The 65,754-nt window shown below is 40.8% G+C and overlaps 2 protein-coding genes across 2 annotated transcripts; both read right to left on the reverse strand.

Moving 5' to 3' along the window:
• Positions 1-3,954: 3,954 nt before the first annotated feature.
• MS4A14 (membrane spanning 4-domains A14) lies at positions 3,955-31,011 on the reverse strand. The gene is made up of 8 exons (XM_041727524.1): positions 30,874-31,011; positions 28,869-28,997; positions 22,457-22,507; positions 19,472-19,621; positions 16,684-16,782; positions 5,395-6,003; positions 4,780-5,334; positions 3,955-4,626 (listed from the first exon to the last, which is right to left on the reverse strand). The coding sequence occupies exons 1-8, from the start codon at positions 31,009-31,011 to the stop codon at positions 3,955-3,957; spliced, it is 2,403 nt and encodes an 800-aa protein (XP_041583458.1).
• A 5,127-nt stretch (positions 31,012-36,138) lies between these two features.
• Positions 36,139-52,914, reverse strand: MS4A7 (membrane spanning 4-domains A7). Its single transcript, XM_041727373.1, is given in 8 exon segments — positions 36,139-36,626; positions 36,628-36,677; positions 37,626-37,727; positions 40,896-41,102; positions 42,829-42,885; positions 44,335-44,469; positions 48,840-48,999; positions 52,726-52,914. Coding segments are annotated over 8 exon segments (921 nt in total). The 5' UTR covers positions 52,902-52,914; the 3' UTR covers positions 36,139-36,592.
• Positions 52,915-65,754: the final 12,840 nt, after the last annotated feature.

Genomic DNA, 65,754 nt, shown 5'->3' on the forward strand with positions numbered 1-65,754 from the left:
TTATTTTTTAAATCATCTGAATATGTAACTGATTATTGGTATCCCAGAAAAAGATTACATTGGTTGCATGTGTGACAAAGCAAGCTAATATATCAAAAGGAAAAATAATACATCAAAATAATTTATTACCTTTTCTTCTTTATTGCACATCAGAGATGTGATCAGAGGAATTACGGCACCCAAGAAAATTTCATGCCCTAATTCCCAGGACTGTGAATATGATAACACACTCATGAAGAGTTTACTTTAAACTTTACTAATATTACTTCTAAGTAGGGAGATCATCCTGGATTATTTGAGTGGGCCCAGGGTAATCATGGGATCCCTTAGAACTAGAAGCAGAAGTTTGAGAAGGATTTGGCAAATTATCATTGGGTTGGGAGATGCAGCGGGAGGCCACATGAGAAGAAATGGAGGTGACTTCTAGGAGCAGAGAGCAGCCTACAGCAAGGAAACAGGGTTCTCTAACCTCAACTATAAGGAACTTGGTTCTTCCAAAAATAAATTATCTTGGAAGAGGATCCCAAGCCTCAGAAGCATCAACCTCACCAGTACTCTGATTTTAACTGAGAGGGAATAAATCTGTGCTGTTTTAAGCAGCTACATTTGTGGTAATTCATTACACAGCAACAGCTAATACAAAGGGATAAAGGTAAGATTCTTACCATTTAAACAAGATTTTTTGCTTTAATGGTTCTATTACTCAGAGTAGGTTAACTTCTATACAAAAATTCCGTGCTTTCCTTGGCCTAGTACCGTAAAAATTTTCTTTCTTAGGTCACAATCCAACTGAATGTTCAGCAATGGATTTAATCTATTGTATTTACTAAGGCTCAGTTCTCCACACATCTCAGCATCTTCTGGGCTCTAGATTCTCTGCATCTGGCCAGTACAGAAGGAACAGAGATTATTAGAAAGATACAGGAGTTTAAGGGGCCAAGCCTAAAAATGGTGAGCATCACCTCACCAATATCCCATTGGTAGTCACTTTCTAGCCCCTCTGATCCTTCTCACCTACTGTAATCCTTAAGTTGGAGATTTAATATATCAAATGAAGGTGTGCTTGTGAGCAGTCAGCTCATTTCCCCCCACAGTATATATAAGGTAGCATCTGAAAATCAACTTTTCCCAGTTTTACTCCTAAGTTAGCAGTAAGTTTAAAAGAAAATAGGTTGCCTTTAAATAAATCATAAATGCTCTGGCTCCCTCTAGTCTCTATTTTTTAAAAAAATTATTTATTCATGAAATACACAGAGGGAGAGAGAGGGGCAGGGACACAGGCAGAGGGAGAAGTAGGCTCCATGCAGGAAGCCCGACATGGGACTCGATCCCTGGTCTCCAGGATCACGCCCTGGGATGAAGGTGGCACTAAACCCCTGAGCCACCCAGGCCGCCCTCCCTCTAGTCTCCTTCACCTTGTTTTATAAGCAGCTACCTCATTTACATTCATTTATTGGCTCCTAAATACATTTGATTCATCAGCTCTAGACCCAAACTCATTGTTGGGACAGTGCAAGGTATCTCAAAAAGGGGAGGTAAGGGGGGAGAATTGCCTTTGGAAAAGCAGAGAAAAGGGGAATTCCTGCAGGTTGTAAAGGTGACTGTGGGCTCAGGGGACATTAGGGGCTTCTGACTTGCTCCATGGCATTCTCAGTAGGATGGAAAAAACTCAGAGAGGATGATTTTTAACTTTTTTACATTTTCACATTGTGAGTCCAGCACCTAGGAACTGTATTTTTTCCAATTTTGGAAGAAAATCCTGTATTCCAAGTGTGGTACAGGAGCGTCAAATTCACAGGACACTTAGAGTCTAATAGAACTGAGTTTCTCAGCGCTCTCTGGTGTGGACTGGCCAATGATGACAGGAATCACCTCTCCAATGGCTTACACTGTTTTAAGACTACAAGACCCTCTGGATGGGTGCATCAGTGTGTTCATGTGTGAGTCTGTTGGATGGGTATGGAGAAAAATGGGCAGAACTGACTGCATGGGTTGGATTCTCAAAGAATATGATTAAGAGTTGCAAATATCTATTTCCTGAACACCTGCATTTGTGGGCTGAAAGTTAAACACCTCATATAAGCACCATATAATATATGCTAATCTAGCTGAAGCAAATAGGGGAATTAGTATTATTCAGAGTGATTTGAATACAAAGTAGTAACAGTTTAGGAGCTGAAGGCCAACTCAGGTAAGGACCCTACCAAGGTTGAACCAGCTTGGGAAGCTCAGGCAGCTGACCTTACTACGGAGGCAAAGGCAACAAGGATTGCTCATCTCTCTGTCTCCATGTCTCGTTATTCTACCACAGATAAGTTCCCTCACCTGTAGATGGAGAGATTATGCTTTTAAAAATGATTGAGTGCTTATTCAAAGTGAGCCTTTGTATGGAATTCTGCTGAAGACATAGCTATGACACTGTCTGGGGTTATTCACAAGGATATGAGATAATTATGTGATGTGTGTATGTGATTTCAAAAAAGGAAGAAGTTGGAGAAAATCCTGGAAATACTTATTTTAGACTTTTTTTTAAATTTTATTTATTTATGATAGTCACAGAGAGAGAGAGAGAGAGAGAGAGAGAGAGAGAGGCAGAGACACAGGCAGAGGGAGAAGCAGGCTCCATGCACCGGGAGCCCGATGTGGGATTCGATCCCGGGTCTCCAGGATCGTGCCCTGGGCCAAAGGCAGGCGCCAAACCGCTGCGCCACCCAGGGATCCCTATTTTAGACTTTTTGAAATGGGAAGAAAATTGCAGAAGCCAATAAGAGTGAAGATTGCAGAGAGAAGGGCTGGTTTACAACTCCAAATGTATCTAAGAAACTGAGGAGAAAGAGGATTGAAAAAAGTTACTAGCCTTGGAGGATGCAGGGTAACTCATGGCTTTTGACCACAGATCTTACCACTAAAGGTCAATTTCCTTTGACCACTGAGGTCATAGAGTTGATAAATTAGTGAGTGCAGACATATGGAAGTAGAACTTCACTCAATATATCACAGTTTGTCATACTTTGTTATGACATTTTCATCTCTGCCATTCCCTGCCTCCTACCTTCCTGTCCCTAAGTATGTTTCATTCTCTTCCTATATACATTCTGGGCTCATTGCCACATTATATCTCCTTAATAACTGGACAAACAGATTATACATATGCTCAACACAGATTTGTGGAGAGAGGAGTAAATTGGATGATTGGAAACAGCAAAGCAGGGGAAGGTGGGATTGATTTTTACTTCTCACTGACTCTTGGTTCTTGAGCCCTTAAAGAACCTACATAGATTTCTTCCTGTTTGACTTACTAAGCCCCTGTAATACACAGAGGAGGACGGAAGGAGGATTAGCACCATAGAAAAGTAGGTCCATTAAATATTAAGCTGTACAACAGAAATAGGCTCATCAATAGAGAACTGGGCATTGGCAGGGGTTGGCAAAGTAGGTGAAGGGGATTAAGAGGTACAGACTTTTACTTTTACAATAAAGTCGTGGAGATGAAAAGTGCATCATAGGGAGTGTAGTCAATTATACTGCCAATAACTTTGTATGGTGACCGATGGTAATCACACTTACCGTGGTGAGCATTTCATAATGTATATAATTGCAGATCACTGTTGTATACCTACAACTAATAGTGTTGTATGTCAACTATACTTCAACAAAAAAATTAAGCTGTAAAATGAATTGGTGATCACAAATTGAAACACTAACACTGATAACAAAGTTTAAATATGAACTACTTCTTCAAACTCAGAAAGTTCTGATACAGCATTAATATTAGCTACCATTTTATTTTAATTAAGGACAAATCCTTTGAGTGTTATGCATGGCCTTTGTTTTCTGCTGAGTGAAAAAGGTAGCAGCTATGCTTGAGAACATAGGTTGGAGGAGATTATATTGTTTTTCCTTATTTTGTTTTCATAATTGGGAGCAGTATGGCATTTGGGTAGATTATGCATGTTAGTCAGAGTCTTCAGAATGCTGTTGGTCTTTCGGGTAACATGAGGTGGTAGTTAAAGTTATATCTTCTTGGTATGTAGTTGAGCAAATTGAAATGTTTTTCTGAACATCTTGTTCTGAGTTTATATCGGACGTAGAGGTGAAATGTGTGTCTTGCACTGAGCTTTGGCAGGAGGAACAATTACAATCTGGCTTTTTGTCTTCCAACTGCAGGTTGTATAGGTTTTGGCTCTCACTTTTCATGTCTTCTGATTTGTTGTCTGTTTGCATGGTGTTTGTTTGCATATCTTTTTTTTGGGTATCTGTGTATTTAAGGTCTTGTTGGTGCTTATCCTGATACTGACTGTCTTGAAATGGAATGCTCTGTAATTGTTGAGGTCGAGTTATGGTATGCACAGCTTGGACATCTTGGTGTAGAGCCTTCTGCTTTAGGGATTCTTTTTCTAATAGATCTTGGGTTTGCTGGATTTGAGATTCCCACTTTAGGGGATGCGGCATTTCTAATTGCATGTCCTGCACTTTCCAGTCTTTGCTTCTCCAGCCTTGAGCTTTCCAATCTTGGGATTGTTGGCCTGAAAATTGCCAGCCTTGGTGTTCCTGGATTTGGAGTTGCCCATCTTGATGTGGCTGCTTTAGAGATTTCTCCTCTTGGACCTGCAGGTCTTCAGTTTGCTGGTATTTGCTTTGTTTCTTGATGGCTTGCCCCTTATAAACCTGTAGAGCTTTATCTTGTCTTTCTTTGTGTTGTCTCATTGGAGATTGCTTCTCTCTGTCCTGTTGATCTTCACCTTGCCTTTGTAATTGTTCCCATTGGACCACCTGGACCTCAGCTTGCTGATCTAGGTGTTGCTGTCTGTCTTGCTTAACTTGGATTTGCTTATCTATAGAGTGCCTCTTTGGAGATAGCCAGTCCTTGATGTGCTGGTCTAGGGATTTCCTTTTAAGGGATTGTTGGCCTTGAATTTGCTGGTCTAGGGCTTTCTGTTTTGGAGATTGCAAGCTTTTGTTTTGTTGCTCTAAATTAGGTGACTTTAGAGATTGCAAATTTTCATTTTGCCAGTCTAGGGATTGCCACTTTGAGGATTTCCTGCTATGGAAGTCCTCCTTAGATTTCCATTCTTGGGTCAGTAACTTGACTTCTGATTGCATATCTTGATATGCTGCTTGCATATATTGTTGGTTTTGTTGTTGAAACTCTAAGGACTGCTGATTTAGGCGTTGTATATTAGAGGACTGTGCAGCATGGAATGTTGGGGCTTCAAATAGCATGACTTGTGTAGGCAGAGTTTGTATCTGGGAAAGCAGATTTTGGTTAGGCATGTCTTGGGGTGGTAGATGTGGGGATAGCATGTCTTGAGATGGTATGTTCTGGGATGATATGTCTTGATAAGGAGAATTTTGATGTGCAATTCCTAGGGATTGTAGGTCTTCGGATGATATGTCTTGGTATGGCATGTCTTCTGATGTTAGGCCATGAGGCTGCATGAAATGGGGTTTTGGGGCTTCAGATACTAGGACTTGGGCTGGCAAAGCTTGGGATGGAAAGTCTTTAGGTGATAACGGTTGGGGCTTTTTTACAGAATAGGATGGAGAAACTTGGGATGGCAAAGCTTGGGACTGCTGCAGTTGGGTTTGCTTTTTTGGGAGTTGTGTGATAGCAGATTTTAGATCTTCATCTTCTATTTGTTTAGTAGGCAGGATATTTTCCGCGGGCTTTTTCTTTGATGCAGGAGGAAAAAGTTTCAGTTTAGTTTCTTCCTCATAAAGTTGTGAAAGTGGAGGGATACTTTTCCGTTGTTCATCTAGCACAGACTCAGAAGATGTATAATAAGTATTGCTACCCCTCCTCCTTGAATATCGAAAGGTTAAAGGATTTTTTGAGATTCTTAACTTGAAGAAAGTATAGCCTCCAATGAAAACAGGCTGTGTGTTTGATACTGAATCATTAGTAGAAGACTGTTCGTGAAACTCAAATTGTATTGCAGCATTTTCTTCAGGGGCAGATAGTGAACTATCTTGAATAACATCCGAAGGCAAGAAAAATACAATCTATAAAACCAAGGGTAGGGGAAACATTAATGTAACAATCAACTTTTGATATTCTTTTCTTCTTGTATTCCCAAGTGATTTTTCATCTCTGCCTTAAGATAGTAGATAGAACATAATACCTACACAAGGAGTCAGAAAACAAATATAACTACTAGCACTGGCTTTGCCATCAACTCATTGGTTTTATTTTGGACAAGTCATCACCTACTATTATCTCAAATATTGAAAAGGGGAATTTGATTAAGATTGTCTGAAGTATTCTTCCCATACTTAATATTATAAAGCTTCTCAGAAATTTAAAATTATCCACTCAGTATTCATATATTCAAGGTTTTTTAAAGATTTATTTATTTATTTCACTGAGAGAGCGAGTACAGAAGAGAGGGGGAGGGGAGAGGAACAGAAGGAGAGAGAGAGAGAGGCTCAGTCAGACTCCATTCTGAGTGTGGAGCCTCAGTGCTCAATCTCACAACCCTGAGATCACACCTGAGCTGAAAGCAAGAGTGCATTATTTAACTGACTATGTCACCCAGGTGCCCCCATATATTCAGTTTTATGATTTACTGTTGACCTACTAGATGAACTAGATACTGGAGATAAAAAAAAAATATTAGACGTGGGTTTTGCTTATAAGGTGCTCACAATGATAGGTAACCACGATATAAAGAGATGGCAATACAATTTAGCAAATGCTCTTATAGAATAGGTATTAAGCTCTTTGTGGGAATGTAGAGGATTATCAGATTTTGAAGACCATGAAATGTTTCATTGAGGAGTAATAGCTGATGGTTGAGTAGGAATTCCTTATCCAAAAAGGTCAGATGAAGTAAGATAGGAGTTGAAATCCAGGTAGAAATAAACAATGGGCACCAAAACACAAGGTTATAATGCAGTATTATGTGACGAGAGGGTAAGCAGTTAGACATTGCTAGATGGTGTGCTAGGCGCTATAAATTGAATGCTTGTGTCCCTCCAGATTTCTATGTTGAAACCTAATCTCCAATGTGATGGTTTTTAGAGGTAGGCTCTTTGGGAAGGAGATTAGATTATGGGGCTGGGTCTCCTGTAAATAGAATTCGTGCTTTTATAAAGGGACTTCAAAGAGCTCACTTGCCCCTTACTCCAAGCAAGGACACAGTGAGACTAACAACTATGAACCAGGGCTCTGAATCTGCCAGGACCTTAATATTGGACTTCCAGCTTTCAGAACTATGAGTAATAAATCTTTGTTGTTTAAGCCACTCTATCTGTGGTATAGCAGTACAAATAGACTAAGACACAAATCAATACCAAGAAGTGGGAGTGCTGCTGTAACAAATACCTAAAAATGTAGAAGTAGATATAGAACTGGGTGATGTTTGGAGCCTGGCCGACCTTGGAGGTGCTTGCTAGAAAAAGCTTATCTTGCTGTGAATGGACCATTAAGGGCTGTCGTGGTGAGCGTCCAGGAAGATAAAAGCCATAGATAAAGTATAAAGTCTCGGTCTTCTTCTTTTTTTTATTTTTTTTTCAAACCCTTGTGTCGAGGGCTAAGTCTCGGTCTTCTTAAAGAATACCTAAGTACTCCTGAACAAAATGTTGGTGGAAATATGAAAGATAAAGGTGATTCTGCTGAGGTCTCAGACAGAAATGAGGAATAGGTTATTGGAAGCTAGAAGAAAAGTGATCTTGGCTATAAAGTGCCAAAGAACTCGGCCAAATTGTATTTGTGTTCTGGTGTTAATGGAAGGTAAAACGTGCAATAGTGAATGAAATGATGAAATTTCATGTAATAAATGATATTATTAATAATTAACAATAAGTATTTTATGAAATTTAGCCAAAGCTATTTCTAAACAGTGTTGAAAGTGAGGGTTGGCTCCTTCAGGCAGCTAATAGTAAAATGTGAGAAGAGAGAAATTACTTAACAATGGAATTCTCTAGCAAAAAGGAAGCAGGACTTGATTGTTTGGAAGATTCCCAGTCTACCCACATTGCAAAAAATGAGAACACTAAGACTATGAAGCTTAATTTTTGCCTGATGAGGAAATTGGTATAGATCAGCCGTCTCAATAGAAGCCAGAACCTATTCTCCAAAACAATGGAAGAATGACACCGAAGGTGATTCAGAGTGTATCAGGGCTGCCACTCCTACCATGGGCCCAGAGTAAAGGGCCCTGGAAGAAGGATGGTTTCTAAGGGTAGGACCACCTCTCTGGTTTCCAGCTGAGCCAGAATGCCTCACCTTGGGGGCGCAGAGCTGTGCCAATGTTGAGAACTGCTGCATGGGTTGCAACCAGCTGAGCCATGGGATTGCGACCACATCCACTGAGATTTCAAAAGACGGGATTTCCTGACAGAGCCGTGGGCTTGGAATTCCAGCCTGCAAAGACTATAGGGCCCAGTCAGAGAGCTGCTGCAGGGGGCAGAGCTCAGGGGGAGAATGACTGTGGGGCCTTCCTGCTCACCCATGAGGGTGATATCACCTCCACAGTGAGCTTGGAAGTCAGAGCGTCTAGCTAAAGAGAATTATTCCTGAGCCTTAATGTTTGTTTACTCTGTTAGGTATTAGACTTACTTGGGACTTGAATTTTCTTTTCTCCTATTTCTCCCTTTTGGAAGAATACACCATATCATTTTGGAAGTTTGGTGTCATAACATGTTTGGTTTCATAGGTTCACAACTAAAGGAGAATGGATCATACGTTGAGTCTCACCGTATCTGATTTAGATGATATTTAGATGAAATTTTGGACTTGACTTTAAAGTTAATGCTAAAACAAGATAAGACTTTTGGGGCAATTGGGATGTAAATAATATATTTTTCATATGAAAAGGACAGGGATTTGGGGAGCAGGAATGGATGGAATATTATAGATTGAATTTGTTCCCCCTAAATTCATAAAACTTAATCCCCAGTGTGATGGTATTTGGAGGTGGGGGTCTTTGGGAGGTGATTAGATCATGAGGGTGAAGCCTTTATGAACGGAATTAATACTTTTATAGAAAGAAACCCAGATAGCACCCGTTCCCTTCCCTCCATCTGAAGACACAGTGAGAAGATGGCATCTATGAACCAAGAAGTGGGTGCCCACCAGGCTCTGAATCTACTAGCACTCTGATCTTGCACTTCCGGCCTCCAGAACTCTGAGAAATTTTTGCTGTTTGAGCCACTTAGTCCATGGTATTTTTGTTACAGCAGCATGAATATATCAGGACACTAGGGCAGGAAATTTGCGCTTTCCTCTACAGACAAGTGAGATCTATGGAAGTTTTTTAAGCAACTAAATGACAGCATCTGATACCACCTTTAGCCAATACTTCCAGTTCTTCAGTTTTGTTTTTATTTTTTGTTTGTTTGTTTTGTTTTTGAGAAAGGCTGTCATTATAGACCTATCTACTTAGTTTTGTCAGCCTATGTCCTTTCTTAGGTCATCCATAGAGTCAGAAGAAACTAATTGTTCTGTTCAATGAAGTGATTGGAACTCTGGGTGATTAAATAACCTAATTGTGACTACCTATTTGATTGATGGCTGGCCTAAAATGAGTCTCCGTGTTCTCTTATACTACACATTGTCATTCTCCATCTTCTAATTTGTTTTCACATCTATGTTTTATTGCCTTTGAAAGACTATTTATGCAAAGATTAATAGCACTTTAGGGGATATTTCTGCATTTTTACTCATCCTCAAACATTCGTTTCATTTGAATAGTATTTTTTTCATTTGTAAAAAGAAAGATTTGAAGGCATGAATTATAATTTCTTTAACTTTATTTAAGACTTTAAGTGTATAACTTTAAATGTACTCATCAGTGATTACCAGATGCTTGACAAGGTTCCAAAGTCATCTCAAATAATAGTTATAATATCCTTATGAGGTTATTAACCTTGTTTTATGACTCAGAGAACTGAGGTTTCAGTTAGTGTCACAGAGCTATTACTTGTGAAGCTGGGGTCATACATTGCAGTTGAATTCTAGATCCTGTGCTTTTCTCTCTATCTAATATATTTAATTTCTAATACATGCTTCTTTATAATAACCACTTCAGTTACACTTTACTCCAGGGTGGCTATGACTGAAGACTATATAAAATAATGCCTTGGGCATTGTGGTTGGCACAGAGAAGTTACTTGGTAAATATTGAGTTCACTTTCCCTTTCCTTTTCTTGAGATCAGGGTGCATATTACATGGTACCTTTGCATTCCCTGTTATACTTTGCACATTACTATGCCATTAAAAAACCCTTTTTGTGGAATTAAATTGAATAGTTATTCAGTGTAACTCATTTTAATATTGCTCGTAAAGAGTTTCATACTCTTCTGTGTTGTATCAAGAAAAGAACAGTATGTCAAATACCTGGGCTCAGATGAAATAATAAAAGTGTAAGCATGAGATGAAAAATTATAAAAATTGATATTCATTCATGATAAAAAAGTTTCTTTACAAATGAGGATAAATTTAGTCTATGAAAACCCTATAAGTAATATCATAATTAAGGGTAAAATATAAACCTTTTCAATCTATGGTTGGGAATTAGAAAAGATTGTAGTTGAAAACCAACAAAGTTGCAAGATTTATACTATCCGATTTTAAGGATTATTATTCTAGGGGAGCCTCAGGGAAGAAAGCAGAATAGGAAACTCCTGGAATTAATCTATTCATCTAGACAACAAATGTATTGGCAGAAACACTCTGAAATAACTATTTTGCAACTCTGGAATCTATGTGAACACTTGCAACTTCCAGGGGAAAACTTGGCTGGTAAATTCATGCATTATGTAAGTCAATTTAAGCCTTCAGCATCATAGTGACTACTTATCTCCCACTCCGAGCCTTTGACAGGCAGCTGGGGGATGGCAACCCATATTTCAGGGGCCATGGTGGGCAATTAGGATCATGTCTTCCAAATATCAGGTTTCTGTGTTTTAATTGCAGATTGCTGCTTCTAATCACTGATGTGTAGGCGCAGAGGCTAGATTCCATTATTTCAACACATCCTAACTGAAATAGCTCTATAGGAAATTACTCAACTTCCACTATTTTCTTTTTGAATTTTTAAAATTTATTTATTTTTCTTGATATTTAGAAACAATGGTATTTATGGGAGAATGTAGAAACCCACTATGCATGCCCAGGAAAAGAGGCAGGCTCAGAAAAGACCTGAGAAGTCCTGAAGCTTATCTCTGGCATAGAGATGCTCTACACCAATAAAAACAAACAAACAAAAACCACCAAAAACCCTAAGGCAGATGGATAATCTAATTTCCAGAGTTAACACAGTATAAGGTTCAAATGTTGACTTTTCAGTAAAAGAGATACCAAGGTATACAAAGAATCAGGAAAGTTTGGCCTATTCAGTGGAAGAAAATTAAGGAACACAAACATACCCAAGAAAGCTCAGACTTCATGTTTACAAAGGCTTTAAATCAATTATATTAAGGATGCTAAAAGAGCTAAAGAAAATCATGGGCAAATATAAGAAAATGATGTATGAACAAAATGAGAATATCAGTAAAGAGATATAAATTATAAAACAGAACCCAAAGGAATTTCTGGAGATGAAAAGTACAATTAAATATACACTAGAGGGGTTCCAAAGTAGATATGAGCAGTCAGAAGAACTAATCAAGAAACCTAAAGATAGAACAGTTGAAATTATTGAGTCTGAGGAACAGAAAAATAATTTAAAAACGTGAATAGAGTATATGTGACCCACAATAAGGCATTTAGAAAATAAATAAAAAATGGTAGAAGTAAGTTCATCTTTATTAGTATTTACTTTAAATATAGAAGGTTTAAGCTCTCCAATCAAGAGACAGAGATTGGCTGGATGGATAAAAACAAGACAAAATAGTTCAGTTTTGTACTGTGTACAAGAGACTGTAGATTCAAAAACACAAAGAAATTGAAAGTGAAATTATTGAAAAAATAATACCATGTAAAAACTACCAAGAGAATGCTTGGGGAGGGGGCTATATCAGATAAACTTTAAACCAAAAAAAAGATTATAGGAGACAAAGAAATACTTTATATATTAATGAAAGTTTTGATAGAACATGAAGATATAACAATTATAAACATTCACACATCTGATAACAGATCCTCAAAATATATGAAGCAAAATTGATATAGTGGAAAAATAGTTCTACAATAATAGTTGGAGGCTTCAGGGATCCCTGGGTGGCGCAGCGGTTTAGTGCCTGCCTTTGGCCCAGGGCGCGATCCTGGAGACCCGGGATCGAATCCCACGTCAGGCTCCTGGTGCATGGAGACTGCTTCTCCCTCTGCCTCTCTCTCTCTCTCTTTCTCTCTCTCTGTGACTATGATAAATAAATAAAAATTAAAAAAAATAGTTGGAGGCTTCAATACCTTACTTTCAAAAAGGGTAAAATGACCACACAGATGATAAGTAAAGAAACAGAGGGATAACCAACACAGTAAACCAATTAGACTTGACAGACATACACTGAACACTCCAAGCAACAAAAGCAAAAAACACATTCATTCATCTTAAGTGCATGCGGGACGTTCTTCAGGAGAGACTACATATTATGCCACAAAACAAGTTTCAATAGATTTGAAAGATACCATGCAAAATATCTTTTCTGGCCATACCTGGATAAAAATAGAAACTAATAATACAAGGAAAGCTGAAAAATTGACAAATATGTGGAAATTAAACAGCATATTCTTAAACAACCAGCAAGCCAAAAAAGAAATAAAAAAAGAATTTAGAAAATACTTTGATATTGAAGAAAACAAAAATAGCATACTGAAACTTATGGCATGCAGCAAAGGCTTTGTTGAGAGAAATATATAACTGTAAATGTCTATATTTGAAAAGAAGATCTCAAATCAGTACCCTAACTGTATATGGAATCAGGACAAGTAAAACAAACTAACCCAAAGCTAGAAGAAGGAAGAAAATAATAAATATTAGTGATAAAATAGAGAATAGAAAAACAATAGAGAGAATCATTGAAACCAGATATTGGTTCTTTGAGAAGATTAACAAAATCAACAAACTTATGGCTGGATTGAAAAAAGAAAAAAAGTAAAGAAGATACAGCAAATAACTAAAATAAGAGATGAAAATGAGGAGTCACTCAGCTGGTTAAGCATCTGCCTTCACCTCAGGTCATGATCTCAGGGTCCTGGAATCGAGTCCCATGTCTGGGCTCCCTCCTCAACAAGGGGTCTTCTTGCCCATTTTCCTACCCTCTGCCCTGCTTCTGCACCTGCTCTCTCTCTCAAATAAATAAAAATAAAATCTGAAAAAAATGGAAGTGAGGACATTGTTATATTATTACAGAGATTAAAAGGATATAAAAATATTAAGAACAATAGTATGCCCATAAATTAGATATTCTACAAGAAATGAATAAATTACTTGAAGCACACAAAATATCTTCACTGACTCAAAAAGAAACATAAAAAAACCCCTCTTGGATCAGATAGATTAACTGGTGAATTCTATTAAAGATTTAATGAAGAATTAATACCATTCATTCTCTTAACTCCTCCAAAAAATTGAAGAGAAGGGAAAAATTTTCAATTCATTCTATGAAGCTGACATTACCCTGATACTAAAGCTAGATAAAGACATTGCAAGAATAGAAAATTATCAATATCTGGGATCCCTGGGTGGCTCAGTGGTTTAGCGCCTGTCTTCGGCACAGGGAGTGATCCTGGAGTCCTGGTATCGAGTCCCACATCAGGCTCACTTCATGGGACCTGCTTCTCCCTCTGCCTGTGTCTCTGCCCCCCTCTCTCTCTCTGTGTCTCTCATGAATAAATAAATAAAATATTTAAAAAGAAAAGAAAATTATTAATATCTCTTGTCAAACATTTTCAGCAAAACATCAGTAAGTCAAATGTAGCAATATATCAAAAGGATTATTCATAATGACCAAATGAGACTTATGCCACATGTACAAAGATGGTTCAATATGAAAAAAATCAATAAATGTCACATTAATATAATGTAGGGGGGAAATCCACATGATCATCTCACTAGGAGAAGAAAAGGCATTTAACAAAATCCAATACCTATAAATGATAAAAAAAAGAAAACTCTCAGAAAATTAAGAATAGAGAGAAAATTCCTCAATGTGATAAATATACAACCAACATAATACTAAATGGTGAATGACTGAAATGTTTCCCCCTAAAATCAAGATTCAGACAAGAATGCCTGATTTCACCACTGCTACACAACACGGTAGTGGAAGCTGTACATATTATTGCTAAACAAAAAGAAGTAAAAGTCATCCAAAATGGAAATGAATAGGTAAAGCTATCACTTTTCATAGATGCCATAATCCTATATAGGGAACATGACAAAGAAACCACAAGAAAGCTCAAATAAATTCAGCAAAGTACAACATACAAGACCAACACATGATAATCAGTTGTGTTCCTGTATACCAGCCATCAGCATTCCGAAAAGAAAAGAAAATTCAGAAAACAATTCTATTTACAATACCATCTAAAATAATTAAATACTGAGGGATAAATATAACCAAGGAGATGAAAGATTTCTGTGCTAAAAGGTGTAAAATATTGCTGAAAATAATTAAAGTAGGTCTAAATAAATGGAAAGGCATCCTGTGTTCATCATAGGAACATCTGACATTGTTAAGATGCTAATACTACCCAAAGCTATCTACAGCTTAAATGCAATTCCTATTAAAATTCCAACAGCCTTTTTCTCAAAAATGGCAAAACCATTTCTCAAGTTCATATGGAATTCCAGAGGGCCCAAAAGGTAAAAAAAATATATATCTTAAAAAAAGAAGAACGATGTTGAAAGAATCACACTTCCCAATTTTGAAATTTAATAAAAAACTATAGTAATTAAGAAAGTATTGACATAAAGGCAGATATATGGACTAATGTAGTCAAAATAAACTAATGTAAATAGACTAATGTGGTCCAGAAATAAATCCTCATATGTATGGTCAATTGATTTTTTTAAATTTATTTATTTTAGAGAGAGTGAGCAAGGGGCAAAGGGAGATGGAGAGAGAATTCCAAGCAGACTCTGCCCCAAGCACAGAGCTCAGTTCCACAACCCTGAGATCATGACCTGAGCCAAAATCAATAGCTGGATGCTCTACTGACTGTACTACACAGGCACCCTCAGAGATTAGAACAGATATGTCTATACCAGTGTTCCTAGCAGCATTATTCACAATAGCCAAAGGGTGAAAAAAGGCTGTGTCCATCAACAGATGAATGATGAGGCAAAATGTGGAATATACACAAAATGGACTATTGTTTATCTATAAAAAGAATGAAATTTTGATAAATAAATATGAATGAACCTGGAAAACATTATGTGTAGCCAAGTAAAACAGATACAGAAGAAAAAGTATTATATGATTCTACTTTTATGAATTTTCTAGAATAATCAGTAGATAATGGAAAGTAGATGTAGAGACATAAAATAGACTAGAAGTTACCAAGGGCTGGAAGGAGGAGAGGGCTGGAACTAGAAGTTACCAAGGGCTGGAAGGGGAATTACGTTTATGGCACAGAGTTTGTATGGGGATGATGAAAAGTTTTAAGCATAGATAGTGGTGATGATTACACATCATTATGAATATATTTAATGTCACTGGATTGTATACTGAACAAATGGCTAAAATGACAGGTAGTATGTTATGAATATTTTACCATGATAAAAAAAATGATTACTACGCTAAAGCTGCAGAAATTAAGACAGTGTGGAATATGTGGAAGAACAGACCTACAGATCAATGAGACAAAATAGCGTCCAAGAGAAAACTATAAATAAGAGGTCAATTGATTTTCAACCAAGATGCCAAGGGGGAAAACGTTGCATTTTCAACAAATAGCATTGGCATAGCTGGATATCTTCATAGCAGGGGGTGCATGAACTTCTTACCTCACAGCTATATAATATGTAAAAGTTAACTTGAAATCTGTTACAGACATAACACAAAAGCTAAAACTGTGAGACCTCTACAAGAAAGTAGAGAAGAAAATATTTGCAATTTTGGTGTAGGCTTTGTTAGAACACAAAAAAGACTAACCATAAAAGAAAATAAATCATAGATTGGACTTCAACAAGTTTTTTACTTGAAAGAAACTGTTAAGAAAATGGAAAGGTAAACAAAGGCTGGAAAAAAATAGCAATACACATCTCTTAAAAAAAAGAACTTATATTAAGAATCATTTTTTAAAAAAGAATCATTTAAGTTCTTGTAATATTACTGCATAATAATGCAGTAACTGTTGGCTAATGGCGGTAACAGACACCTCCGTCCCCCCCAAAAAAAGATACATCAAGGACAATAAACGCAAAAAAAATCTCATTATCATTTGTCATCAAGGAGGTGAAAATTAAAATTACAATGAAATTCTACTATATGCCCGCTAGAAGAGCAAAAGTATTAATACAGCTGGCACGTGCAAGTGAGGGTGGTTATACAGAGCAGACTGGCAGGGGGACGAGCTATGTCTGAACAGAGGTGACCGGATAGCAGAGGGGGCAAGAAAAAGAAGCGTAGTTATCTCAAAGGGTGGAGTGAACCATCATGTTAAAGTTCTCTCTCCCTGACCTCTCTCACCTTAGAAGCTGCAGTTCAGCATCTGAGAATACTGCTCTGGCGACTAACAGGGCTCCTTGCAGTGTCCCAGTGCGAACCCTTTCTTAGAACAACATTGAACGCACCTCATTGGAGTTGGTCCAGCACTTGCTTCTGAAGGAGACGATAGTCACAGCGATGCTGAGCTCTGCTATGCTGATGATCAGTAAGACTGACAAAATTCCCTGCAAATAATGAGGATAAATATATGGCGTTTGAAATGAAAGCTCTATCATTTTAAAGATATAAGCCAAGGACTTCTTACACTGTAACACCAACAAGGGGAAATAACACATTTTAGAAGCTCCCATAGCCGTCAGTGATTGGACAATTTTCATCTTACCTCTTTTTTATAAGCAGAGATAACAAACATCAATGCTTATGGGGACCAGGCAACCATCCCAAATGAGTGGACCAGTAAGGAGGGGAGATGATAGAGAATAAAGGTATCCCCAGAATGCATCCATTACTCAGTTCTGAGCATAGTTGTCATGTGGGAACGTGGGCCCCGTGCCGTATTTTCCTTTCCTAAGGAAGCAGGATGTGCATATTTTTAATGTGAACATTTCTGGCTATTCATTCACTTGTGGGAACCAAATAGGACAAAATGCAGGCTGGATATAGCCCACAGACTGCTGTTTTGCCCACTGAGCCTTAACATAATAGATCAAAAAGCAATATAAGAAATAGCACGATGTCTAGAAAGCTTGGGCGGGGGAGACGGGAAGACCTGGGTACACTCAGGTCACACGTAACCTGGTCAAGCAACTGAGTCTGTCTGAACCTTGGTTTCCCTGCAACACATCCAGAAGCTTGGATATTCCATTTGTTGATAAAACCAAAATGATGTGTCTACCATAAAGTTGCCTCCTGGTCATTGTGAAACTTCTATCATAATAAGGAAGCAAACAGAGACAAATAAGTAGACAATTATTTACTTTGCTAAGTTGTATTAAGTGCTTTGAGAAAGTATTGGGAGCTAGCACTACTGTAATGGGAGATCCAAACAGGCCAGCACCGGGAAAGGTAGAGGTGCAATCAGGAAGGATTCCCCAATGAAGTGAAGTTTAAACTAAGGTTCAAGAACAAGGAGGGGTTGTAATTGGGCAGGTGGAAAGGGTTGGCACCAGACCGGGAACCGTTTGATGCAAGAGACAGCTGGTCTGAAGGCCCTGGACAGTGGGTATTTACCACATTAAGGAATTTGAGAAGGTGTCAGAAGTGTGGAGCGAGGAGGATAAAGACCTGAAACAATGTTGGAAAGGTAGATGAGGTAGTTGTTACAGGGTCTTGTAAACCTTTTAAGATTTGGGTCTTAATTCTGTGTTCCACAAGAAGCTATTGTGTAATGTGCTTGGATCTGCATTCTTAAATGATGGCTCTGGCAACAATGTAGACAGTGGATTGGCCTATGAGACAGAGGTCCATTCAGGAGATGTCTAGAATCCACTGTTCTGGCTTAAAAAAAAAAAAAATTAAAACAAAAAAGCTTATTTGTGACACTGGAATTTCACCAAGGAATCACGAGTCATACACGTGGGGTCTCAGAACAGATCCTCCCTGATTTTGTATGTAAACACGAATCCTGCAGTTCTCATCTACACAGAGTCAAAAATCTGGAGATTTAACCCTGTCAGTATACAGTTTCTTCCTGATACGTACTAACATGTACAGCAGTGGTGGTCTGTCCACTAGAAAAAAAGAGTGAAGGATTATGATGTTGTATGTCTTGGCCCAATTAGGACAGGACTGTGTTCCTCTCATAGCTTTTCTGGCTTTCCTTAGTAACTTTTTTTGAGACTGATTCTGGAGTTTATCTCAGAACATATGAGAGTGTCCTTATGCTTGCTTTTATGGATCATTGTCAGGATCAAAGAAAATCTTGTGTCCAGGAACTGGTAGCTCTTTTCTCTTTCCTTCTTTATTGGGAAAGACAGTTTCCTGTGATTCTCTTTCACTTCCATTCAAACAGGTCAAATCCCATTAAAGTTCGAGGACCAAAGCCTTCAAGATGTGGCTGACAGAAATAAAATGAAAGCCCAGGATTTACTTGGGGAAGTAAAGGGCAAGGCCTTTTGGAGGCATTGATATGTCAGCATAAAAGTGACAGCCACTGAATATCTACTAGATAAACACTAAAAATTACCTCTAAAGTTGGGTTTCCTGGCTCATCTGCTGTGATGAATGAAATTGCTATATTGATGTAAAATGACTTATGTTATAAAATAATGAAAATACTTTATGAAGTAGCTCAAACACCTTCTCTTACTATATTTTATTTTTAGTATTAATTGGGTAAACTTTTTAAAGAAAGATTTATTTATTTGAGAAAGAGAGAATGCATGCACACAAGCAGGGGAAGGGGCAGAGGGAGAGGGAGAAGCAGACTCCCCACTGAGCAGGGAGCCTGTCTCAGGGCTTGATCCCAGAACCCTGAGATCATGACCTGAGCCCAAGGCAGCCAGTTAACTGACTGGGCCACCCAGGTGCCCCAATTGGGTAAACTTTTCAGACCGTTTTGTTCTTTACTAATTCTGAAAAGGTAAAATTCAATCCAAATCCGGGTCAATACTACTAGTAATAGCTAGAACCTATTGACTGTTTACACTGTGCCAGGCAGTATTATTTTAATTTAAGTAACTCTCATGACAACCCAATGCAGGACATATTCTTATCATCTTCATTTTCCACACAAAGAAAACAGGTTCGGAGAGCTTACAAGATCAGGATCAGATCCTGCATCACAGTACACTTTTCAATAGTTCAAATGCTAACTAACTTCCCTTACTGGAATCAAAGTTAATGAATTGATGCATCATGATCCTAGTTCAAATCAGATGGTATAGACCCACCGTACAGAGTAGGAGCACTTACGTTGTAAAGAACTCTACCTATAACACAGATTCCTTCCAGGGAAGGCGTCTGGCAGTATTTGTGCTGGTATCTGTAGCTGATAATGGTTAGAATAATCCCAGCCACTGCAACCAAGGAGCTGATAACATTCATGGCTGTGACACCTTGTCCCTAGAAAATAGTTTTAAAAACAATATTAAAATAAATAAAAATGAAATGAAACCAAAAATAACCATGTAAGAAATCTGTAGTGCTTTTGTATTTCCAGATACCCCTCAGGGATGAATTACTCCATCAGGTGGGTATGCTTGAAAGGCATGGTAAGTTAAATACTGAGTCATTGAAGTCAGAAGACAAACTAAGTTTTAGTTTTCAGTCAGCCAAGAAAGAGAATGAGTAGAGAAGAAGGAGTGCTCTATAGTTAGTGCTAAAAAAATTTTCATTTTATCCTAATGCACCATCTTTCATAATCTGCAAGCAAAATGGTATGTTAGGAAATATCTTCACCTTGTAATTAGACCCGAGTTTGAGTCCTAGTGAACTAGGACCTTGTGTAAGATAAGTTAATCTCTTCGAATTTAAATTTTTACCTCAAAAAAAAAAAAAAAAAAAGAGAGAGAGAGAGAATAATGTCACCTAATTTTAGAGTAGTATCCATTTATTCATTTACTCTAATAAATTTTTAGTGTGCCCCAACTATGTGTCCAGGACTGCATATGGCCCATGAGACACAAAGAGAGACACAGGTCCTGCCTTCGTGTGACTTACATTCATTCCTCCAGGGATTCAAACAGTAGCCAACCATATCACCTACATATTTACTGATGGCAACAAATTTAGACTGGGTTTTAATGATTTCCTTTTTTGATTGCAGTGTCCCAACATGGAAGGTATATGAAAAAGTCCAGATTGCCCCACCAAATTCCCTTCTCTCTCTCCCTACACACACACACACACACACACACACACACACACACACATACATATGCTGGACTGTCTTATTCATACCTCTCCCGGCACTGCTATCGCTTTATTTTTTTTAAAGGAAAAACAACGAAAAACCTCATATTTCAAATCAGTAGATATTTACTAGATCTTGATTGTGTATGCCTGTTGTGAGGGCATGCAGTGATGCATTCACACAGCCTGTCCTATCCTGGAGCAGCTGTGGCTTAGGGCGGCAGGACTTAGAAGTATTCCTATGACTTAAGGGTTACCCCAAGCACAGGCCTTTACAATAAATAGGCACTTTGGTGGAAAATGCGCAGGATAGACAGATATTCTATCTCTACCAGTCCTCAGTCCTTTGCTCTTCTGGGCTCTGTTCTGGCTCCCATAGGACATTTAATGGACTAAAATTTCTAGATCCGCAATCCCCCAATGTGTTTTGTGCCTTATGGTTTACAGAGAATATGCCCAGTCTTTGTCTCATCTGACCCTCATTATGGTTTTGTGATGTAGGCAGATCACTTCTTATCCCCACAGTACAGCTGAGTAAGGTTCAGGGACGGAGTGATTGTAAGCAACCCTGCAGTTGGTGGAAGAGCTGAGAGGGAAGGCCAGATCTTCCAATGCTCAATTCAGTGTTTGTGCCTCCATAGTGATCTGCCTGCCTCTGTGTAGCTCTCACTGGGTCAGGGGTAGGTCCTTCGTTTATTCTTCCGCTCTGAAAGGAATTGATGTGGAGAGAAGAACAGCATTTGGGGCTTTATTTGCATTGTTTGTATTTATTTCTACACGTAGAGAGAGATGGGGACTTCTATCCCATCAGAGCTGTCCTATGGTCTGTAGCTATCCCTAGAGGAAAATGGCAGAGGACCATAAAAACATGGTTAAAAAGGCTTTAAGAGAAGCCTTACATCTTCAGAGAGAAAAAAAAAAGTTGTGAGAAAGAAGTACAAACTTTTAAGTATCTTTTATATGTAATATTTTTCTTAAAAGTTTGTCTTTGTTTATTTGAGAGCAGAGTGAGAGTGACAGTGAGAGCACGAGGGTGAATGGGGATGAGGGGCAGAGGAAGAGGGACGAGCTGACCACCTGCTATGCTGGGACCCTGATTGGGGCTTGATCCTGGGATCATGACCTGAACTCTAGGCAGATGCTTAACCAACTGAGCCGCTTGATGCCCCTATATGTAATATGTTACTAAATTTTCAGAATAACCCTTTGAAGTACTTTTCCCTTCAAGTTGACACAGCAATGAGTGATAGCCTTGATTCCAGCCCACAATGATCTGACATCAATGCCAGACTCTTTTCTTCAGGCTTTGGGTAGGTCCCAAAGGAAATCTTCTGTAGATTGGGGTGAGGGGGAGGGAGATTACAGTGATTCTGAGATTGGCTTTGGTTAGAACAGGGTTTCTCAAACTTGGCACTACAGACATTTTGGGCTAGATCACTTTTTTTAAAGATTTTATGTATTTACTTGAAAAAGAGAGAGCATACACACAAGCAGGCAGAGGGAGAGGGAGAAGCAGACTCCCCACTGAGCAGGGACCCTGATGCAGGGCTCAATCCCAGGGTCCTGGGATCATGACCTGAGCTGAACGCAGACGCTTAACCAACTGAGCCACCCAGACACCCTCAGATCATTATTTTTTGTTATGGGAGACTTTTCTAAGCATTTTAGAATGCTTAGAAACACTTCTACCTGCTAGATGACAATAGTAGCCTGCAACCTAGTTGTCCCACCTAAAAAAGTCTTCAGATACTGTCAGATATTTCTGGGGGAAGAGGCAAAATTATTCCCAGTTAAAAACCATTGAGTTAGAGGAATATAGAATGGTTTCCAACAAGAAACTCTTTCAGATTATTTGACCAGGGAAATGGGAACTAGTAGAAGGGTAAAGGTTAGTGGTGACATTGGCAAATAGGAATGACCGGAACTGCAAAACTTGATGTTTAAGGATATTCCTGAGATCCTTTACTACTAAAGGTTTCATACACAAAGACGATGTAAAGTAAATAGATGATGTTAAATTACATAGAAGTCACAAAAATAACTTACCATACATTTTGCCTTGTCATTGATTCCTGTGAGGTATCCTGTAATAACATACTGTTAAGAAGAAAAGAGATAAAAGTCAACAGGTGATGTGTTTTTGACTCCCTTACAATATAATTTCCTTTGGAGGTTATATAATTTCCTTTGGAGGTTATATTGTAATCTGTACGTCTGCAAATCTCCTGGACCATGTAGTCTTTCCACCTGAGCATCAGGGAGGAAGAAGAGTAGGCACTGGCACCGATGCAAAATGAAATATTGTGCTAGGCATACTCAGCACTGAATAACAGGATCAGCTGAGAGAGGCAGGCCCCTCATTACGGTCCAAAAGGTACCACTGAGATGTTTCTCCCAACTGGGCTCTAAATTGGAAGATAATTCTGGGCTCTGGGCCTGGTGGAGGGAAGGGAAGGGTGTTGGAGGTGTGGAAGGAGACTTTCTCAAGCAGAACACTCTAAAGGCTGATAAGAGGGCTTGCATCTAATATAATTATCTCAGCCACTTCTTTATCTGGGATATAACTCAGGGAAGATGAGAACTCTGTCACCCAAAGTGGAGCCCCTTACTTTTAATATTCTGGGCATAGAAACCTCTTTTGTAGGAATTGGTGTTGGACCTTGAGGACATCTGGATCTTGGTGTTCAGGGACCTCAAGGTGACAAGCAGAGATCAGAAAGTTACCTTTGATTCCTCCATTCACTTCATTGCCCACAATGGATCCCCACTGGATCAATTCTACCTCCAAATCACTCTCAAAGCTTTCTATCTCCACTGTCGTTTCCATGCCTGGATTCTTGTAGCCTCCTCCCAACCAGCTGTCCCAGGTTTGCTGCTACCATCCTCGAATTCAGTTACCACTCAGAAAAACCAATGATGTTTTAAAGATGACAGTCTTCAAATGTCACTCTCCTCTCTAAAGATTATCAGCAGGTTTCCTTTAATCTCATATTAAAATTCCATATTCTTGGGACACCTGAGTGGCTCAGGGGTTGAGCATCTGCATTTGACTCAGGGTGTGATCCCTGGGTCCTGGGGTCGAGTCCTTTATCGGGCTCCTGCAGAGACCCTTCTTCTCCCTCTGCCTGTGTGTCTGCTTCTCTTCTCTCTCTCTCCTCTCTCGAATAAATAAATAAAATCTTAAAAAAATAAAAATTAAATAAAATTCCATATTGTTAATATGATTACAAAGGGCATGACCTGTTTGCAGTCTACATTTTTGGTTTCATTTTGTACCACTACCATAGATTCATTGGTCTTCTTTCTGTTGCTCTTTCCCACATCAAGCCTTTCACTTATGCTTTGCTTTTGTCAGGGCATCCTTTCCTTCCACTCCACCCAGTGAACACCTATGTGCAAAGCACTTCCCTGATCTCCAAGCCAGGTGAATTCTTCCTTAAATATTCACAGGGCATCTGGAACTTCTCTCTTATCGAGTGCAAGTAAAATAACATATCTGTGGAGGGTTTTTTTGCTTTCTTTTGCTTTTTACTTTCCCACTTCTAGCCTCCCTATTATATGACAAACCCTATCTATTTCTAAGAAGAGCAATTCATTACTTCCCTCAAAGAGCCTTGTTTGCCACTATGCTCGGTACCTGCAGCTCTACCAAAGATAGAGTATGGGCCTAGCAAATATCATTTTAGTGGAGAGTGGAGTTTTAAAGAGTGGTATGTGAGAATCTCACTAGAATTCATGCAAGTAGATCACACACAGTCACACTGGGGAAATTCTGTTGTGAAATGGGGAAGTGGGGTTTTGTCTTTTTGATTCTCTACAGTGCAGGATGTGTAGTATGAAAATTATAGTCATTATATTATTTATATTTGGAAAATGAAAACACTGCTAGTTGATTTTGAAATGCAGATCATAGAAAAGGTATGGCATATTTATATTTATCAAAAGAGATCTGGGTTTTTAATAGAGACAATAGCCTCATTTAGTTATTATTTCACTCATTTATTCATTGAGTGATGAATTCATTTATATCTACTATGCAGCAGGCATGATTCTAGCTTCTAAACAATTAAAACAGATAGTATTCTTACCATCCTGAGAGGGTATGTTCTGGTGGGGGAAGGTGTAATGAGTCTCCCCTTAAATATTGTGGCAGAAGATTAGGAACCAAAGCTGTGGGGATTGGATACAAATAACACTCTACTAAGAATTATATGTATGGCTCCATAATTAACTCGATGAGTGGCATTCATAAAATTGTCTCTGGGAATCATAAGGGGATGAAACCATAATAATCATCTTTAGAATTCTTCTTAAGTTATGAGAGTCTATGATTCTATGAATGTTAGCTAGATATTCATAAGTTATTATCTATTCTTGAGATTAAACTACATGATACTAAACAACCAATGAGTCAATGAGGCAATCAAAGAAGATATTAAAAAAAACATGTAGACAAATGAAAATGAAAACACATTGGTCCAAAATCTTTGGGATGCAGTGAAAGCAGTTCTAAGAGGGAAATAATATAGTGATACAGTCCTACTTCAAGAAGAAAAAACTCAAATAATTTAACCTTACATATAAAGGAACTAGAAAAAGAAAGAACAAACAAAGCCCAAGGTGAGTAGAGGAAGGAAATAATAAAAAGCATAGTACAAATAAATAGCATAGAGACTTTAAAAAATAGAAAAAAAATCAGTAAAACCAAGAACTGGTTCTTTGTACAGATAAACAAAACTGATAAATTCTTTTTTTTTTTTATTTATTTATGATAGTCATACAGAGAGAGAGAGAGGCAGAGACACAGGCAGAGGGAGAAGCAGGCTCCATACACCGGGAGCCCGACGTGGGATTCGATCCCGGGTCTCCAGGATCGCGCCTTGGGCCAAAGGCAGGCGCCAAACCGCTGCGCCACCCAGGGATCCCAAAACTGATAAATTCTTAGCCAGATTTATCAAGGAAAAAAAAAAAAAAGGAAAAGGACCCAAATAAATAAAATCAGAAATGAGAGAGGGGAAGTAACAACCGACACCACAGAAATACAAAGGATTATAAGAGAATATCATGAAAATTTTATGCCAAATAATTGGACTACGTATAAGAAATGAATAATTTCCTAAAAACATCCAATCTTACAAAACAGAATTAGGAAGAAATAGAAAATCTGAACAGTCTGCTTACCAGTAACGAAATTGAATCAGTAATAAAAAATATTCTACTGCGGTGCCTGAGTGGCTCAGTTAGTTAAGCACCTGACTCTTGATTTTGGCTCAGGTCATGATCTCAGGTGAGATTGAGCCCCAGATTAGGCTCTGCACTGTGTGTGGAGCCTGCTTAAAATTCTCTCTCTCCCTCTGCCCCTCCCCACATGTGCTTGACCTCTGTCTAAAACAAAAACAAAAACAAAAACAAAAAAATCTATTCAAAAAGTGAAAGTCCAGGACCAGATGGATTCACAGGTGAAATCTACCAAACATTTAAATAGGTTAACATCTCTTTTTCTGAAAATATTCCACAGAATAGAAGAGGAAATAAAGCTTCTAAAGATATTCTATAAGGCCAGAATTATCCTGACCCCAAAACCAGACAAAGACACCACAAAAAAGGAAGACTACAGGCCAATATCCCTGATGAATATACTCAAAAATCCTCAACAAAACATTAGAAAGCTACATTCAACAATAACATTAGAAAGATAATTCACCATGATCAAGTGAGATTTATTGCAAGGGTGGTTCAATATTTGCAAATCAACATGATACACCACATCAACAAAAAGAATGATAAAAATTATATGATCAATTTGATAAATGCAGAAAAAGCATTTGATAAAATTCAATATCCATTCATGATAAAAACATTCAACAAAGTGGGTTTAGAAGGACAAGCCAGAATATAATAAAGGCCATGTATGAAAAATCCATAACTAACATCATACTTAATGGTGAAAAACTGAGAACTTCTCTGCTAAGATCAGGAACAAGACAAGGATGTCCACTCTCACCACTTTTATTCAACATATTACTGGAAGTCCTAGCCACAGCAATCAGACAAGAAAAAGAAATAAGAGGCAACACTATTGCTAAAGAAGTCACCATTTGCAGATGACATGATATTATGCATAGAAAAATCCTAAAGACTCTAACAAAACACTACTAGATATAATAAATGAATTCAGTAAAGTTGCAGGATACAAAATTAATACCAAGAAATCAGTAGTGTTTCTATACACGAATACCAAAGTAGCAGAAAGAAAAGGAGACAACTCCATTTACAGTTGTACTAAAATGAATCAAATACCTAGAAATAAACTTAAGCAGGGAGGTGAAAGACGTGTACTCTGAAAACTATGAAACATAGCTGAAGGAAATTTAAGATGACACAATAAATGGAAATATAATTCCCATGTTCATGGATTGGAAGAATTAATATTGCTAAAATGTTAATACTGCCCAAAGCAATCTATAGATTCAATGCAATCTCTATCAAAATGTCATCAGAATTTTTCACAGACCTAGAGCAAGTAGTACAGGAGTACTAAATTTGTATGGAACTACAAAAACTCTGAGTAGCCAAATCAATCTTGAGAAAGAAAAACGAGCTGGAGGTGTCACAGTTCCAGATTTCAGGATATACTACAAAGTTGCAGTAATTAAAACAGTATGGTAGTGGCACAAAAATATACACATAGATCATTAGATTAGAATAGAGAGCCCATAAATAAACCCATAATAATATGTTCAATTAATCTGTGACAAAGAAGATAAGAATATACAATGGGGAAAGGCAGCCTCTTCAATGAACGAAGCTGGGAAAGCTAGAAAGCTACATGTAAAAAAGAATGAAACTGAACCACTTTCTCTGACACCATACATAAAAATAAACTCAAGATTAATCACACCTAAGCCTGAAACAATAAAAATCTTAGAAAGGAACAAGGGAAGTAATTTTTTTCTGGCCATAGAAACATTTTTCAGGATATGTCTTCTAAGACAGGGGAAACAAAAGTAAAAATAAATTACTGGGACTACCTCAGAATAAAAGCTTTTGCACAGTGAAGGAAAACATCAACAAAATTTTAAAAGACTACCTAATGGATGGGAGAAGATATTAGCAAATGATATGTCAAATAAGGGGTTAATCTCTCAAATATATAAAGAACTTACACAATTCAACACAAAAAAAACAAAGCAAAACAGAAAAACCAATCTGATTAAAAATGGACAGAGGACCTGAATAGATGTTTTCCCAAAAGGACATTCACATTGCCAACAGACACATGATAAGATGCTCAACATTATGATCACCAAGAAAATGCAAATCAAAACCACAATTGGCGTCTCCTTACATTTATAGATCAAAGGGAAATAAGAAGTGTTGATGAGGATATGGAGAAAAAGGAACTCTCACGCAGTGTTGGTAGGAACGTAAATTAGTATTGCCACTGTGGAAAATAGTACGGAATTTCTTCAAAAAATTAAAAATAGAAAGACCATATGATCTATTAATTCCACTACTTATTATTTACTTAAAGAAAACAAAAGAACCCACTAATTGGAAAAGTTATATGCACCCCTATGTTTATTGCAGCATTATTTACAATAGTCGAGATACAGAAGCAACCTAAGCGTCCATTGATAGACAGATAAGGAAGATGTGGTACATACAGGGGAATATTACACAGCTATAGAAAGGATGAAATTGTGCCATTTGAGACAACATGGATGGAACTAGAAGGTATTATGCTAAATGAAATAAGTCAAACTGGAAAAGATGCCATGTGATTTCACTCATGTGGAATCTCACAAAAAATGAACAAACAGATTCAGACCTATAAATACAGAGAACTAACTGACTGTTACCAGAGGAGAGGGGGTTGGGGCTGGAGAAAAAGGGTGAAGGGGAGAGGGGCATACAGGCCTCCAGTTATGGAATGAATAAGTCATGCGAATAAATGGCACAGCGTGAAGCATCCAGTCGCTGATACCGCAGTAGAGATGTCTGGCGACAGGTGGTAGCTACGTTTGTGGTGAGCGCAGGATAATGTATAAACTTGTGAAATCAGTATGTTGTTCACCTGAAAGTAATGTAACATTGTGTGTCATCTGTACTCAAATAAAAATTGTTATCTACTCTTAAATTCCATTTCCATATTTGCAAAGAAGAGAGTAGGACATTCGCCTGTCTCATCTCCCGTTGGTGATAAGGAGCAAATGACTATTCTACGCACAGGGCTTTGGGAACTTTTAAGCACTGTACACCTAGGAGAAGTTACCGCTGTGGTGATGGTAGTGCGATGACTAAATGAGTCACTTCTCTGGCCACAGAAGGGACAATCTGGTTTCCTTGGGGACCATATTCATGGGATTCATTATGCCAGGACCTGGGGCAGTTCAAACCAGTCTTGACCATAATCTTAACCATAATTTCTCCAAAGCTCCTAGCTGACAGTACTCACAATAAGTGCTCCCCAGAATGGATATCCTGTGAGGAAAACGAGGGGAAACCTCTGGGAGAAATTGATGTAATTAAATGCAAATATACTTCCAACGCCCACAATGATCGATGCAAGCAGGATCTGGAGAACCTGTGAGGAAAGAAATGGGTCCATGAGATCAGAAGTGCCCCAGCTCACTGGGCTCCTCCGGGTCCCTGGGCATACCACCTTGCTTACGTCACACCTCCCTCCACATGAATGCCTTTCCCTTCCACCTGCCAGCTGCCCTCAGATTTTCCGTTGTCTGTTTCCTCACCACACCCACCTGGTCCTTCAGGTTCGTGAGCCTCACTCTCGTCCTTCGCTACTTACTGAAGCCCCCGTGTTACCAATTTCCCTTGCAGCAGACAGATTTAAATATAAGCCTGGCCTACTTGTAAGCTCCTTGAGGACAGAGACTGCAAACTCTTCACTTTGCACGTTTTCCCGTCTATAGCTCCAGCATCCTCCTCCTGTCCCCAGTCCCCAGCACACACACATTTTCCGCACCCAGTGCATGCTGTTGGAGCCCACTTCTCTAAAAATTTGAAGTGTGCTGATCTAGAGTGGAGAGGCTGGGGTGAGTTCTCTTCTGCTCCTCAGACAGGAGCCTGTCTAGAGGTGACAGTAATCCACTGGGTTTAGCAGGCTGTTAGGAGTCTGTGCCGTGGTGCTCTTGCAGAGAGGGCAGCTCTTCTTGGAACAGAGCTTCTCTTCAAGCATTCTGGATTTTTCCCCATGCATTGACCACAAGTAGTGATTTTCTTCTTTTACAAAGGGTGGAGGCTGTGTACACAGCCCTCCTCTAGGTGCATATATGACTGAAAATGTTTTGTCTAGTTTGTGGCTTACTATGAGCTTTGAATATAGTTTTCAAACAACTCCCAATGCCTGTGACAGCACAAAGGGAAAGTTTAATCTCTCCTTGAATGGCTTTTAGCTCCAAGGGAGGCGCCACCATGTCCTGAGGTCACCTCATCAATAAAATATTTGGAAAAATTATACCAGTTTCCTTCATCCTCTCTGATAGAATTCAAAGAGCAGTACTAACTCCTCATGAAACAGCCCTAGGATTTCCTCAGTGTTAGGAAGTTATAGTCAAACTGTGGAAAGAGCCCAGATGCCCCTCAACAGATGAATGGGTAGAGAAGATGTGCTAAATACACAATGGAATACTACCCAGCGAAAAAGAATGACATCTTGACATTTGTAATGATATGCATGGAACTAGAGCAAAGCAAAATAAGTGAATCAGAGAAAGGCAATTATATGGTTTCACTCATATGTGGAATTTAAGAAACAAAACAGAGGAGCACAGGGGAAGGGGGGAAATAAAACAAGATGAAATCAGACAGGAAGACAAACCATGAGAGACTCTTAACTATAGGGAACAAACTGAGGGTTACTGGGGGGTGGGGGACGGGGCCACTGGGTGATGAGCATTAAGGAGGGCACGTGATGTGATGAACACTGGTTGTGATATGCAACTTACGATTAACTGAACTCTTCATCTGAAAATAATTTACTATATATGTTGGCTAATTAAATTTAAACAACAAAAATAAAGATGATAAATAAAAATAAATAAATAAATAAATAAATAAATAAATACTGTTTTTTTTCCAGCATTAAATAAACCTCCAGAAGCATTTCTAAGACATGCTTATAAATAAGATATTTACAAGGCAAACTGTGCGTTTCTAAGCAGAACTTTTATTTCTCTTATTTATCAAAAACCAGGGAAATGGTAATATTTGCTATATATTGGTTCTTCTACTGAAGATCAAGGTTATTTGTACAAGCAAGTGACTTAGAAGTTTTTATGATTAGTCAAGAAGGAAACATTAAGATGAAAAGCGACAAAAAAAAAAAAAAAAAGAAGGGGAATCAAGTCCCTTCCTGAAAAAGCCTCCAGGCAGACACACCTGGAAAAAAAACAGCTTCTTTTCTCCTTTCCAGGAAAACCCGCAGATGGGAGAGGACTTACCCCCAAGACTTTTGGCTCTCCCTTCAGGAAATCCAGCAGAGAGCTCTGAGGTCCATAGGGAAATGCAGTCAGTATTGTATCATTTGGTTGTATAGTGATGACATGGGCGGATCTTTTGACTTCAGATGATGACTCCATGATTCATTGGCAGAGCTCTATTAAGAGTGAGTGAGTGAGTGAGTGATCGCTGCAGCCAAAACCATGGTCTTCCATCAGTCTTACATGGAGCAATGAACCTTCGTGGTTGCTCTCCTCGCTCCTAGAACCCAGAACCACAGTCATTGAGTCATAGAGTCTAAGAATTCTAGAGCACATCCAGCCCCCTGAATCCTGGTGGAAGATCCATCCAATTTTCCAGAAGACATACTTTCTTGTCAGTTTGATTATAAACAGTTTGCAAACACAAAACAAATAGATGATGTAGATGAAAACAAATCCCAATACCTAGGCTCACGAGATATAAAGGAACTAAAACTTATGGAATATCATTATGTTCTAGGTCCTGTAGACAGTGCTTGTTTTATTATCTATTAATCTTTATCCTTTTACAATTATATAGTGCCCAAACCGAGGCACAGAGAGACTATGTTACCCAAGGTAACACACTAAGGGATAAGGAAAGGAGCCAAACTCCACCTGTCTGTTTCTCAAATTCGTGCTTCTTCCACTCTCTTTCAAAAGGAGATTCCCACTTACAGTTGATAAATTGTCTCACTTGATGTTCAATCTTATTCCTTAGGAGTGTAAAAATCCATATTTAAGAAGGTACAGGACTAGATGTAGCTGACGCTTTAATAGAGCGTATTTTAGCTTTCAGAAAGCTGCGTAAAGCTAACCCTGCTCAAAGCCTCCCTGATTTAAACTATACAAGTACAATGAAAAGAACAGAAAGTGCCTTTTGGAACTTTGCTTCTTACATTTAATCCTTTATATTCCTGTATTTATTAGTATTTTAACTATTTAAACCACAAAGGTAAATGATTTCACAGATTAAAAAAAAATGTTATCTTGAGTTTTTCCTAGTTTGTGGCAACCATGGATAGTGAGGTTTCTCAACCTCAGCCCTGCTGGCATTTGGGTTCTGCTAATTCTTTGCTGGAAGGAGTTGTTCTGTGCATTGTAGGATATTTAGCAGTGTCTCTGGCCTCTTCTCATTAGATGCTAGTACATGTTCCCAGTTGTGACAAGCAAAATTGCCTCCATACATTGCCAAATGTCCTGTGGGAGTAAGGGGCAAAATCATTTCAGGTTGAGAACCACTGATATAAAGAAATAATTGCGGACTGTGTTCTCTGTTAATTTTATTTTTTTTCTGAAAGAATGACTCTGTGTTTCACATCCAAACTTCAGAGAGGATACATATTTCTCAATACAACATTTTTCTACCAACATTTATTCAAGTAAATTTTAATTTATGTACCCAAAGTGCAAGGCAACATTTTAAACAATGAAAAGTGTGGGACAAGTCTGTATCTAAATTGTAAGCAGAATTGATAGATCATCAGAATCATGTGGAGAAATTCTGAGAAGCGTACCGTCTCAACAAAGAGGAAGTGCACCCAGGATGGTGCTGACTCAGCCTGCACCCATGCACTGAAAAAAAAAAAAAAAAGGCATCTATTTGTTACTAACCATTGTGATGATTTGGCAATCAAGGAATTACAGTAGTTTAAGTGTTTTTATAACCTGTTAATTTACTATTCACACATAGTTATTTTACTTACATTTTGGGAGATTGGACAGGAGTGTGGATCGACTAATACCATATGATTTTTTTTCTTTTAAAATGATGGAAAAGAACTGTCTTCATGCAGAACACCTGATTTTTAGGAAGGAAAACTAATATTAAGTAGGAGACACTTGAAATTTTATCTGCCTTGTTTTTTTTAAAAGATTTTATTTATTTATTCATGAGAGACACACACACACACAGAGAGAGAGAGAGGCAGAGACACAGGCAGAGGGAGAAGCAGGCTCCATGCAGGGAGCCCGACGCGGGACTCGATCCCAGGTTTCCAGGGTCAGGCCCTGGGCTGAAGGCGGCGCTAAAGTGCTGAGCCACCCGGGCTGCCCCGCCTTGGTTATTTCATAAACACATCTCATCTTATTATTTCAACTAGGTTATAGTTGTCAGCCTCAGCCCTACCTCCTGTTTCTGACTTACATGCAGAACCGACAGGTGCTCTAATATCAGCCCACAGACTCACACCAGAAGGTAGGAATGAGGCTGTTCCTTGGAGAAGTGAAATGACAGTTAGGGGCAGGGTGGTATCCTTTGGGTGGAAGTGGCATTCTCCTTGCTTTTCACCTGCAGAAGACCACTCTTAGCATTTGACGGTGACACTTAGCATGTGCCAATACCGCTTTTCATAAAGTGCGATATTTATTACTCCCTCATTAAATTCATCCTTCTGCATGTGCTACTGTGTCACTCTCCCAACAATCTTGGCAGGTAGGCTTTATTATCATATTCATTTTAAAGAAGAGGAAACTGGGGCCCAACATTACTGCTGGTAAGGGTGAAAGCCAAAATTTGAGCTTGGCTTCCCTCTTCCATTTTCAAGGCAACCATACTAGTTAGTGAGTTGTTAGTTTTATTGCTATGAACTACCATAAATTTAATGGCTCCAAATAACACACCTTTATTGTCTTACAATTTTTGGAGTTGAGTCATGGCCTAGTCGGTTGCCTCTGTTCAGGGTCTCACGTGGAGGACTACAGTCGAGGTATTAGACAGCCTGTATTTCCATCTAGAGACTCAAGTGGGGAAAACCCACTTCCAAGCACAGTCAGGTTATTGACAGAATTTATTTCCTTGTGGTTGGATGACTCAGCCCTGGGGTTCTCCAGCTCAATGCCCTCAGTTCCTTGCTTTCTCAATATGACTGCTTACATCAGGCCACCGGAGAGAATCTTTCACCCCTGTTGGTTAAGATGGAAGGAAGGATGGAGTTTGTGATAAGGATTTGAGTGTGTGTGGCTCGGCCATTTTGAGTTTCCTTTTAGGGAAGCTGCAATTATTTCTAAAACGCTGATAGAACCCAGAATTCTAGTACGTATGTTCAACATCTGCAAGGTCTGCTTGGACTTGGTTGGAACCATTCACTCTTATTCCTGTGAATGTATTTGACCTTACTGCTAGTGGTTCTTGCCTAATTGGAGTCCCAAAGTGAATATAGGAAGGCAAAAGAAGAGTCAAAAATGACTCCCAAATTTCTGACTTTAAAAACTGAGTGGCTGGTCATATCATTTATGAAAGACAACCAGTTTAGGGGGAACAGAGGGGAGTTGCAAATGAAATATGCATTGTCCTTACTGCGTCTACTATCAGTTTGGAATATTATTCCAGATAATTCTAAATACAACTCTCCAAATATTCTGAAGAGCCTTCCTATTAACAGAGAAACAAACAAATAAAAAAATAGATCTGGATTATTTTATTGCATTGCTTGGTTTACAGAATAGGAAGGACTCTCTAAGGCTCTGCACCCCTCAGTGTAAAATATTAATACATACACATAAATAGCATTTGAAAACATACAAGGAGAGCTGAAAACCTCAGCAGAGAGCCGTGAGTGAGTGCCCTAGCTTACAGACTAGTAAGGGTAGACATACAATTAATGAACAAATAAAATACATAGTGTATCAGAAGGTAGTAAGTGCTTTGGGGAAAAAAAATAACAAGTGAACAGGAGAGAGGCCCATAATTTTATGTAGACTGGTGGGGGAAATTTTATTGCAATTAAAAGATTTGAAGAAAGACCCAAAAGAAGTAAAAGAAGAAACAATAGAAAAAAATTACAGGAAGAGTGTTCAAGGTGGAGGGACTGCCAGTGTACAATTTCTAAAGAAAGTATATGTCAAGTAATAGCAAAAGGCCTGTCGGACTGGGGTAGAGGGAACGAGGACGAGTAGTCAGAAGGTCAGAGCAGAAATGCGAGTTCCAGTTTTAGCATATGTGCTGCCGAAGCGAGCACAGAAATGAGAGTTCAGGTCCCCATAAGGACATTTAGGGACTACGGCCTTTATTAGGAATGAAAGAAAATGGGTTGAAGTAGAGGAATGACATGGTCTGATTTTGGATGGGGGAAAAAAAATCTACGTCTGCCAAATGGAAAATAGACCAAGTGGTGGGGGTGCACAGTTGATTGCCCACTGCAGTAATGCCAATGGGAGATTATGAGCCAGAGTACTCGTGAGATGATGACAAATAATCAGACTGAATATTTTTTGAAGTTAGAACTAGTAGGTTTTAATGATAGACTGGATGGGGTGTGTGAAAAAAATAGAAGCACCAAAGACGACTCCATGGTTTTTGGAAGATGATATTTCAAAGGGATTGGACTATGGAGAAGTGAAGGATGGCTTAATAACTAGACGGGCCAAGGGGTCAAAAGTAACTTTTTAAAAAAGTTTTTATTCAATTATAGCATAAAAACAAGAGAACACAAATCATATATGTACAACACCAGCATCCAGATCAAGCCCATAGACTGTGTGGATTCCCTTCCAGTAACACCCTCCTGCCCAATGGTAACCGCTATCCTGCTTCTAAACTCTCTTGGTTTAGCTTGTGTTTAAACTTTATACACATAAAATCATATCATATGTACTCTTTTGTACAGGGCCTTTTCCCCACAAACATTGTATTTGTGGGATTTATCTATATGGCTGCATGTAATTATGGTCTGTCCACTCAGACTGTATTACTGGTTAGAACTCCATTGTGTGAACGCACCACTATTTTTATTTCTCTCTTTTATTGTTTATAGTCTTTTGGATAGTTTCCTTTTGGAGGCAACTATGTATATTACTTCTATGACCATTTCCGTATATGTCATTTGGAAAACATATGTGTGCATTTTGTAGCATCCTCCCCTTGGGGCAGGACCCAAAATTTAGACCCAGGGGACAATATTGAGACCCTCTTTATTGGGTAGGTCGTGTTGTTTACTTCAGTACAGTAATAAAGTGAATATTCTTTCCATATGGATGATTTCTTATTTGGTCTAGGACTCAGATGGGGAAGAGCATTGTTCTAAATTATAATCTTTAAAGCCAGATATTTCAGAATAAAGTCATTAAATGAGACAATATAGAGCCACATTCATTTGACAGAAATTGACTTCATTCAATTGGCAGAAATGGAGCCATGTATTTTTTTAAGATTTTATTTATTTATTCATGAGAAACAGAGAGAGAGAGAAAGAGAGAGGGAGAGAGGCGGAGACGCAGGCAGAGGAAGAAGCAGGCTCCATGCAGGGAGCCCGATGCGGGACTGGATCCCAGGTCTCCGGGTTCACCCCCTGGGCCCAAGGTGGTGCTAAACGGCTGAGCCAACGAGGCTGTCCTGGAGCCATATATTTTTAAAGTACTTTTAATTTAAAAGTTCTTGCAGTCCCTAATATCTAATGTTTAGCACTATGAGTGTGAAAATAATACAGGAGTGGAGCCTGCATAGCCACATGACTCGGCCTCTTCACACACACACAGGAGTGCACATTTTCTCTCTTTAGTCATGGAGTAGATGAATCACTTTCTGTTCAGTTTACCCACTCAGGATTTTGAGAGATTATTTTCAAGAGCAATGAAATTACACTGAGCAAGTGCAAAACAAAAGCTGTTTTCTAAAAGTTTATTTTGATGTCTAAGTCGCTGAAATTTCAGGAAAGTCTAATCACGCTTTGCCAGAAGCTCTGGATTTCTCCTCCTTTTTCTTCTAAGGCGTTACTCCTATCCATGACCTGGAAGAGCTTTTTGGCCTGTTGGATATGACCTAGTGACAGAGGCAGGGAAAATGCACTCTAGAAAAAAGAAAGTGTATTAGTAGTTATTAAAGTCTGATTTGGGAGGCTTTCTTTGACCCATATTTTAGATTGCATTCCCCCCATATGTGGTACAGTAGTAGCCTTTACCAAAATGTATGATTGCATCAATAGTTCAAACAAATTTCATTCTTTAATCTGCTGATCATGCTACCATTTACTAAGACCATAACTGAATCATAATTTATTCAATCCTTTACTTCCTTCAAAAAATAAATTACGGCTTTTAGAAGAAAGGCAAGGATCTTTAAATTGTAAAGTCATGCCCTAAGAGGAGGTAAGGAAGAAAGCAGAAAAACATAAACATATCAGAGATGCCCCAGTAAGATCTTATCACATTAGCAAGGGAATGGGGCCATGGAGACTCCAGGGAGGCAGGTGGCTGCGTCTGTGAGAAGAGGGAGGAGATGCAAGCTTTCATTCTCAGCCTGTTTGCATCATTCATTCTCCATGTGACTTTATGCAAGCCTTGGTTCTTTTATAAGGGATTGGGGGAAGTGATCTCTTTTTTTTTTTTTTTAAGATTTTATTTATTGATTTGAGAGAAGCACAAGTGGACGGTTGGAGGGGCAGACTCCCTGCTCAGCAGGGAGCCTGACTTGGGGCTTGATCCCAAGACTCTGAGATCATGACCTGAGTCAAAGGCAAACACTAAACCAACTAAGCCACCCAGGTGTCCTGGGGCAGGATTTCTAAAGCCATTTCAACTCCATATTAAGCAATTCTCTAACTGGCCTGCTGGCCAGAAGGTACCTGGATGCCAGTGTCACCATGAAGAAACCCATTCCTAGAACTCTCTCATCACTACGAAAGTCACCTTCTACATGAACCTCTTGACCCATAGTTGAGTCCTCTTTCTGACACCGGGATCATTATAGCTCAAAGTTGGGACCCAGCAGATGCCAGGTGACATGTCAGAGTACTCACCCCAGGGTTGTTGGAGTGCACCTGTTTCCACCAAAGAGTAGAAGCATATGCAGCCATCAGGAGCTCCAGCACAGTGAAGATGAGCATCACCACCAGCAGCCCCTGTGAATCAAGCCAGGGATGGTTGGGGCCTGACTGGAGAGAGGAGACTGGGAGGGGAAGGCTGAGCCCTGGCAGTGGACAGAAGAGGGAATAAGCAGCAAGAGCTCTGTCTTAGAGCCGGGGAGTAACCCTGCCTTCATCTCCAGTCATTTTTACTGTTATGATGTTTCTAGCGTGGAGTTCTTATTTATCCGGAAACAGTCTCCATTCATGCCTTCAATCTGAAATCTCATGAATTTTTTAAAATTCTGAAATCTTGCCAGTTATTTCTTTTCGCATGCTTCCCCCTGCCCTGGCCATTCTCTCAGAGCTCACATTACATGTTCACTGCGTCCTCCCTGTCTGTTAACCTGTCACTAAGATTTTCAGATTTCTATTGTAATGTGTTGTGCTCTGGATGATTAAACAGACCTAAGTTTCATCTCACTATTTCTTTGGATATGTTGAATCTGCTATTTAACTGATCTGCTAAACTTTTAATTTCAAAGATTATGCTTTGCATTTCTAGTCATACTGTATAGTTCTTTCTCAAATCTACTTGTTCTTTTTTCTTACTGTCATGTTCTTTCATTTTGGTTTTAATTCCTTTTTTATATCATTTAAAATATATTTTTATTATAGTCTTCGAAATTAGTATATAACCTCCATTTCTTGAGCAACTAACTTTCATATTTGTTCCGTTTGCTGCTGTTCTCCATTTTTTCTTAATGTTTTTCAAAATACCTTTATTCTCAGATGATGTCAGTACATGGGGGGGGGGAGGAGAGAATTTTTTAACATGGATTGGGTTTATGGATGACTCCTTAGATGGAAATTTTAGGTTTGATTCTTTTTTTTTTTTTTTTTAGGTTTGATTCTGATAGAATCTCAGGGGTTCCACAGACCCAAGAACAAATTTTAAATTAATCCTTGTATTTTGAGATTCCTATATTTTATATGTAATTTCAGAATTGGATACTGTCTATATCTGCACATGGTTTGGTGAGATGAATTCATCCCAGAAACTTTTAGGGTGGAGTTTCTTAAAGCTTCGTGAGATGTTGGGCAGAGTTTTCCTTGTCTTGTTTTCATTAATAGGATAAACATTCAATCTCTGCTTCTAATGTTTTTGCAGGGCGCTCAATGGGGGGCTAAAAAACTTCAGATTTGTCACGGGCATTAAAATGTCATAACCCAGCTTGAAACACCTGTGTTCCCATCCAGATTTCTCTGGTTTTCTGGTCTTAGCTCTTGTTTGGTTACCTGGCTGAAGGATCCTTCTTAGCTCCTGGAACATAGGACGCCTTTCTTCCTTGAGTTTTTCCTTGTTTCCATCCTCCCATCCTTCCTTCTTCAACTTCAGATAGATATTTAAAATGTTTTTATGTGTTACTTTACTTAAGTTATCTTTGTATTGATAAAGAAAGAGTGGGCTTTTGGGGTCAGTCCTATGTGATTTATCTGATTTTGCAGGAAGTTCTCTGGTTGTCTGAAAGCAAGAGGCAGTTTAATGTATTGATAGTAGTTTTCATGGAGTTAAACCCTCAGTGTCCCAACAGGGAGGCTGTCTCCTTCACCCTCATGGTTTTGCCTGATGTCTGCCCTGCACCAGGGTTATGCTAGCTCCTGGGCTTCCTGACACAGAGTTTCTAACATTCTGTTCCCTTCCACTTCCATGAGCTCCAAGATCAAAGGGATTGCTTTTGACAAACTCTGGGTCACATAGGCAGACTCGCAGGAGGCTGTGAGTCTGGAAACTTGCACGCATTTTCTGGGATCTGTGAGAAGGGACTAAGAGATATTATATTTGTCTCCCTGACTCCTGTTGGAGGAGTCACAAGGGAAGAATTTTTTTCTTCTTAAAAGGCCAAAGTTTGTGGTTTTAAAATTAAGAGACTGTATAGAGAGGATTGACTAAGTCAGGATTTTTATCATGAACAAGTGATGACCATCCATGTGGGTGGTGGGGGGGGGGAAGTAGCAAGAAAATGCTACCCAGAGATGCTGGCATTTATGCTAGGAGTGGAATCTATTGGGCAGTCTCCCATCCCCTTCTCCCTCTGCCAGACCTGTTCGGCCAAAGTGCAATAATTATGTGTTTGGGCTTAAAGTCCAAGTTCTATAGCTAACTTAATGTGGCTACATCAATCCCAAATCAAATTCAAATAAGGAGGGATATTTATGCCTGTGAGGAGGAAAATGCTTGCACAACAAAGGGGGGCACCCTGAGAGCTAAACCAATTGAAAATGGAATTTTTTTAATGTAAGAAAGACTGCTGACTACCTCCTCTTTATCCATTCATCTGTGAATGGACTCCTCAGTTGCTTCCATAGCTTGGCTATTGTAAATAATGCTGCAATAAGCACAAGGGTGCATATTTCTTTTCAAACGAGTGTTTTTGTCTTCTTTGAGTCAATACCCAGTAGTGGAATTATTGGATCGTATGGTATTTCTATTTTTAATTTTCTGAGGAGCTCTCATACTGTTTTCCATAATGACTGGAAATGCACCAATTTACATTCCTACCAATAGTGCATGTTGTCCCCTTTACCCCACATCCTTACCAACATTTGTTGTTTCTTGTGTTTTTGATACTAGCCATCCTGACAGGTATGAGGTGATACCTCATTGTGGTTTTGAATTTCATTTCCGTGATGATAAGAGATGTTGAACATCTATTCACATGTCTGTCAGCCATCTGTATGTCTTCTTTGGAAAAATATCTGTTAATGTCTTCTGCCCATTTTTAATTGGTTTATTTGTTTTTTCAGTGTTGAGTTGTATAAGTTCTTATATATTTTGGATATTAACCCTTCTAGGATATGTCATTTGCAAATATCTTATTGGATTTAGTATATTGCTTTTTCTCTTTATTGATGTTTTCTTTGCTGTGCAGAAGCTTTTTATTTTGGATGTAGTCCCAGTAGTTTATTTTTGCTTATTTCTCTTACCAGAGGAGAAATATCTAGAACCCACAGCCCTTCTTGATTTCCTATTTTGACTTGGCACAATTCATCCCCTGTATTTTGCAATCTGCTGACAGGACTCATTCAACCACATTTTTTTTTTTTTATGTCTGCTTCCAGGATTCAGATCAAGAAAGTACAAACTGCTGAAAAACCAGAGATTATGCAAATAAGAGAAGCTGAGATTTCATATGACAGGATATTGAGTTCGAAACTACTTACCGTCAGACTGACGCTAGCCAGGAGACATTCCTTGAATTCATATATTGCATAATAGTACATCGAATAAGGCAGAGAGGATAGATATTCCCTTTCTGAGTCACAGCGTTGAGAGACAGTCCCCAGGGCTACCAGGCCATCAGCAAGGAGGAAGAGGCCTGCTCCAGCGGCGAGAGAACTCACCACGTTTGAGGTCAGGCTGCTCATGGCCTGAAAAAGAAGTTCTGCATGGGGATCTCATGGCAGAAGCAGCAAGTGGTGCTGCTATCCCTCTATCCATCGCACCGCAATGGTGCTTCCTTGAGCCTGTTTGCCCTCTAATCCGCATACTCCGGTAGCACAGACTGTTTTATTCACCTCTGTATCCCGCTTCACTATCTAGTCACCTGATATAATTCATAAATGTCTGTTGAGTGAGAGAATGCACGAACAATTCCTTCTTCAGCATAGGGCTTCTAGATCCTTGACTCTTGGCAGCACTGAAGGCAGACGTGGCACTGCTCAAGCCACTACCAGCATATTCCTTGACTTCCTCCACAGCCCTAGAATAATTCTTTCACTTTAAGACGTTCTCAGAGGGCCTAGACCAATCTATGGCTTTTCTTTCCTTAAGAGAGAAAACTGGAGGAGCTGGAACATCTATCTATAGGTGGATCAAGCCTGAGAACCACATGTGCCAATGTGCCACATGCTGGGTCACATTCTACATTTTGGGGTAAAGGGTTCTCACAGAATATGGTTCCTCTGTAAAGACGCTGATGTCCTAGACTCTGTGACAGGTTCTCCACACATGCTCTTTCCTATTTGAATATCACTGTAGGATGCCATGTGTTGGGAGGATGGTTGCTCTGCCCCCTTCTCTCTGGGCTTGGTAGCTCTGTGGCTTCAAGTGCTGAGTTACTGAAGGAAGAGCAGAAAGATTGGGCAGTGCCATTGCCCAGGGCTGCCATGTGAGCCGTGGAGCCCACGTATTTTCTTGTGTCCTATGTGTAGAGCCCACATTGTGCCAGGTCACCCCAAGTATTGTTTTCCTTTTTAGGGTACTCAGGACACTTGTGAAACCACCTGTGAGATCCACATGTTCATCTTCCACATTTTATAAATGAGAAAGCTGAAGCTGAGAGAAGGAAGGAATTTTTTAAGCACACAAATTGGTCAGTGACAGAGCTTGGACAAGAGTGTAGGTTTCCTGGTTCCAAGTCCAGAATTCTGACTCCATCCAGTGGGATGAACTCTTCAAAATTCTGTCCACTGGTTCTTAGGTTTATATTCTAACTTCAAGTATCAAGAACGTGTCCCATATTAAGTACCCTCATCCATAGCTAACTAGACCCTGGACCTTCCTGAGTCAGGATGTGGCTTTTCCCTAAGTCATCTTTGTGAGCTTGTGACAGGGGAAAGGAGAGTGTTTTTATGGAGAGGATCAAAGGCCCCAACCACATATTTGTGACTTTTGTCAGGAAATTGGCCACAGTCTGATAATTCCTTAGATCTACAGAATCTAAGCCTACATCCCTGTGCCTCTGACCTTGCCATTTAGGGAAATTGACTCATTATGAGACAGGTTTTTCCAGAAAAAGATCTCTAGGTTCTATCTGAGATGGTTGTTTACTATATTTAGGACCAAGATAACAAACTATAAAGACTCCATGGTATATTTAAAAAATTTCTACTGTTTAAGCAACTAAGGTAAATTTGCTCTAAGCTTGGAATATTACCCAGGAGTACGTTGTGTAGGAGAAGAGCACTGGTCTAGAAGGCAGATAATTTGATGTTTACATCCCATTCTGCCAGTAGACCAGCAGTGAGAACTTGGGCTCTCTCCCCAGCTTGGAGCCCTATTTCCTTAAGTTGTCAAATGGAAACTTTGAACGAGACTAACTCTGAAGTTCCTTTTTTTCCCAATGAGCTGAGATTTGATAACTCTCATACTTACAAAGGGTTTAGTTGACTTTTTCCCAGAAATAATGGAGAGGGATCCCGTAATGGCAAACTGCTCAGAAAAGAGAGAAATAATCAGTTCAGTTGTCTTGTGGAAATGTGGCCACCATATTATTATCCATCAATCAAGAAATAATGTAAAACTTTTAGAGAGATAGCCTAGGAATGGCGTGGGTCCATATTGGTAGAGAGGCCTGAGTTCCACTCTCTGAATGCTTACGTTGACTCTGAAGTCTGGGCCGATACACAGTGGATCTGGATTTATGTTAGCAAAAATCACCATGAGCTGAGGCGGCCTGGAGAGGAGGTACACATGAATGGAGAGCAGGGCTCAGTTACAAGGTGGGAAGAGAAAGACCAAGGACTTGAAGCAGTAGGATGATGGGAGCGGCCAACAGAGGCACTTAGGAAAGGGGCTCTGATGGCACAAGCTACAGAAATGTGAGCTTCAAGCATTGCTGTAGGGGCCTGAGTTAGACTGGCTGCTGAGGAAGATAGGAAGTACAGGGACAGATGTGAAGATCCCTTCATCCTGAAGCCCCAGAAGTCAGTAGTTGAGTCCAGTGCTGTTAAGGATCCAGCTTGTGGAGGGAGAATGTTCTGAGATGCTAAAGCATTGGCTAAGCTTGTGCCTTTGGGGGTTGGGTAGTCACAAGAGGGGGTCCAGAGTAGCCATTTCTTCCTTTCACAAGGGAATGTGGGAGCCACAGCTACTGACCAGGTAGAGATAGGAGGACAAGTTATGCTCTGGAGACAGGGCTTCCTTACGTCACCGCAGTTTGTGTTTGCACAAAGGCTTTGTGCATGTAGATGTGGTGCTTCGGTAGAATCCATCTGCCCAGAACGTGCACTTCTTTCTCCTTTCTACAGGATACTACTTGGACAAATAAGTGGCCCTCAGTGAGAGGCATGACTAGGCCCTGGCTATCTCCAAAGAAAATGATCTACTAGGCGCTTCTCCATGAGTATTCAGATAAAAAGCAGCAAAAAGTTTTCTAAGTTCTCAAGATTCCTCTAAACACATTAGTGTCCTTGCTTCCCACGAGTTATACCATTGCCAGTTTAATTCTCTGCAAACCTATGGCATCTACCAGAGGTGCTCATTCTATTTTAAAAATGACCTTTTCACTCTCTACTTGATTGTTCTTAAACTGGAGGAAATCCAATGGCCTTATCAAAGGCAGAAAAAAAGTGAAAACTCTTCCATTTTTCCAGTGGTAAGCTGTGAGGCCAGGGAAGAAATGCTGTACTAGTATGCCCACTGTATTACCCTCTTGCCGCCTGCCCCAACCAGCCACTCCCTGGGATGGTGACACAGGAGGAGGGATTAGGCCCCTCTGATGCTCTTCTTGAGTTGACGAACTGTGACATAGGAACTTAATGACAGAGGGAAAGTCAGAGGCTTGGCTGCCTTCTCCTCTCTCCCTACCTCTTGGGAGTCATTTAGCACCTACTTAGTGTTAAAAAGCATGTTCTTTCTTGGAGAACCCACTCTACTCACACATAGAGCTCCTACAAATGGGTACCCAGACATCAAAATGGTGGAAATTGTTGGCTTGACGTGGGAAGAGTAGGGACCAGAAACCAAAATGGCCCCCAAACTTGAAATCAACAGGCAACACAGGATCTGGATAATCTACAAGAGACAAGAAAGAAAATTCTAGGAACATTCTTTGAACAGATGAAAGTGATTGTTTGAATGTACATTGTGTTTATAGAGTATAAAATATGTTATAATTTATCATATTAAAAAGGAAAAAAAAAGGGGTGCCTGTGTGGCTCAGTCAATTAAGCATCTGACTCTTGATTTCAACGCAGGTCATGATCTCAAAGTTGTAAGATCAAGCCCCATGCTGGGTGTGGAGCCTGCTTAGATTCTCTCTCTCCCTCTCCTGCTTCCCCTGCTACACTTTTGTGTAATCAATCTATCTCTAATAAAAAATAAATTAATTAAATCAAATTAAAAGGAAAATAAAATGTGTTAGAAGGAGCCAGAAGGCATTCTCTAAGAGAAAGTCATGTATAACTAACCGCTCCTTTTCTGATAGGATTATTAAACTAACAAGTCAGGGAGCGATGATATGTGCATTTTGACTTTATTTTGAAAAATATAGTGAACAATTTTTTGTTTTTGTTGTTCTAGGAAAAGCAAATGGAGGAAAATTTTTCTGGACAGTAGCCCAGTTGGATGGATGTAGAAAGCAAACTTATCAAGAGAGTTAATAAAAGGACTCAATTTCAGTTGAAATAAAATAGAGTAGAAAGTCTCTAGTGCCATAGTTCATCTTATGTTTATCATAATTGGATTTTGATAATAATTACTATTTTCATGATCACCAGTGATAATAATAATACTCTATATTTGTTGAACACTTTCTAAACTCTGATTTTTCAACTCATCTTTTATGGATAAGAAATATGGGGCACCAAGAGTTAAAATAGTTTGTACAAACCCACACAAATAATAAGTGGAAAATCTAGGATTTACCCCTGTTGCTTTGATCTAGAACCCACACTCAAACCTGCTGTTTAATGCACATGCAATTCAAAGATGATAGAAACATGGGAGAAATAACCTAAAGCCAAGAGAATTCAGCCATTCATACAACTGATACTTATTAAATAGCTATTGTGGGCTAGCACCAGGGAAATGAAGCAAGTGAAAGTCACTGCCACTAGCCATTATTATGTCCTTTAAAGATATGTTCCTTGGAAAGTATGGAATGAGTTAAGAGCAAAGTAGTAGGAAATGTGATCCGAGAAGTACTGAGGGTGTGGTATAAACCATTGTAAGGCTTTGTAGGCTATTTTACCAATGTTGCCTTTCATTCTTTTTTTTTTTTTTTAAGATTTTATTTATTTATTTATGAGAGGCACAGAAAGAGAGAGAGGCAGAGACACAGGCAGAGGGAGAATTAGGGTTCCTGCAGGGAGCCTGATGTGGGACTCGATCCCGGGACCCCGGGGTCACGCCCTGGGCTGAAGGCATGCACCAAACCGCTGAGCCACCCAGGCATTCCATGTTACCTTTCATTCTGAGTGAAAAAGGAAGCAAAGTGGATAATTTTGAGCAAAGAGATTACATGATGCAATTTGTATTTTTAAGAGATCATTCTATTGCTGCATTGAGAATAGATGATAAGATTATAAGGAAACATAGCAGGGAGACCAATAAAAAGGGTAATTGTGCAGTAATTCACAAGTGAGATGGTGTTGACTTGAAAGAACATGTTGACAGTGGAGATAGTAAGTAGTAGTTGGGTTCTAGATGCACAATGAAGATTAACCTGTAGGATTTGCCAACACTTTAAATGTGGATTATAAAACATAAGAATGAAGGTTGTGTCCAAAGGTTTTGGTTTGAGCATCTGAAATGATGGAATTGACATTGATCTGAGCTGGGAAATGTTGTATGAGGGGTAGGTTTGGGGACAAAGATGAGGATTTCAGTCTGGGGCAGATTAGGGGAGAAATATCTAGAAGACAACCAAGTGGAAATGTACATAGGCTGTTGGATATATAAGAGGAGAGCCAGGTAAGGGGTATAGTCTTTTTTTTTCCCTCCAAGTCTTTAGGGAAGATAATATTTAAAACTATATGACTGGATGGGATCACCATTGCAGCAGAAGCAAAATAGGATCAATGACTAAGCTGTTGAACATTCCAAATATAGGATCTGGGAAATACATAGAAACAACAAAGGAGTATAAGAGGAGCAGCCAGGAGAGAAGGGGGACAACCAGACGGATGTAGAGTCCACAAATCCAAGTGATTAAAATGTTTCAAGTAGGAGAGAGTAGTCAGCTGCATTAAACACTTCTATTAGTTCAAGAACATAAACAACAGAGATTCAGAAATTGGGCTACTAATGTGGAGCAAAGGGGACAAATGCCATTGGATGTGATTCAAGAGAGAATATTATTCAAGAGAAACTGGAAACATTGACTTCCTGTCCCTTAGAGGAGTGTTGTTGGAAAGGCAAGTAGCCAGTGAGGCAGTAGCTGAAGGGCACGTGAAGTCATAATAATTTGTTTCTACTCTTTAGTTCTCAAGATGGGAGAAATCACAATAAGATTCTCTGCTCATGGAACTGATAAAAATAATGTGCAGGGGGAATAGGGAGAATTAATGGAACAAGTAATAAGGAATGGGATCTACTGCACAAAAGGGAAGGTTATAATCTTCAATTAGAAGATGGCCATCTTGTTGGTAATGGGGAGGGGAAGGAAAATATATGGCACAGATGTAATTGCAGACGTGTAGCAGCTTGTGGACATTCTCTCCAGATTGCCTTAATTTTCTCAGTATTTTAGGAAGCAAGGAAATTAATGGAGAAGGAAGAAGCATTAGGAGTTTCAGGGGAGTAATAAAAGTGGCAACGACCCAGAGTTCCTCTGTATAGCAAGCAGACTTGGAGAATAGAGCTCTGTTTCTTTTTTTTTCTTTTAACCTTATCATTGACCTATTATCCCAAGTGTGTAAAATAGTAGCCAGCACACTGAAAGTGCTCAAAAATGACAGCTGAATGTATGAATGAATGAGTGTATTCACAGAATCCCTTATTGGTTGCCGAAGCACACAGTGAAATGTGTTTGTGATTCTAGGCCACACCTAGGCTAGGTTGTAGGGAGCAGGGCAAGTCTGTACGGAACCTACTGTTGGAAGAAGTAAATTAAGGAGTGAGTATTGGTAAATGACAGGAGGATGAAAAACATTAATTGGTTTTATTTTCAAGCAACATATTCATCAAATGATTTTTCTAAGAATGATCACTTTTCAAAATTTGCCAGTACATCATTTAATGCTGTTTTCTAAAACATGGATCATTTTTAGATTTTTAAATTAAACGGTCTTCTGACATTTTAATTCTCCTATCAATTCTCAATTATTCCTAATATTAGAATTATCTAACGGAACCTTTTGAAGTTCATGACTGTTTAAATTACTTGAGGTAATAATTTTTCCAGTACTCAAGAATTTTTCAAATACATTTTTTTTTATTTATTTATGATAGTCACAGAGAGAGAGAGAGAGGCAGAGACACAGGCAGAGGGAGAAGCAGGCTCCATGCACCAGGAGCCTGATGTGGGATTCGATCCCGGGTCTCCAGGATCGCGCCCTGGGCCAAAGGCAGGCGCCAAACCGCTGCACCACCCAGGGATCCCCTCAAATACATTTTTTTTAAAAAAAAATGGGAGTGAATTACTTAGTTGGGTGACATGAGATTCTAAAGTAGGACCTTTTAGAGATTGAGAGGAGGAGATTGATCTGGAAGTGTCCACGAGAAACAAAGGAGACACTACTTTCACTTCCTTGCCCAGAAGCGAGGGGCACAGTGGACAAAGTGCCCCTGGGAGCTGGGTTTCTGTCTGCACAACCAATAAAGAGACCTTTGAGAAACAAATTGGGAAATAAAGAGGATCATGCTGTTCACTGGCCCTGAATTCCAGAGACCACAACTAGACAGGTTTCCAAAGTTGGAAAGGAATAGGAGTTGGGTCTTAAAAGGGGATAGTCAGAGCCATGTGGGAATTAAAGTCCTAGATATGAAGGATTATGACTGTGAACGCTTTGATGCATTGCAGTTAGGCAAAGAAGGAGAAAATGTTCAATGAGGTTAGTCCAGATGGTCTCATCTCAAAATGGTTAAGAAATGAGCTCAAAATAGAAAGATCTAATTTAATCCTATTGAGTAAAATCACGTGGTTATATCTAAAATCTATTATATTAAAAACAAATTACAGGAGACTTCCTTGTGTAGATTTAAGTGGACACCTAGTGGTTTTAGTTTACAGAAAAGCCTGAGGAGGGTAGAGTCTTCCCTTAAAGCCCCATTTCATGTCCCAAAGAGGCTGGAGTCAGATAGAAGGGAAAAAAAGAAGGAAAGAAAGAAAGAAAGAAAGAAAGAAAGAAAGAACGAACTTTCCCAGATCCACTGCAGATCTGTAGTCTGAAGACATTCCTAGTATTTTCCCCAGTGTCCACCTTATAATGACAGTCACTTACTCCAAGGACTGTAGCTTCTTTCCGCAGATTGTTCTGTGGATTACCTTCTTTTTCATAGCCGTGTCTAGGTTTCTCTCTTTTGAGGACAATAATTCCATTTGGAGTAGAAGAGTCACAGATTCCCTTGGTCTTCAGCTGTGATAGCATGGTGCTGACGATGCTGGAAGAGGCAGTGAACTCAGTTAGGACCCGAAGTTCGACTTGAAGATGTGAAGCCATTTAAGGTTTTCTCCATTGTCTAAGGGGTGACCTGTCCTTTAGGAACAAAGGTGAATGTGGGAAGCAGTGGACACATTGGAAGGCCAGCATGCTTGGGTCCATTCACTGTGGGCAGAAAGCATGTCACTGGGAGAAAACTGTAAACATTTTGAGGAGTCCCACAATGGAGAGGTGAACAATTCACAAAGAACTTGCCTTGCAGCCTTGAGAGTATCCATGTCACTGTCCTTCCAACAATCCCTGCTTCCAGCCTCCCTTGTGTACCTGTGTACCTCTGCTCCACTTGCGGTGCATCCCTGTACCACAGGTCTCAATATTGTACTTTTATGCTGTAACTATATTGCTCAGTCTTCCATCATAGTCTTGTTTTCTTTCCATTAAGATGGTGATTAATCCCAGTTCACATCTCTTTCTTGTATTGCTCTCATCCCACAAAGAATGACCCCCTTGCCTATGTTAGCTCAATAATTGTTATATGAACATTTATTTAAATCCTGCTAGGACAGCCTGGGTGGCTCATTGGTTTAACGCGGCTTTCAGCCCGGGTGTGATCCTGGAGACCCAGGATGGAGTCCTGTGTCGGGCTCCCTGCATGGAGCCTGCTTCTCCCTCTGCCTATGTCCCTGCCTCTCTCTCTCTCTCTGTGTGTCTCTCATGAATGGATAAATTCTTTATAGATAGATAAATAAATAAATAAATAAATAAATAAATAAATAAATCCTGCTAAATTCCAGGCACTAGGGCCATAGTAGCTCCAATATTTATAACAACTTAGGTGTTATTAACTCCACTTTTTTCATTAGAAACTCAGGACTATAAGTTCAATTGATTTTCATTATATGAAATACACAAGTGCTTAGCCTGGTACATTGAAAGTGTTTAATACATGGTAGCAAATATAATTATTATTATCTGGTATTTGCAAAACTGTCTGACCAAATCCATCTGGCTCAGAAGCTTGTGAGAGTTGTCTCAATACCACGGTAATTATCTCATCTTTCCTTCTTCTTTCCTAACATTGGGAGTTCCAATGTAGACTCAAGGGGCCTGTCATCTGCTGCTCACCATCTCAACATCAGATGTCATCTGACATCTCTGTTGTCAGCACATTTTCCCTCTCGAAGGCCATAGTTTGTATAAAGGTCTGTGATAATCTGATGGTGCCTCAGTTCTGTTCCCTGATCCTTCCCCTCAATGTCCAAGCTCTCTTGGATGGAGTACAAACATATAAAGATTAGACCTGGCATCCACAATCTCATTACTGGTGAGGAAGATGGGACATTGATCTAGAAGTCCAATGCCTCAGCATCAAGTTACACGTCTGAACATATGTCCAGTCCTGTGCTCATATTCTATACTCACCAGCTATTACTAAACTCACCATAAGCAAGTTGTTTTAGCCACTTCATAAGTTCATGGTAAGGAAGTGATAAGATGATGCATATAACGGGTTCAACATAGAGCGGGACGTATGATATACTCTCAATAAATATTGGTTATATCTAAAGCTCATTGGAATTCCAGCTCAGATATGTATTAGTTGGCCACAGGCATGTTATTTCCCTTCATTTACCCTCAGTTTCATTATGCATAAAAAAGGGATAATAATGTTGTCATGAAGGACTCTTGTGAGGATTTGAATGAGGTGATTTAGATGAGTGTCTTTTGCTGTGTCCATGTGATCTTTATCAGGTGTTCCATAATACTCAATAAAACGTTGGTGACCTGTACCCCACTCCTAGATCCATGCCCTGGTCATTTCTCATGCCCTCTGGGCATCAAGTACCTTATTTGAAAATTTATTAAAAATATAGTTTCCTTGTCTAAGGAGTTCATTTTCATTGGGAGGATTTTAGAATCTGAACATAAGAATAGTTACAGTAACATGAACAAGGAGGGGAATAGTGTTGACACTGCATCCTTTGAAGTAGAGCAGGGGCAAAAGGCCATCAATCAGCATTCTAGCACAAAAGCGTCAGGTTTGGAGAGATTCTGAGTTTCAAAATCAAACAGTAAAATGACAATAATTGCTAACATTTACTCAGCTCCCACTGTGAGTCTGGCACTCAAGTAAGAGTTTTGTGTAGAATCTCGTTTAGTCTACACAGGGACTCTCAAAAAAAGGTGCTATTTTTACTTGAAATCTATAGATAGGAAAGTGAGGCTTAGATTTTCCTCTGTGGTTAGGAACACAACAGGGCTGTCCACTATCACCATTGTTATTTAACATAGGACTGAAAGTCTCTGCCACAACCATCAGACAATAAAAAGAAATAAAAGGCATCCAAATCAACAAGGAAGAAGTCTAACTTTTACTATTTGCAGATGACACGATACTCTATATAAAAGTCTGAAAGTCCGCCAAAAATTTCCTAGAACTGATACACGAATTCAGTAAAGTAGCAGGATACAAAATCAACATACAGAAATCTGTTGGATTTCTATATACTAATAATGAAACAGCAGAAAGAGAAATCAAGGAATTGATCCCCTTTACCACTGCACCAAAACCTGTAAGATACCTAAGAATAAACCTAACCAAAAAAAGGAGTAAAAAATCTGTACTCTGAAAACTATACCACACTAGTGAAAGACATTGAAGATAACACACACAAAACAATGGAAATGCATCCCATGCTCATGGATTGGAAGAAAAAAATACTATTAAAATGTCTATGTTACCCAAAGCAATTTCCACATTTAATCCAATCTCTATCAAAATTCTAACAGCATTTTTCACAGAGCTACCTGTAACAAATGATTCTAATATTTTTGGAGCCACAAAAGACCCCAAATAGCCAAAGTAATATTTAAAAAAGAAGACAAAGCTGAAGGCATCACAGTTCTGGACCAGTCACAAAAACCAGTCACAAAAGGCCAAATACTGTATGATTGCACTCTGGAAGGCACCTGGAGAGCTCAAAATTTCATCAGGACAGAAAGAACGATGGCTACCAGGAGGAGAGGAAAGTGTGCAGTTAGTGCTTAATGGGTGTGGAGCTTCAGTCGTCTGTGGAAGGAAAAGTTCTGGAGTTCAGTTGTGGGGATGGTTGCCCAGGATGAGGATGTACTATTCAGTTCTCCTTAGAGTAACATTTAGAAGTGGATTTATGCAGTTTAAGGCTACAACATACATAGTGCTACTTTTTAGAAGGAATCCTGCAGGGCCAGCGTTCTTTATGGTTCCACAGGAAGACTCCAGACTGATGCCATCATGCCCAGACTCCACAGTCTGAGAGGGATGCTTGGTCCCTCCACATCCATCAAGCAGAGGCAAACTTAGGATGGCCCACAACTTTTCCAGACAGTTCTAAAACCTCCACTTTGGGGACAAATCGTAGCTTAGAGGACAATTGCTCTGCATGCAGCAATTTTTTATATGACAGAAGTCGAATGGAACAATGGGTCCTAATGCAGGATCCAGTCTAATCGCACAGTATTTTCTGAGAGCACATTCTGTGCAGAGAATTGTAGAAAATCATCACCTCAAATCTTAGAGGAAACCTAAGGATTGTTTCACTGGGTACACCATGAACAGAGCAGGGAATTGCCTCATTGGCCAGGCAGGTGCTCAGAAGAAAGATAGAATAAGAATCTGATTCCTGGCTGCCTATTCCAAGAACAGTCATCTCCCCCCAAAATTCAGCTTCCCAACCAAGACGCCTACCTGTTTTGCAGCCCAGTCCTGTGAGTGGTAGCGGGTCGGCCAGCTCTCTGTTGGGGAACTCTCAGCCAGAACTTCCTACTGGCCCTTCCTGCCAGAATGACCTTGCTCCTCTGCTCTCCAGCCTCTGAGACTTCCCGCCCCTTTCTCAGATCAGTAGTCATGATTACACAAGACATGAGCTCTGCTGTGCTTACATCCATGCATGAATTTATCTTGGCTTCCCCTTTCTAAATTTCAAGTTCTGGAGGCTGGCACAGAATGCAAGTAATGCACAAGAATAAAGAGCTTGTGAAGACTAGTGACTTACATGTTCCTCGTTAGAATTCATTTCCCCCAGAGCCTTCCTGCCCCTTTCTCAGAGAAGTAGTTGTGATCACACAAGACATGAGCTTCGCTGCACTTACATATACCCGGGGGAAGTACCTCTGCTTCCTCTTTCTAAGTTTCAAGGTCTGGAAACTGACACAGAATACAAGTAATGCACAAGAATAAGGAGCTTGTGGAGACTAGTGACTTGCATGATCCCAGGTGCAATTCATTTCCCCCATTCCTCTAGGCAAGTCAACTGGTTAAGCTTAGCCCGAGTTTTCTGTCTACTAAGAGGGATGAGTAATAATGCTCCCACTGTTGGCTGTTGGGACAACTAAAGAGCAAGGAAGCAAAGAGCTTACAAAGAACAGGTGCTCAGTAACTAGGGATAGCAATAATGTTCATTTTGGATTTGGGAAAATTTATTTATTTTTCCATTTCCCAGGCTCTTGGCAAACTGAAAGCAACCTATGTGGACTTGCTGCCCAACTGTCACTGCTTTGGGTAGCTCTTTCTTCTCTTGGGTACTTCTTCTTCTCTGGCTTCATATCTTTCTAAGGACTCTGTGCTCAGGGAAGTCCAGGCACATTTGGGGAAGGATGCAATGAATGAGGGTCTGAAGCAGAGCCATCTGGGCTGCATGACAGCTCGCATGGTGGGAAGTACAGCGTGTTGAGGAGACATTGTTGCCACCTTAACACACCTTTAAAACTGCTTGGAGAACAGCCTCTGCTCAGGTGGCTCAGGGAAGTATGGCCTATAGCAACAGCTGGCAGCATAATATGCTCCATACTTTATCAATTTCCTGAAGATGCTTCCCTGAGAAAGGAGCAAATCTAAGCTTGGGGTGTTTAAGAAACTCATAAAATGCTTGGAGAGAATTTTAGTCCAATAGTCTATTCTCCAAATGAGGTGACAGTACTGAAAGAGCCTAACACAGATCACTCATCACGTCAGCAGAAGAAGTAGGACTAGAATCCAAGTCCTGGTGGCAGCTGGGTCCAGGTGTGCATAGGGGCCACAGTCTGTCATTTTGTCATCATCTTCATCCCCATGGCCAACATCATCATCATCATTGAGGAGAACTTTCATGGTCCAGACCTTCCTCTGGGTCTGTGACCTGCTTTGAACAAATTGTCAAAGAAGGATGTTGGTTGCTGGGCTTTCTCTTACACCTCTTCTGAGTCTGAGAAGGAATTTGTGGGAAAACCCATTTTCTCATATATAAAATGATGATAAAAATGTTTTCAGAATTTTTGTGAGGACTTAGTCATATGTTAAGTCATATATGTAAGTCTATATAACGTGCCCAGCATAAGTCTGACGTATATTAGAATTCAGAAAAATCTGTGTTCTTTTTCCCAACACCTTCTTCAACCCCCTTTACAGAAAAGTGCATTTCACGTCTAGATTGATCTCTGGTCTCTATGTGTAGTTTTTCTACATTTACTCTATATTCCTGCTCCTGTGTATTGATTAGAATTTCCTCGGCCCTTCTCAGAGTCCTGGTGCTGTAGATGGCAAATGATTCACGGCGCTAAGTTTGCTTCAAGGGTGAAAGTCTAGCGATTTTCCAATTTCCCACCCTCCTTGCCCCAGACTGACCCTGAAGTTATTACATGAAGTATATCTCAGATCTATAATCTGGAACAGAGATGACTGAGATTTCTTTTCTCCAGAAACAGGAGACGCAGACTATTCAGGAGAGCATAGTTCATTGTATTCTTTGACATTCGAGCTCCTCCTTTCCCTCTTTCTGCTCAGATATCCATAATCAATGTAGAATTTCATCCTCATGGAAGCTGCATGGTAGTAGCAAGTTGGGTGCTCCCCCATCAGGAGGCAAAAGGAAGATAATACAGAGGAAGGTTATCACCTAAACAGGAAATTGACCCATTTCCAAGAATCTTCAGCAAAATTCTTCTTAAGTCTCATTGGCCAGAACCATGTCGCATTGCCGTGTCCATCCACAAGGGGGGGTTGAAAATACTGTTTTTTAGCTTTACACGGCACCATTCCTGAATGAAATCACCATGATTTTGTGAGAAAGATAGGGAGGCCCTACAATGAAGAAGCAAATTATCTTACTACAATTAGTGTTGAATTGTGAGCTCATTTCTGTTGAAGTGTGTGCATTCATCTTGGTGAGCTGGATTCTGTCCATAGTTCACATAAGCTGGTTATGAACTCATTTGGAGATATAGCTGAAAATATCTGAAAAACTGTGAAATGACACATCTTGAGAAGATTTCTTCCTATTTTCTTAAGCCAGACGGTAGCAGTGTAAGGGTATGAAATCATTTTACCATCACGTTGCAGATATCATTAAAATGCATTTGGAAGAATTTTATATTTCATTTTTAAACACACACCCACACCTATATTATATCAAATTTTAATGGCATTTTGAAGACCAAAATTTCTTCACCAGTTTTTTTTTCCTATAGTTTTGGCTAGCAGTTAACTTTGAGTGTGAAAGGTAAATATTTCTAGGAAATAAATCAAAACTGAATATTGTGTCTCCTAACAACTGATTCAACCAACTGAAGCTGATAAATGATTATAAACTTTGAAAGGCAGGACTTGTTCTAAGCAACTCATTTTCCCCAGCCGGAGTGCTAGTTTTCAGTCTTTAATTTACATAACCATCATGAAACATCCTTCTTTTAAAAAAATATTTAAATTCAATTTGCCAGCTTATAGTGTTGGACCCTGGCTCCCGGGTGCCAACGTGTCCTGGTGGACGCCCCAGAGACTCAGACCCCAGACTGGCAGATGCAATTAGCAAGAGGGTTTATTGAACGTTTGCGCAAACGGGCTCTCTGCCTCCGAGGAGGCAGAGAGCCCCAATTAGCAATTACAGGTATCTTTTAAAGGTAAAAGAAAATAAAAACGCTTAAAGACAAAAGAACCGCGGGAGTCCATAGCATCCAGGTTGATTTCTCAGAAGGTCAACATGAACCTATTCAGGGACATTCCAATCAGGGTGTGGGGGGAAATGGTTTTCTTATCACAAACAGAATGCTTTTTGTTGCTAAAACTTCAGGAAGGCACCTGGATGGGCTGCCTCTGGATTGGGGCTGATCCTACTTATAGGGGGGGTTTCTTCAATAGTCTAACACCCAATGCTCATCCCATCAAGTGCCCTCTTCAGTGCCCGTCACCCAGTCACCCCCACCCCCCTCCCCTTCTGCAGCCCTTTGTTCGTTTCCCAGAGTTAGGTGTCTCTCATGGTTTGTCTCCTTCTTTAATTGTTCCCCACTCAAGTTCCCCCCTTCCTTTAAGGTCCCTTTCGCTATTTCTTATATTCCATGTGTGAGTGAAACCATGATGATTGTCTTTCTATGATTGACATGACTCAGCATAACACCTCCCAATATGAAGCGTCCTTCTTACAGTTGGAAAAATCTTGACTTTCCTCACTCAGTGATTTCTTAATGAATTTCCTTTCCAGGTTGCTTCCTTACTGGGCACAGGTAAAAACACATAAACTTAGTTTCTTTCTTTCTTTCTTTCTTTCTTTCTTTCTTTCTTTCTTTCTCTTTCTCTTTCTTCTTTCTTCCCTTTTTTTCTTTCTGTTTGGTAGCTCTGATGATGTTTATTTTACTCTTTGACACGTGTCAAATCTTATCTGATAAAATCTTTATGAACCTTCTGGTTCCATACACATGTGATTTGAGATTCCTAATATTGGTTAAATTTTCATAAAGCTACCTTATTGATATGAAATGTCACTTTCAATTTAAGTAAGTGGTATTCAGACAAAATCCCTTCACCACTTAACCAGTTATAATCACACTAATTCTTGCCATTAGTCAACAAGATTTATTGCTACAGATATTTGTTATTTGTTTAATATGCAGTGATTTTCATATAAAATCACATTTATTTGTGGTTGTTTTTATTGTAACAAATAATACCACATAAAAATGTACAGTGATGACATTTAGTTTTTTAGTACATTTATTAAGTAGAAAAAATGATTAGTTAAAATAGCTAAATTACAACTGGTTTATGCTCATGGTTCTTTAATCATAGAATTTGGGCATAGAGCACTTTTCCTAAGATGTGCACTTTATTTATATTTTTTATTTTTTTAAAGATTTATTTATTTATTTATTTATTTATTTATTTATTTATTTATTTATGATAGACACAGAGAGAGAGAGGCAGAGACACAGGAGGAAGGAGAAGCAGGCTCCCGACGTGGGACTCAATTCCGGGACCCCGGGGTCACGCCCTGGGCCAAAGGCAGGCACTAAACCGCTGAACCCCCCAGGGATCCCCAAGATGTGCACTTTAAAAATCCCAATTCTTCTCTAAGGAACATCCCATGGTGTTAAGGAATTTAATAGCTCAATTTCTCAAGCATGAGTGTATGCACTATGGAAAACACAAAAATTATATAGCACTTTTGCTCTTTGACTTTTCAGTCTTTGTAACTTGTACTTGAATAAGCAGGACTCACAGAATTCAAAGAAAACAACCCCATTCTTTCCCCGCAACTGTCCTATCCAAGCATCCTCAGTAAGACTAGATATCCCCAGATTCTTATTTAAGACATGTTGCTTCCGGGGACTAGAGAGCTCTAGCCCCTTGAGGATTTAAAATGTTCTGTTTTACATAAGAATTACATTCCAACTGTCATTTACTATGAAAGCTTCCCTCTCTCAGTTTGGGTCTGCTTCAGACAGGGAAGCTTACTGTGGAAAGGAGAGAGTGCTCTCTTTTCCTCCCTGACAGTCCTTCCCCAGCTTGCCACTGGGGATTTCTGTTCCCTGCAGAGCCAGGGGTGGGACTGAGGAGAGCTGAGGGGCAGAAAACATTGGTTGGCACTTCCCCACCCTGATGTCAGGTTGGAAGGGGTGAGGGCACAGGGGCTCCATCACTGGGAGTCTTTGGCTTGGCCCTCCCAGCACTCTAACGCACTTACTCAGCCAGTCATGACTCCTCCTATGTCCCACCCCTGAGCAGCCATTGAAACTCGCCAGCCCCATTCTCTTCAAGGTCACCTTGCTTCTCCTGATGTCCTTCTGGAGCAAAGTCTAAGACCAGTCAGGTGGGGTTTCTGTCACATGGCTTACATGTGGGACGACAGGCCACCTCAATGCAACCTGCCCTGCTTCGCTGTGGCAGACAGACTCTCCGACTCCCAGGCTCCCTGCCTCCTGGCCTGCATGCCCTTTGTGGCTGCTCCCCCTCGAGCAGAGGTGAGACCTCCGACTTGCTGTGAATAAACAGAATACAGCAAGGTGACGATGTGCATGACTAAGTGCACGTGACGACATGGCCACGCCGCAGGAGATTGTAGCACTGTTTTACTGCAGTCTCTTTCTCTTCCTTGCTGGCTTTGGGGTAGCAGGCAGTGTGTGGGGGAGCCCCACGTGGCCAGGCACTGTCAGGAACTTAATAGACTCTAACAAAGAGCCTACAAACACTTCGAGGCAACACCCAGCAAAAAGAAAGGGGGGGGGCCCTTTGTCCTACAGCTCAAGGAGCTGGATTCTGTCATCATCATGGACGTTGGAAAGTGAATCCTTCCCCAGACAAGCCTCGGTTGAGACCAAAACCTGCCGACCCCTTGCCTGTGCCCTATGAGACCCTGAAGCAAAGAACCCAGTTAAACCGTGCCCAGTCCTGACCTGTAGGAGCGTGAGATGATGAAGTGGTGCTGCTTTAGAGCTATAAGGTCGTGGTCACTTGGTATGCAGTGATAGACAAGTACGATGTGGCCACTAGAGTCGAGACCAAGCCTCAGCCTCTCTTGGTTCTCAAGTGTTAGCCTCACGTCTACCTTCTTCCCCAAATTATGAGTCTCCACATGAAGTTCCCCATATGGTCCCATTACAGCCTCTGTTTCTGAGCCTAGAAGGAGGGAGAAGTCCTCCTTTCTTCTACAGTGGGAAGGCGGGAAAACCCACAGAACCTCAACAGTTTTCTTCCAGTGAAATTCTCAGTAAAGTTTTCAAGTGATAATTCTGTGGCTAATGAAATTCTCTGAGTTCTTGGGGATCCCCGGGTGGCTCAGTGGTTTGGTGCCTACCTTCAGCCCAGGGTGTGACCCTGGGGTCCCGGGATCGAGTCCCACATTGAGCTCCCTGCATGGAGCCTGCTTCTCCCTCTGCCTGTGTCTCTGCCTCTCTCTGTGTGTCTCTCATGAATAAATAAATAAAATCTTAAAAAAAATAAAATTCTCTGAGTTCCAACTTGGTATTTAAATTTATTTTATAGGCTGTTTGAGAAAACCATTTTTTACTTTTTCTTTTGCGATTTCTGCATGGGCGAATGGCATTTTGGGGCAATTATTAACTCATTGGCAAATCAGGAAGGGGTGAGGGTGGGGGTGGTGATGGGTGTGGTCCCTCCAAAGGTGCACAATCGAGGGAGCATTGTGTGTAGGAAATTTTTAAATTATAACAAAACTGACATCTGCCTTATGTCGTCTGAGTGCAAGCTTTCTAAACACTATTGATAATGAAATACTCTGGGGGGGGGGGAATCTTTCATTGATCAAAATTCTAATGTAAATGCGTCCTATTCCTGGGGCAGACCCGTCCCACTGCTCCTCCCTGCAGTGTCTTTGGGCCTCAGGTGGCCTGTGTGAGGCCTGGTAACACCCGGATGGGGATGGAGGACTCAGCTTCCAGCCTTTGCAGAGCCTTCTCCAGACACTGCTGCCATCTGCTGGGAAGCTTAGAAAGCAGGCAAGTCTGTGATGGTTGCAAGAGTGAAGAGCCTCTTAGTTCTGCGCTCCCCCTGCGTGCTCACGTGGTGGTTCCGTGCACGGGTACGTGTGCACGTGTGCACATGCAAGTTCAGAAAGCAGATGGAGCACTCAGCACCGGCTAATCTGTAAAGAGTTGGATGCAAATTTTCCACCACACATGGCTCCTCTATTTTCCTTTGGGCCAGCAGGAAAGGCACGGGAAAGCCGCCTGGGTGGGCGTCGGATAAGTGTGGTGGGAGGTGGGCAGGAGGAGGTGAGGCTCCCCCGAGAAGGAAGGAGCCAGGCTCTGCTGGGTGGCCTTGTCTTCACTGAAGGCAAAGCAGGCAAAGCAACAAAGAGGAGGAGGAGGAAACCCATGATCACCAGCCAGGAAGGGCCGGGCCGGGCTTGCCAGGCGCCGGCTCATCCGTCCTGACCCTGTGGGTGGGGAGCTTGGCTCCCGTGATTCCCTCTCCCTGTTCCGCGGAGAGCAAGGCTCTGAGGAGTGGAGGAACCCACTCAAGATCCTATTTTTTTGTTTGAGGAAGCAAAAGGCCCCTGGAGGGAGGGATGTGATCTGCAGGGCTAGACATGCTTGTGCGTCTCCCGAGCCGCCCTGGGCCCCAGTGAGGCCTGGGGCAGGTCCTGAGCCAAGGGACGGTGGCAGCGCCCGGCCGGTGGCCGTGGCCCGGGGACAGGCCTTGCCCCACCGGCAGCCTCTGTCGCTGCGGCTCCTGCAGAGGCAAAGGCCTACGGGCCGTTGATGTTTCCTGCAAGGGCGTGAGGGGGGTAGTTTCCTGGGCTTCTGCCTTTGAAAATAAAAGCAAGTCTCCAAGCCAGCCTCAGCCGTGCCCTGCTGCCTGCCCCGCCGTCACCCTGGAGGGTCACCTCCCAGCCACCGGGCGAGATCCGCCTGGGCCTCCTGGTTGGCCAGGACCCTCCCGGTGCCTCCTGTGAGGTGAGGACGGGGAGGGAAGCGCAGCCGTACCTGCGGGAGACGAAGCTCCAAGCTCAGGTGTGTTCCTGAGACTCGTCCTTCAGCTACTCTCAGTTCCTTGACGTGAAATCTCCGGCCCCGGATTCAGGCCCCGATTCTCAGGCCCCGGATTCAGGCCGAGTCGGCTGCGAGCTTCCCGGTTCCCAGCCTGCAGGCCGCCAGCCCTGGGACTCTGCGCCTCCCTAAGACGGGAGCCAGAGCCCCAGCGCCTCTGCTCTCCTCCTTGCCCCCTGCCCCCTCCCTGCCCTCCCCCCCCCTCCCATCCTGTGGTGTCTGTCTCTCTAGAGAACTCTAATAGGGAACCAGGACGTCTCAAAGGCCACCCTCCGAAAGACAAAGCAGTGCACCCCGTACCCCGTGCCCAAATTCCATGTTAAGTCACTGTAAACTCAGCCATTATCATTTCTGGAAGACTGGGATTGACTGGCATCCTTGAGGACAAAGTCCAGGTTTCCTTTCCTCCGTCCACCCTCCCTCCTTCAGCTCCTTCTGAGCCATGACTTCGGTGCTGGGTCAAAGGTCGAGGTTACCTACGGGGTTCAGAAACATAGCTCTTCATGGGATAACTGTCCAAATGGTTTGTTTTGCCCTTTTTTCCCCTAAACTTTGTAAATTTGGAGCTGAGGAAAGTTGGAATGCTGCTAAAAAAATCTCCAAAGCTGTACAGAATCTGAAGGAAGCATCTCTGGGTGAGAGTTAGTGATATCAGAAAATGTGGCAGAATGAAAATGGGGCAACACGCGTGTCTCCTCAGAACCACGTTCCCCTTTGGGCTTCTCAAGGCGGGTGACAGCTTGGTGGGGATCCCTGTGGTTTGAGGAACCGACCCCCCCCCAGGGGCTCGGGTTCCAGGCTGTCCTCAGCACAGCGACCGGGTCAGCATGGGCCAATCATGGGGACTCTCAGCAGTCTCCTTCTGAAGCTTTAGGCCGAAAAAATAGTGGGTTGGGTTTTTCTGTTTTGTTTTAAAAGAATCCTTGGTATAAAATCTAAATGTCTAGGGTGCGATCTGTCATGCAATACATCGCTTTCTTGCTTCTTTTGGTGATTGGCCTGTGGTACAAGGAAAACGGGGGTGGGGGGGCCTGAGAGGTCCTCCTGAGGCCAATGAAACGAAAACCTCACAGGGGTAAGAGTTACAAACCCTCTGGAAAAGCAAAAGCCCTCTTCGATCTTCTTTTGGTTAGTGAAAACAGGCACTCACGTAGTTCCTTCATAAGAGCGAAGTAGCGTAATGTAAACTTTTGAAAAATGGGAGTTCCTGTATTCCGTTGAATCCAGCATATTTTAATCTAATTAAATATTCTTCCTTAAATAGGTGTATGAAGCTTTTTTATATGATAAATAATGCAGTTTCCCTATGTTGCTTTTAGAAACACAAAAATTATTTGCTTACTGTCACAAAGACCCCGTCTCTCCAATTCAGATTGTAATTTGGGTAGATCGCTTTCCTATTCCTTTGCTCTGGACCCTAGACAAGAAGCGTAGACAATGAGGAGAGGAAACCAAGCTGTTCTTGAGGAAAGACATGAGAAAAGGAGCTGGAGAGAAATGGTAGTTTTCCTTCTCCAGGACAACCAAGAAAAAATGGGGTCCCCTCCCACCAGGAATTTTTGCTTCCCCTACGGGGACTTCAGCTGGTGAGTGTTCTAGGCTGTGGAACACGGATACTGAGCTGAGGAGCCCATGAAGGGCTGTCACATTTGATTTTTATTTATTCATTTGCGTTTGTGCCCAAGAAACGCAAGAGGATGCCTCGCACTGATGCCATGTGAGCACTGCCTACAGCGGCTGCCTTGTCGTACTTCGCTTTTGCTCCAAATTCAGATCATCTTCCCTGTCGCTTCACTACTCTCTTACTATGACGGCATTTTGTTCCATGAGTGAAGATGTGCTGGAAAACAGATTTGTCACAGCTCTTCCCTGCTTCACGCAGGTTGGATGCTTGGCATTTGACAGACGGTCACGCCGTTGTCCCCCGAGTCCACATCCTTCCCGCAAATATGACTTGAAGGCGTCCTCAGTGCCAGTGACGGTGCGCGTGAGCAGAATCCTTCACGTTGGCCCCACGGTGCTGCAGCTCTCCTGGGTCACTGTGCACCGCCAACCGCCATTCAGTCACTTACCTACTCAGCCTGTGTTTGTGGGGTTCCGCCGTGTGCTCGCTGCGCGGGAGACTAGGACGCATCAGATCTTGTCCTTGCCCTGAAACACTGTGGAGAGCGCTGTGGGCGCACACAGCTGGGAGCAGCCCGTCAAGCAAGGAAGAGAGAGGCCTTTCCAGGTGCCGTGTAGGTGTGTAGGTGGCACTTTCTAAGAAAAGCAGGTGCTTGTGGCCGTATGGATTCCAGGCGGACAGATCAGTGCAGGCAAAGGCCAGGGCCCTGGAGCAGGAAGCAATGTGCTATGATTCCATCGCACAGTGAGAGGTGAGAGACCAGACTGGGGGAGGCAAGGTCCTGGATGCCCAGAGCATTGAATGCCTCTCGGAGGGCTTGTCCCAGAGTCGTAAGCAGCTGCAGGACGTCAGCAGTGTGCCGACAAAATCATGTGCACTTCCAGAGGCCCTTAGTGCAGTGGTGTTTGCAAGGGTAACGGGGAACAAATATCGGTCAAAGAATGCAAAATTGGAGACCAAGGGATGCCATACTACTATTAGACGACTTGTTGTTGTCTAACAAGAATGAAAGGTTCTTGTGACCAAGTCACATAATATACAAATAATAAAAAATAATTGAAAGATTTGTCTAGAGATATGAACAATGAACAAAAACACAATATTCATGACAGCTTTTAACACCCAAGTTTTGAGAAATGAAGGCAAAAAAAAAGACATTATTTGAATTATAAAATATTTGAATAAACCAATATAAGAGAAACATGGAGATGCTCACTGAGGAGTCGCTTAAATTAAATCCAAACACACACACACACACACACACACACACACACTTCTTATAATATGAAGGTGCTGGAGGGGGCTTTACTTGAGAAAACAATATGCACCTTATATACAAACATATGAACATAGGAATATAAACATCAGAGCTAGAAGGGAATTGGAGACCTCCCTACACTGAAATAGGAGAAAAGTGTGACCCCGAGAAAGAAAGTGACTTGTACTGTGAAGGTAATGGATTTATAACCAATTTCCCCAACTCTCTTTCTCAATAACCTGCCTCATTTTGTTTCTTTTTTATTATTTTTATTTTTTTCTTCTTTTTCTTCTTCTTCTTTTTTTTAAAGATTGTATTAATTTATTCGTGAGAGACCCAGAGAGACAGGCAGAGGCACAAGCAGAGGGAGGAGCAGGCTCCCTGCGGGGAGCCCAGTGTTCCCAGACCCCGGGGTCAGGACCTGAGCTGAAGGCAGACCCTCAACTTCTGAGCCCCCAAGGGGGGCCTATTTTCTGAACCTGCCTCATTTTCTGAACATCGACTTGACCTACTTAATCGAGCCACAAGAGGGGATAGTGGGCAAGGAAATGTGCCTGGAATTCAGGCCTAAGCCCGTCTTGGGGAGGCTCCAGGAGGCTCTCAGGGAGGCGGACCCACGGTTGTGCGGTGTGTACTAGATCTGGGTGGACCCCGTTCTGTCCCATATTACCTGAGGGCTTAGCGGATAAAGCATCCCTCTGATGTCTCGTCTGCTAAAAGGAGATACTATTCTACAGAAAGATGTTTGTAAGGATCGTTGAGATTGCAGATAAAAAACTGAGCAAGAAGTTGAATCTCAAGATGGGTGTTAATGGTGCTGAAAGGGAGCACGTCCTGTTTTAATTTCAAAGAGCGCTTTTTGTGCCCTCATCTCACCTCATCCTCCTCCGTGGGTAAGGTGAAAGCAATCCTTTGAACTCGGTCTAGTTGATATGTGCTCTAGTCTCCTCTCTTCTTCACCTTCACATTCTGGAAAGTCTGAGCACCTGCCAGATGGAGGAGGCCATGGATTAAGGTAGAAGGAGAGACCGAGATGAGTATCTCACCCGATCCCCTGTTCTGCATGATCCGGGTTGTGGATAGGACGCTAGAGACATTGCCTGGTCCTGGTTTCCGTCTTATGGGAAAGTGGACCTTGCCGCAGTCGAGGGTTGGGGAAGGCTCCAGGATGAGTCCAGGTGGCACCACCAACACCTGGCTTCCTTCCATCTCCGTGGGGAAAGCTTAGAAAGCAGGCAAGTCTGTGATGGTTGCAAGAGTGAAGAGCCTCTTAGTTCTGCGCTCCCCCTGCGTGCTCACGTGGCGGTCAGGAAACAGCCTGACCCAGACCCAGAGGCTCCTCACGCCGGGAGCTGGGCATCTGAACACACACCAGGGAAATAGGTCGAGGGAGACATTGGAATAGCTCATGATCTCCGGGGCTGGAAATGTCTCTGGATGGGATTGAGCCAACCCGGTCATTCCCAATGCAGCCAACAGATGACAATAGACACTGGATGCCAGAGACTGGGTCAGTGGAAGAGCCGAGAGGAACGTTAACAAGGCGAAATAAAATCAGGACTGAATATTTTGTAATAGTCCGTTCCCTCACGGCTGGGCCATTACTACCACTATCGGAGATTTTTTTTGGTTTGTACTATTTGGTTTGGTTTTGATCCCCTCACTATTTCATACAGTACAGGGCTCCACGGGTTTATTCTGACTCTTCCTACGTCCCCCACAGGAATTTTGAGTTTAGAATACCCCATTTTAGGCCAGCAATTGAATAACAACCTTGTGTTCCCTGAGTACCCCCTGGGGCTCTCATTCTGTATTCAAAATGGTTAATGAAGGGATTTTTTCCCGAAGGAATTGAGGTGAACACAATTTCATCTAACTTAAAACATGAGTACTATTATTCTTCTGACTGATCATGTTGGGCATCCATGAGTGGAATGAAGCAATTTTGGGGAACCTGATAATTACAGATCCCTGGAGCTCACCGCAGTTCTTTGGGCAGAGGCAATGGAAAGACCAAAGCTGGCCGGGTGAGCGTGTTTGTGAGGAGGCAGTGGGTCTGGGGCAGGGAACTGGGGGCCTGG

The sequence above is a fragment of the Vulpes lagopus genome, chromosome 13, assembly GCF_018345385.1.
Source record: "Vulpes lagopus strain Blue_001 chromosome 13, ASM1834538v1, whole genome shotgun sequence".
Lineage (NCBI taxonomy): Eukaryota > Metazoa > Chordata > Mammalia > Carnivora > Canidae > Vulpes > Vulpes lagopus.

What these genes read in the sequence shown, in the direction of transcription:
- MS4A14 (XM_041727524.1), bottom strand. Translation starts at nt 31,011, where the DNA reads ATGGAGTCATCATCTGAAGTCAAAAGATCCGCCCATGTCATCACTATA. An exon ending in GAGAGCCAAAAGTCTTGGGG is followed by an intron (nt 28,998 to 30,873) that starts GTAAGTCCTCTC and finishes CTTTCCTCACAG; the next exon opens with GTTCTCCAGATCCTGCTTGC. An exon ending in TAGGTAGAGTTCTTTACAAC is followed by an intron (nt 16,783 to 19,471) that starts GTAAGTGCTCCT and finishes CATTATTTGCAG; the next exon opens with GGAATTTTGTCAGTCTTACT.